We start from the raw sequence: 72,089 nt of genomic DNA, 5'->3' as shown, positions 1-72,089 counted from the left end.
CACATAAGACATCTTTGACCAAGTCATGCCTGTATTTAAAACCCGGTGACTCCTTACAAAAGATCGCATGTTCCCCAAAGTTATCCAAATAAACCTTGCGGCAAACTAGGCAAGGCTCATCGACTGGAAACAAAGGGATCATTAACCAATATTTAAGGATGGCTCGATACTCCACCGCTGACAGGTGTTGTCCTAGGCCTTCAGTGGGGATAATGATCAGGAAGTCTTGAACATGAGGACCCCGTATACATTCCAACACTGCTTTTTGGTGCACAGATAGGTCAAACTTCTCTCCTAAACTCTGGGCGGCCTTACTATAAAGGGCACTCGCCAAAGTATTATGAGCTTTTGTAGGGGCGGTGTCCTTATGTCGCAACCCCCGACCCCTGCCTCGAGAGGCGGGCGGTCGCGGCCTACTCAGATATCGTGGTATCGGTATTTATCAATTTGGCAGCGGAAATTTCATCAGGACCGTAGTTAGGAAATATTTTATCAGAGTAAAATACCACATTTTATAATAATAAACATATTGGGATAAAACCCAAGTTTCCGTTACAAACAGGTTTATAGGGATAAATCCTATTTTATTGAAATAAAACATCTTCTTTATTTCGGTAACTTTTTATAGCCACTTTTCCAAGCCTTCAGTGCTGTCCAGCTGGCTTCTAATTGGCTTTCGCATTTTGTTACCTGAAACGCGTTTAAAAACATTTTTGTCAGTGGGAAATACTGGTGAGTGAATCCCAATTTAATCAAGACAAGTAAATCAGTTTTACAGTATTGAGGGCGATCTCGCATTTACATTTGTTTCCATCTACTTTAATTACCACCCACGGTACTATTAACCCGACTTGTGGTCATGTTACTACTCACAGTGTAGTAACAAATTTTGTATACAAAACCCCAACATACCGACGATAATTGTAGAATACAAATACTCACTCACTGTTAAATATAAATTAAAACATTGAGGTTTTGTAAAAACAGTTTGCAAAAAGGAGGATTACTCACATTGTAACTTTAGGGTTTTCCTTTGTGATTTCCTGGTGATTATCTATTAATTACATAATGCACACGCGTTAGTATAATAACCCAATATTTACATTAGTTATACCCTCCCCGAGTGTAAGACCCAATTTCGTTTTTGACAAAAAGACGCAGCGGAAATTTGTGCCATAAAATTTCTTTCATTACAACTGTCTTGACTTACTTGAAATTTCATTTTAGAATAACTTTTTCATATAAAATCATCAATCAACTCGTTTACTAAATAAAAACATAACTTATGTCGATTACAATACATTCACTATCGTTCCCGTACAATCTATCTTGTGACTCGGTCTTCGATCTCTACTCCTTGATGATCCTCCGTGACTCGTACAACCTGCACTCACCACATACATTCACAATATTAGCACAAATTATAAACATAACAAGATTCATTCTTGTTTACTTTTCATTCCATTGTCTCTTTACATTCAAGCTTTCCATCCGAGTATATAAGCCATGGTGAGGCTTTCTTATTGTACCTGTCTTACACATTATTCACAAGGCACGCCATTAATATCGTCAATACTCAATTGTATTGAAAACTTGCATACATACCTACACACATTCATGCCTACCTACATACATGCCTACATACGTATTTACCCTTGTAAATACATACATACGTTCGCATATACTTACTTATTATACACATAAACATACATACGTAAATTTGGTCATACGTAAGATTAGTTGGTCATACGTAACTTACAAGTGTTTAAAATGTGTTTAGACAGGTTCGTAATTGAAAATAAACACCCAGCAACAAGTTTGCTGTCATTTTGAGCCTTCGCGGGGCGCGACGAAGGACGCCCAAGCTTTCGCGGGCCGCGGGCCTTGTCGCGCTACGCGACCATCATTACCTTTTACCGTCACGTAGCGCGACGGCCTCTTTTTGACAGACGGGTCGCAGCTGGTTGCTGAATATTACCAGCATAACAAACTTTTACGGAAACAAGCATAACTCTCTCGTTTTTTATCCGTTTTACACGATTCTTTTTCCTACGTGATCGTAATGTAATTCTCCATCATATGGAGTTAACATCCGTCATCCGGATTAAAAAAACTTTAGACTTTTAAACTTTCGGCTTATTACCTTTTTACAAAGTTTTGACCCGTTCATACATTTATCAACATAACATGTTTATTTGACCTTAATTTCATACAAACCTTATAATTTTGTCACACCCCGATTTCCACGTGTCTCACCGGTGGGCCCGGTGGGGGATTACCGTGACGTAGTTGGCAACAATATAGTCAAACCACACAATTATGTGAATGCACAGCGGAAGCATAAAGATAAATATAATTCAACCATTGATTGTAATATCGAATGTATCAAAAATAGTCGAATAGTATCCACAGGGGATCAAAATAATAAAAAGTATTGTTCAACAGACAAGGCATCAAAGCTTGCGAGACTTCTTAAGATGCTAAGGAGCTATAGCCAGCCGATTACGTGTAGTACCTGCACTTAATCTTTTTGGGAAAATACGTCAGTTTACACTGGTAAATACATTCAACCGACACTTTTGTAAAATGTTTATTAAAAATTGATTTGAATGCACAATGCACAAACTCTTTTATAACTTGGGAGAATTATTTAATATTATAATCTTGTGAACGAATTACATGTTCCTTTTGCGTTCAGTAGCCCGGATCTAGTCCGGGTTAAAGATCAATAGACAAACCACATTGCGTAAAACCGAGGTGGGTAAACCAACGGTTACGTCTTTTATTAATATAGACATAATGTCGGGTGTACGCCTACACCTGGATGTCGAGGTCGTGGCCATTTCGTAAAATGATGCCTAGGATATCCGGGACATGGTCATTAACCCCCCAAAGGCTTTTAAGTAACAAGACTGTTTAAACGAGCCGATCAAATTATTCAATTAACCACCAAACGATGGAAGATTTGATGCTCGATCAGGCGGTATTTTATATATACCGTAACCCAAGCCCGTAATACGGAAAATAAGTTAAAAGTATTTACCTTTGCAAGTATTGTCCTTAATTGATTAAATCACAGATATCTTTTACTGGGGCTCCTATTCTGGAATGAAGGTTTTAAAATAACCTATTAGGATCCTAACGGGTCTTTATATTAGCCGTAGCCTAGACCGGTCAGTTTCAAGGGATAGATACGGTTTAATCGCGTGAAAGGCGAAAACCAAGAATGGAATGTGATTCTGACCCAACAAGTTCGAAGACTTGTTTTATATGGGTTTAATATTCACACTCTGGATTTTGGGGTCAAAATAATATGGTTTGACCCGTATCGGCTAATTTATGTAAACTAGTTACATAAGCCGAACCGCGCGCGCAATAGGCGCAACGGGTAACCGTAAGAGTCCTACACTTGTTTCCTAAGTCAATATGCATTAAAGAGGTTGTGGTATCAGTAGGATACCTTCCGTGACGCCCTAACGAGTTTAAGTTCATTATACGCCCCATAGTCTATAAAGTCTAAAATACTTTATTTATTATTTAAAATCAGTAGCAACTGGAATCAGGTCAAAAGACCTTGTAGAACTCAAGTTTTGGCCGAAAAAGGCATATTCGGTATTTACCGAACCGTAGCCATAACCGCAGGTTATGAGCAGGTTAAAATTAATTAAAAATCTTTAAAAATCCCAAAATATTATTTTACAACAGTGAGTAAAAGGTTTGGTGTCGGAATCTTGGTTTAAGTAGGCGTTATGCTAATCGCGCCGTTTATTACTAAAGTTTCCTTTAATTGCGCTTTTTAGCATAACTCCTATTCTAGACCTCGGATTGGCGTGAAACTTTAGGGACATGCTTAAAATTTAGTAAGCAAGCTTATGGTCCGTTCACATGTCCGAAATACTCGTTTTATTTTGAAAAGGGCATTACGGTCAACTTTTAAGTAATTAACGGGAATGCGTAAAAGACTCGGACAAACAACGAACCGGTCACAGAGGGTGATACCATCACGTGACCTGGTCCAAAGAGAGTCCTAAGGCATATCTACATTGCACTAAAACGGGTCAGAACTAAAGTCAAAGAAAAAGTCAAACTTTTGCGACATTCGGCTCCGAACCGGGTCAATATAGCAAATGGCCGAATCAAACGACTTAGCCAAGTTTATATACTTAATATCATGTTTTATAAGTGTTCAAACAGGTTTCATATCATCTATATTACAGATTATGCAAGAATCGCAAAAATGGCTTTCTGTTGACTTTTTAAGTATACGTTTGACTCGACATTTGAACTAGTTAGAGTGGTGATCAGGGGGAACCCTTTTAGGGGTTTATTACCCACATAAATACCAACACATAACTACTTTTGATTCGACAATTCACTGGGCCATTCGTGATTCATCGCAAAGTCAATCGTTAGTTACGACGGATTGACTTTTAGGCTAAACTAAGCAAAAACAAAGCCATAGAAGGTTTGGCATACTTACAGAGACTTGTGCACGACTTAGGAATGTTAGAAGAAAGCTTGTGAGCTTCAGGAATGATCAGAAGATGTGTTTTGAGGTGTGTTAAACTTATGCACAATGTAGGCCTATTTATAGTGAAAGAATGGCCATTAGATCATTACAACTCAGGCTACAAGTGAGTATGGATGTTCAGCAGGTGGCCCTTGATGCTAGGAGGCAAGTAGGGGGCACCCATGCTTCACTTATTGCACTTTTGATCGTTCACAACTTCAAACAACAAGTCTGTCCAAAGTTTCTGCATCTGGGTGTTTCACGCGGCCCGCATAGAAGATCAGGCAACCTTGTACGCGGGTTGCCTGAGTTCTCATATCAGGACGCGTAATTGCAGAAGGCTCGCGGCCCGCATTAACTTACCCATGACCTTTACGCGGCCCGTGTTAGGTCTAAATTTCTGGATTTTTGAATCTTTTATAATCATTGCCTAAATCTTTGTAATTAATAACGAAATCTTCGGTAATTAATAACCTGACCTTTCGGGTTTGAAGGGATAACTTTGCGATTTGGCCCTCGATTATTTACAACTAAGGGCCTCGTGTTATTTACCCGTATTGTTAAGTCCCCGGTTAGTTTGTTAATTATTTGGAAAGCCTTAACTTTCATTGTTGACGCTTTTAACCCCTCTCATACGGATTTGATCATAACTTTCTCGTTTTAAAACGGAACTTCGCGGATTTTATATAGTACATTCTAGTGAGCATATTTTACTGTTACAAAGCCTCGGGTTCGTCAAAGGGTCACTCAGAGGTATAATTAAACATGTTGACACAGTTAACCCCTTGCAGCTTGTAGTCTCTCACTTTCTTCCGCGTTTCGCTTCCGTACGATCCATGATTTATTCGTTTGAAGGTACGAGCATCGTTTAGGGTTACTATACAGTATACTTACCCTTGTTTGACATTTATAACCCTCGAATTTACATACTTTCAAGGTTTGTCAACTTTAGTCCTTTATTTAATATTAAATGCCACGTGTAAACTCAAGACACGTGTCAATACATTATTGGACACAAAATTTCAAGGTGTTACATCCTCACCCCCTTAAAATAAATCTCGACCCGAGATTTACTCAAACAAATAGGGATATTTATCTTTCATCGTGGATTCAACCTCCCACCTGAATTCGGGACCTCTCCGGGCATCCCATTTAACCTTGACTATAGGTACATGCTTTCTTCGAAGCTTTTTCACCTGTCGGTCTTCAATCGACAAAGGCTTCTCCACAAACTTCAAGCTCTCATCTATATGCACATCTGTGTGTGGGATCACCAATAATTCATCAGCGAAGCACTTCTTTAGATTGCAGATGTGGAACACATTGTGAATTCCATTGAGCTCTTCTGGTAAGTTCAACTTGTAGGCAACTGACCCGACACGTTCGATAACCTCGAAAGGTCCTATGTATCTCGGGCTCAGTTTGCCCTTCTTACCGAAGCGCATCACCCCCTTCCAGGGTGATACCTTTAGTAACACTTTTTCACCTATCTCAAAGTGAAAATCCTTACGCTTTGGATCAGCGTAACTTTTCTGCCTATCACAGGCAGCTTTGAGACGTTCCCGAATCTGGACAATCTTGTCCGTTGTTTCGAAAACTATCTCTGGTCCTGATAATTGGACCTCTCCAACTTCCGCCCAACAAACGGGCGATCTACACTTTCTACCGTATAATGCCTCGAAAGGCGCAGCCTTTATGCTGGTATGGTAGCTATTGTTGTAGGAGAACTCGATTAGTGGTAGGTTCTTATCCCAACTACCACCTAAATCGATAGCACATGCACGCAGCATGTCTTCTAACGTTTGAATAGTACGCTCACTCTGATCGTCTGTTTGAGGATGGTAAGCCGTACTAAAGTTCAAACGTGTGCCCAAAGATTGCTGGAAGCTTTTCCAGAAATGAGACGTGTATCTAGTATCTCGATCAGAGAATATAGACACAGGTATGCCATGCAGGGCTACAATCTTATCAATGTATAACTGGGCTAATGTGTCGGAGCTATAAGTCTCCTTGATGGGTAAGAAATGAGCTGACTTAGTCAGTCTATCGACTATAACCCATATCGTGTCATTTCCTTTCCTTGTTTTTGGTAACTTGGTGATAAAATCCATAGTTACACACTCCCATTTCCATTCAGGAAGTTCAGGCTGTTGTAGCAAGCCAGATGGCTTTTGATGCTCGGCCTTGACTTGCGCACAAGTTAAGCATTTGGCTACATAAGCGGCTACAGACTTTTTCAAGCCTATCCACCTATAATTTGCCTTTAAATCCTGATACATTTTATCTGCTCCAGGATGGACAGAATATTTGGAACTATGGGCTTCCTGGAGGATAACATCTCGTAGTCCTCCATAAATAGGAACCCATATTCGCCCATTCAATCTCAAAATTCCATCCTTGCTAAGAGTTAACTGCTCCTCAGTTACTCCCAGCTTCTCCTTAGGATAGTTAGCTTCCAACACAGCTTCTCTCTGTGCAGCTAACACCCTTTCAATCAGATTATTCTTTACTTCAATGCTCTTAGCATTGATTCGGATGGGTTTCATCCTTTCTTTCCGGCTCAGGGCATTAGCGACTACATTCGCCTTGCTGGGATGGTATCGGATCTCACAATCATAATCATTTAAGGTCTCCATCCAACGGCGTTGCCTCATGTTTAGCTCCTTCTGATTGAACAGATGTTGAAGGCTCTTGTGATCTGAATAGATCACAAACTTGATTCCGTACAGATAATGCCTCCACAGTTTTAGTGCGAACACAACGGCACCCAACTCCAAGTCATGGGTGGTGTAATTCTTTTCGTGCACCTTCAACTGTCTCAAAGCATAGGCAATCACCTTGCCTTTCTGCATGAGCACACACCCCATGCCAGTGTGTGACGCGTCGCAGTAAACTACGAACTCTTCGGTACCTTCCGGTAGCGTCAACACAGGAGCGTTGCTCAGCCTTTGTTTTAAAATATCAAAGGACTCTTGCTGCTTAGGGCCCCAAACAAACTTTTCCTTCTTCTTGGTCAAGGAGGTTAAGGGCGCAGCAATCCTTGAAAAATTTTCAATGAATCTCCTGTAGTATCCTGCCAGCCCCAGGAAACTACGAATTTCGGTAGGCGTCTTTGGCTCTTGCCAATTCATGACCGCCTCTATCTTAGCGGGATCCACCTGGATACCACGCTCGCTTACGACATGTCCAAGAAATTGGACTTCTCGTAGCCAGAATTCGCATTTAGAGAATTTGGCATAGAGTTTCTCGCGATGCAGCAATTTGAGAATACATCGTAGGTGTTTCTCATGGTCAGCTTTGTTCTTAGAATAGATAAGAATGTCGTCGATGAATACGATGATGAATTTGTCTAAGTACGGCTTGCAGACGCGATTCATGAGATCCATGAACGCAGCCGGTGCATTTGTGAGCCCAAAAGGCATCACTAGGAACTCGTAGTGACCGTAGCGAGTCCTAAATGTTGTTTTGTGTACGTCTTCATCTTGGACTTTCAGCTGATGGTAGCCTGACCTCAAGTCGATCTTCGAGAAATAGCTAGCCCCTTGCAACTGATCAAACAAATCGTCGATCCTTGGCAATGGGTATCTATTCTTTATCGTGACCTTATTAAGTTCACGATAATCGATGCACAGACGCATCGATCCGTCCTTCTTCTTAACAAACAGGACAGGTGCTCCCCAGGGAGATGAACTAGGCTTGATGAAACCTTTTGCTAACAGTTCATCCAGCTGGGTCCTCAATTCCTTCATTTCAGTTGGTGCTAGCCTGTAGGGTGCTCTAGCAATGGGAGCTGCTCCAGGGATGATATCTATTCTGAATTCCACTTGCCTATCTGGTGGCAAACCAGGCAGATCTTCGGGGAAAACTTCTGGATACTCCGAAATGACAGGAATGTCTTCTATCTTTGGTTTGGGCTCTTCAATTATCACCTGTGCCATGTAGATGACACAGCCTCTTTTTAAGCATCTTGAAGCCTTGAGCATAGTTACATTCTCGGGCAATCCATACTGCGTATCTCCTCGAATGGTGAGCGATTCACCAGTCGGGGTCTTTAGCATTATTTTTTTTCTGTTGCAGACGATCTGGGCCTGGTTGTGGGATAACCAGTCCATACCCAGAACGATGTCAAAACCAGCCAGTTTGAAGGGGAGTAGAGATAGTGGAAAAGAGTGGTTCTTAATAGATATCACACATCCATCTAGTATAGTGGAGACGGTTTCTACCGTTCCGTCTGCTAGCTCTACCTCGTATTTCATATTTAGGGTTTTGACAGGCATATTCAGCAATTTGCAAAATTTTTGGTCTACGAAGGATTTATCAGCGCCTGAATCAAAAAGTACTCTTGCAAAGATATTATTCACGAGAAAAGTACCTGTGATTACGTTGTCGTCTTGCAAAGCTTCCTTCACATCCATCTTGAAGACTCTAGCATTGTTTTTCTTGGTTTCTTCAGTCTTCTTGGCGAGCTTGGGGCAGTTGCTTTTGATGTGCCCCTTCTCACTACAGTTGTAGCAGGTCGCATCTTTTATCTTCTTGCAGTCTATAGTCTTGTGGTCCTTGGACTTGCACAGTCCACAAGTATGCGACCTCGACTGAGACTGTGGGTTTGACCCAAGCCTACATTTCCCAAAGTGATACTTCTGGCAGTTTTTGCACTTCGGCTTCTCTCCAGATTGTTGCCCATCTTTCCTCGACTCTGTCCCTCTCTTGCCATCACCGTTCCCACGGTGCTTCTTTCCCGACCTTCGTGAGGTATCATCCTCACGCTTCCTCTTCTCGGCCTCTTTATTCCTCAGCGATCTCAGTCGGACCGCGTCCATTGTGAGGGACAAAGAGAGGTCAGTTACAGACCTGAAGGTCATTGGCCGAGAGGCCTTCACACTTGCCTTTATCGCGGGTTCTAACCCCTCGATAAAACGAGCGATTCTCCTTGGCTCCGGGGTTACCAGATATGGAACCAACCGAGACATCGTGTTGAAGCTCGTTAAGTAGGCTTGGCAGTCCAGGTTTGTCATCACTAATGATACAAAATCGGACTCTATCTTCTCCACCTCATGTTGAGGGCAGTAATTTTCTTTGATGAGAGAAATGAATTCCTCCCATGTCATGCTGTAAAGCATAGTCTTTCCCGAGGCTTGAACCAACGCCCTCCACCAAGCCAGGGCCTCGCCCTTAAACGATTGCGACACAAACTTCACTACGTCCCTTTCCGCACAGCCACTGATGTCCACCACAGTGTCCATCTCATCCAGCCACGTCATACAATCGACGGCACCTTTCTCCCCCGTGAAGTCTCGGGTTTTACAAGACACAAAGTACTTGTAGGTGCAGCCCCTGGCACCGGATGCATCAGTATACTCCCTTTCACGATGAACACTGTTTTCATTTGACGAGTGATTGTCGTCGTCCTTTTTGGGTTTGGAGAGGGGTTTGGATAATGGTTTGCTGTGGGATTTTGAATGTGTCTTCGGCTTTGATGGTGGTTTGGAAACGGTTCTGCTTCGAGATTCGGTATATTGTCGATCTAGAGCTGCTTGAACAGCGTTGTCGACAAGAGCCTTTAGTTGAGCGCCCGTTAAATGTACTTGGGCATTATCATATTCATCTTCACTCGTATGACTATTTTCTCCATTAGGATTCGCCATAGTAGCTTGTATCTGCTGCAGAAGATAATGAAAATTCTATTTAGGAGTTTATTATTGAATTGTCTTTTATGGCAATTCATTAACCATGGTAACGAAGACCATATCCGGTTAATTTGTTACTCACTTTTTATTTAGGATTTGAGCATACTTATCCTAATCACAATTAATATTGCTAGTGGCATAAAAGCCTAGTCACAAGGACGTTATTATAATATTAGCCGAGATTACAGAGAATCAAGGTATGAAGGTTTGAACCGTAGTTCTTTTACCCTTTCTAACAGGGAGTCATAGACCACCACTGTCTTTTGCCTTATTATGACAACAATTATGGCCCGTAGGCACTACATCACTAATGGATGTTTGATAAGGTTGGCCCGTAGGCACTACATCGCTAATGGATGTTTAATAGGGTTGTCCCGTAGGCACTACATTGCTAATGGATGTTTAACAAGTGATCATCTTCATTGATGATTTAACCCATGATTTGTTATATCATTAATTTGGGCTTTGGAATCCTTTAAAGGATTCTTGTATAAGAATGACGTGTGCGATTTTAACGAATCACATCTGCCATGATTGTTAACATGCTTACAGAGGTTAACAGGGAATCCGAATCTTTTAATTAGGTCTTACCATCTTGCCCAGATCTTAAAAGACACCTGGCTAGGTTTCACTCTTAAGATTCTTTATTTAGGCAGATCAAATTAAAAGGAATGATTTTGATTTATTTCATATATAGTAATAACAAAAATGAAATTCATAACACAACATTCCAAAACTTCAATAGATTACACGTTGCCCTAAACGGGACTTTTAAACAAGTACATCCCCACATAGAGGTTAATAAAGAGACAAGTCCACGCAGGGACTAATACAAGGTAGATGTCCGTGCAGGGACTAAAAGATAAGTCCACGTAGGGACTGAAATACGATAAATGTCCACGCAGGGACTTTATTTAAAATAGACATTACATTAGAACATATATAAGGACTAATGGTCACGTTTCTTCTTCTTGCCTTTCAACAGGTTCGCTAGACCCTTCAGGAATCCCCTGTTGTTCTTTCGTTCTTCCTCGAAATCCCGTTCCACACGAGTTAAGCGGTGGAGGATTTCTTCTTGTTCGGGCGGAGAAAAACGTGGTTGTGGCGCCGGTTGCGGAACTGGAGGTCTAGGAGGTGCTGGATACCCATGAGCTGAGTAGTCCGGTATTCCCATGTTTCCAAAAGCTCCGTCGGGATAGCGGGCATTATACCTAGCCGCTACCACATATGGGTCGCGCTCATAGTTGTAGTTGTAATGTGCGTGAGACGACGGTTCGAACGGGTTGTATGTTGTTGGACCCGTGTATGCAGGTATTGGGTGGTCATACCCAAATGGTGGCGAAGATGGTGCAACTGATGCGGAGTTCGCCTCCTGTACTGGACTTGAAGGTCCTTCTTCTTGTAGTGGCAGGTAATGGCTACTACTAGAGTGTCGAGGGGTGCTGAAGTGGAATTCCCCTCCTCGGGTGGACATACGAGCACCCGATCTTCTACGCCTCGGTGGATCAGGCATTACTTGTTGAACCGGTGGCGGAGGTGGTGGCGTAACTGCCACGAAACGTGGATCCTCGGAGGGATCTTGTTGTTGTTGCTGCTCGTGTTGCGATGTCTGATGGGAGGGTGTGAAGTACCACTCATGTTGGTTGAACAACGCTTGAAAGCTATCTGGCCCTTGGTACGGTGTGCCATGATAAGAAGACCCATCTGAGATCTCGATAGGATGTGTGGGCGTATCACGAGCAGGTTCGATTGGATCAGTGTCCTCATCCATATGGTCTTCTGAGAAGTGATCCTGTGGTCCTAACGGGACAAAGCCTGCAGGTTCCTGAATGTAATCTGCTGGGTTGAACTGGCCTCTGAAGTAAGGAGTGGGATCGTCAAAAGCACGGTGCGATACCGAACGCTGTAGAGGTATGTAGGAGGGTTGAGGGTTACTGGGATTATTTTCGGAATATGGCCCGAACGAGTGACGATACGATGGCGTCGAGCTGTACAAGGTGGAATGCCTCGCAGGTTCGAAAAGGTTTCTCCGTCTTTGCGGTTCTTCACTCCTTGTGGTCGAAGGAGCTCGCGTATTTGAAGGTCCAGCTTCGTGATCGTGGTGAGTAACGATCTCTCGTCTGCCTCTTCTTCCCCTTCCTCTTCCTCAGAAACTTACAGGTGCCATATTTCCTGCTTTTAAAACTTTAAATAACAATAATAAAAGAAAAAGACAAACTTGGAATAACAATTCGAATTTGTCCTATGTTCTTGTCTAGACTCAAGTATGTGCAATTGTGTCACTGAGATTAAACACATTAGGATAGTGTTTAATTCACTCAATGTTGGCTCTGATACCAACCTGTCACACCCCGATTTCCACGTGTCTCATCGGTGGGCCCGGTGGGGGATTACCGTGACGTAGTTGGCAACAATATAGTCAAACCACACAATTATGTGAATGCACAGCGGAAGCATAAAGATAAATATAATTCAACCATTGATTGTAATATCGAATGTATCAAAAATAGTCGAATGGTATCCACAGGGGATCAAAATAATAAAAAGTATTGTTCAACAGACAAGGCATCAAAGCTTGCGAGACTTCTTAAGATGCTAAGGAGCTATAGCCAGCCGATTACGTGTAGTACCTGCACTTAATCTTTTTGGGAAAATACGTCAGTTTACACTGGTAAATACATTCAACCGACACTTTTGTAAAATGTTTATTAAAAATTGATTTGAATACACAATGCACAAACTCTTTTATAACTTGGGAGAATTATTTAATATTATAATCTTGTGAACGAATTACATGTTCCTTTTGCGTTCAGTAGCCCGGATCTAGTCCGGGTTAAAGATCAATAGACACACCACATTGCGTAAAACCGAGGTGGGTAAACCAACGGTTACGTCTTTTATTAATATAGACATAATGTCGGGTGTACGCCTACACCCGGATGTCGAGGTCGTGGCCATTTCGTAAAATGATGCCTAGGATATCCGGGACATGGTCATTAACCCCCCAAAGGCTTTTAAGTAACAAGACTGTTTAAACGAGCCGATCAAATTATTCAATTAACCACCAAACGATGGAAGATTTGATGCTCGATCAGGCGGTATTTTATATATACCGTAACCCAAGCCCGTAATACGGAAAATAAGTTAAAAGTATTTACCTTTGCAAGTATTGTCCTTAATTGATTAAATCACAGATATCTTTTACTGGGGCTCCTATTCTGGAACGAAGGTTTTAAAATAACCTATTAGGATCCTAACGGGTCTTTATATTAGCCGTAGCCTAGACCGGTCAGTTTCAAGGGATAGATACGGTTTAATCGCGTGAAAGGCGAAAACCAAGAATGGAATGTGATTCTGACCCAACAAGTTCGAAGACTTGTTTTATATGGGTTTAATATTCACACTCTGGATTTTGGGGTCAAAATAATATGGTTTGACCCGTATCGGCTAATTTATGTAAACTAGTTACATAAGCCGAACCGTGCGCGCAATAGGCGCAACGGGTAACCGTAAGAGTCCGACACTTGTTTCCTAAGTCAATATGCATTAAAGAGGTTGTGGTATCAGTAGGATACCTTCCGTGATGCCCGTAACGAGTTTAAGTTCATTATACGCCCCGTAGGGGTTTTCCGGTCATTTTAAGGACTTTTAAAAGAGGTTTTAGAGTTCTACAGGAAATCAGAGTTTCCCGAACAGTCTATAAAGTCTAAAATACTTTATTTATTATTTAAAATCAGTAGCAACTGGAATCGGGTCAAAAGACCTTGTAGAACTCAAGTTTTGGCCGAAAAGGGCATATTCGGTATTTACCGAACCGTAGCCATAACCGCAGGTTATGAGCAGGTTAAAATTAATTAAAAATCTTTAAAAATCCCAAAATATTATTTTACAACAGTGAGTAAAATGTTTGGTGTCGGAATCTTGGTTTAGGTAGGCGTTATGCTAATCGCGCCGTTTATTACTAAAGTTTCCTTTAATTGCGCTTTTTAGCATAACTCCTATTCTAGACCTCGGATTGGCGTGAAACTTTAGGGACATGCTTAAAATTTAGTAAGCAAGGTTATGGTCCCTTCACGTGTCCGAAATACTCGTTTTATTTTGAAAAGGGCGTTACGGTCAACTTTTAAGTAATTAACGGGAATACGTAAAAGACTCGGACAAACAACGAACCGGTCACAGAGGGTGATACCATCACATGACCTGGTCCTAAGAGAGTCCTAAGGCATATCTACATTGCACTAAAACGGGTCAGAACTGAAGTCAAAGCAAAAGTCAAACTTTTGCGACATTCGGCTCCGAACCGGGTCAATATAGCAAATGGCCGAATCAAACGAGCTTAGCCAAGTTTATATACTTAATTTCATGTTTTATAAGTGTTCAAACAGGTTTCATATCATCTATATTACAGATTATGCAAGAATCGCAAAAATGGCTTTCTGTTGACTTTTTAAGTATACGTTTGACTCGACATTTGAACTAGTTAGAGTGGTGATCAGGGGGAACCCTTTTAGGGGTTTATTACCCACATAAATACCAACACATAACTACTTTTGATTCGACAATTCACTGGACCATTCGTGATTCATCGCAAAGTCAATCGTTAGTTACGACGGATTGACTTTTAGGCTAAACTAAGCAAAAACAAAGCCATAGAAGGTTTGGCATACTTACAGAGACTTGTGCATGACTTAGGAATGTTAGAAGAAATCTTGTGAGCTTCAGGAATGATCAGAAGATGTGTTTTGAGGTGTGGTGAACTTATGCACAATGTAGGCCTATTTATAGTGAAAGAATGGCCTTTAGATCATTACAACTCAGGCTACAAGTGAGTATGGATGTTCAGCAGGTGGCCCTTGATGCTAGGAGGCAAGTAGGGGGCACCCATGCTTCACTTATTGCACTTTTGATCGTTCACAACTTCAAACAACAAGTCTGTCCAAAGTTTCTGCATCTGGGTGTTTCACGCGGCCTGCATGGAAGATCAGGCAACCTTGTACGCGGGTCGCCTGAGTTCTCATATCAGGACGCGTAATTGCAGAAGGCTCGCGGCCCGCATTAACTTACCCATGACCTTTACGCGGCCCGCGTTAGGTCTAAATTTCTGGATTTTTGAATCTTTTATAATCATTGCCTAAATCTTTGTAATTAATAACGAAATCTTCGGTAATTAATAACCTGACCTTTCGGGTTTGAAGGGGTAACTTTGCGATTTGGCCCTCGATTATTTACAACTAAGGGCCTCGTGTTATTTACCCGTATTGTTAAGTCCCCGGTTAGTTTGTTAATTATTTGGAAAGCCTTAACTTTCATTGTTGACGCTTTTAACCCCCCTCATACGGATTTGATCATAACTTTCTCGTTTTTAAACGGAACTTCGCGGATTTTATATAGTACATTCTAGTGAGCGTATTTTACTGTTACAAAGCCTCGGGTTCGTCAAAGGGTCACTCAGAGGTATAATTAAACATGTTGACACAGTTAACCCCCTGCAGCTTGTAGTCTCTCACTTTCTTCCGCGTTTCGCTTCCGTACGATCCATGATTTATTCGTTTGAAGGTACGAGCATCGTTTAGGGTTACTATACAGTATACTTACCCTTGTTTGACATTTATAACCCTCGAATTTACATACTTTCAAGGTTTGTCAACTTTAGTCCTTTATTTAATATTAAATGCCACGTGTAAACTCAAGACACGTGTCAATACATTATTGGACACAAAATTTCGAGGTGTTACAAATTTCAAGGTAGTCTATCATACAAGGTTCAATTCTCGTATTCCTTACATCTTCACAACCCATTTTTGCTCAAAAGCTTATTTTGACCCGTTAAGGGTATTTACGCGTTTTTAAAGTCTTTGACTTACAAAAATCATACTCCTCACTCATACACTGGTCCAAAGGGTTCACTTAATCAATTAACTTGTTTCTAAACAACTTTTAAAATCGTTTGCCCGATATGCCTATCAAGGGCATTTTGGTCAACTTTGTTCTGTCCTTTACGACAAAGGACTTCATTGCACATTTTACAATTCCCATGACTTAACTACAACTCTTATCTCGGATCAAGGCTATGACCCGCTTTAATATTTCATCCTCTAACTTGCTATATAATAGCAACGCAAACCCTTTCGCTATACATTCTGTGAATTCATAATACTTGACAAAACAATTCATTAGTTGATAACGCCAAATGGTGACATCTCTACCATTCGACCCGTTAAATCTAAATGTCCATTTTACCCTTGTGGGGTTTTAATTATTCATTATCCCATCCATGTAACTTATTTCCTCGTTAACTTGTAACCAGAATTACCATAATACCCTTTTCACCATTTGAAAACATCAACTTTAATTTCTTATCAAACCCACATATTCCGACCCGTATCAAATACTTGTCAGAACATCATACTTCACATATTTACTTACCATGTTGGTATTCAATGCAATGAATAGATATTCTACAAAAAGGGGTGTAAGCTTTACTTACTTCGCATCCAAATATGCTTCCCATGCATATATGTTCTGTTTGGCCCGCTTCTTTCCCAAGCTTCCACATAACTTGTCTAGCGTCAAACTATTATATATCATTCGCAAGATAGTTAGCTTATTTATCATTCATCACGACCCTTCCATCACACGGATATTATATCGAAATTATCATTCGAACTTAAAACATGCTAATCTATCAAATCCTAGCCGAAATCCTTTAAACATTTACACACGTATGTGATTTCAAACATCATTAACAATAACATATCATCATTTTCATCATATTATTCAAAACCCACTTCATAACTACATTGTTAATCACTTACTAGTGATCTAAACTCAATTATCTCTAATTTCATCATACCCTTGGTGTGTGTACTACCTACTAAACATAATGTACAACTAATTCATGCACAATTTCCTAATCTCATACATAATTCATCAAATTCTCCTACTAACCAACATGTAACATTCACACATAATCATCAAACATATTGTCATCACATTTCTTTTAATTCCTTTAACAATAATACATCATACCTATCATAATACATCAATTTTTGAACAAGAATTTTGGACATGGATGATGATTCAAGTCATCATTCTCACCATAACTAATGGGTTTCACCTCTAAGCATCAAATTAACCTAAATCATACATAACCCATGTTCTATAAGATGATTCTAACATATCCTCATACTCAATTTCATACCAATTCATGATTTACAACATAACCCACCTCGTGCATAATCACCAATCTAACTTTTAAAACATACCTTACGATCCCTTGGGAAGGTGATCATTAATCCATGTTCCTTCTTGAATTTGAGCTACAATTAACCCTTCAATTTGGTGATCTTCATGATTAGGGTTTGTGAGCTTTCATGGAGCTCCTGGCTCTTTCTCAAACACACGTACGTGTGTGTGTTTGTGTGTGTATTTTATAAATAAATTCATCTTTCATTTTACCCCACTTTAGTCCCTCAAGTTGCCACTAATTATATTTGGCACAACCTTCATCCTCTAATTGTTTCTACCATACTCTTAACTCGGTTAAATAACCTAGTCATTTATTTCTTGATGTACCATATCAGAACATTTAACGATTATAAACATTCGGGTTTTTGGGGTGTTACACTGAGACAGAACTCCAACGAGTACACCGGGCAGAGCCTCAACAGCCGTTACGGAGCGCTAGATCAATCGGGCAGCGTATCTAATACGTAACCGGGGGTTATGATACTTACATCGAGGTAAAGCTTTGCTATTTTAGTGGGTATAATTCCCGATTATAGTGTCTACGCTACAGAAATTTGAGAGAGAATTCGTTCGTGAGCGATCGGAGAATGAAGGCCGATGCTCCCAATTTATAGGAGTTGATCTCGGCTCCCTCGCGGCCCGCGAAGGATATACAAGGGGGCTTTCGCGCCCTGCGACGTAGGCACAGTAGGGCCTAGCTTGGCCTGGTCATGGGGTAGGTTCGATGGATGGCGAGACACGTGGCAGCACCAGGCTGCGTCTTGGTGACCAGCTGTCGCGCCCAGCGTAAGAGACTACTAAAGTCTTCGCGGCCTGCGAGCGATGCTCAGATTTTGTTTTTATTTTATTTTTAATTATATCAGGGTATTTAGGGCTATTTTACGTATACGGGGTGTATTTTAAGACGTGTAGGGATGTTCTAAATATTATAGGGGTGTCAGAAATATTCTAGGAAGGTTGTTATATCCTTCCCCACTTTGTTTTAGAACTGGTCCTCGAGGTCTACTGGAATAGGTGTGGATATTTTCTCTACATTTCTGATTCAAGCTCCCACGTGTATTCTGGTCCTATCTTTGAATCCTATTTTACTTTGACTAGAACCAGTCTCTTGTGTTTGAGATTCTTGACTTTACTGTCTTCAATTTGTAGAGGCATTTCTACAAATCTAAGCTTTTCATTTACCTCTATATCCTTAAGAGGCACTATTAATGATTCATCAGCTAGACACTTTTTGAGATTACATACATGAAATACATCATGTATTCCTGCCATTTCCTTTGGCAGTTGTAGCTAATAAGCTATTGGTCATATCCTTCTAATAATCTCAAAGGGTCCAACATACCTGGAGCTTAACTTTCCTCTGTTGATGAATCTTACTACTCCTTTCCAAGGAGAGACTTTTAATAAAACCTTATCTCCTACTTGAAATTCCAACGGCTTTCGCCTGTTATCAGCATAACTCTTTTGTCGATCACGTGTTGCTTTCAGTCTTTCCTTGACTTGAATAACTTTGTCCGTTGTTTCTTGTACCATCTCTGGTCCAGATAGTTATTTTTCTCCAATTTCTGCCCAATAAACTGGAGTTCGGCACTTTCGTTCATAAAGTGCTTCGAATGGTGCAGCATTGATACTGGTGTGATAGTTGTTATTGTAAGAAAATTCTATTAATGGTAGGTAAAATCGTCCCAATTACCTCCGAAATCAATTACACAAGCTCTAAGCATATCTTCCATTGTCTGAATTGTCCTTTCGCTTCGTCCGTTTGAGGATGATAAGCGGTGCTTAGATTTAGCTTGGTTTCCATTGCTTTTTGGAAACTAGTCCAAAAATGAGAAGTAAACCGGCTATCTCTATCAGAAACAATTGATAAAGGAATTCCATGTAATGAAAATATTTCATTTACATACAACTTAGATAACTAGTCCATAATAAAAGTTTCCTTCATTGATAGGAAATGAGCCAACTTAGTTAGCCTGTCTACAATCACCCAGATTGTATCGTTACTTTTTCTTGTTTTGGGTAATTTGGTAACGAAATCCATTGTTATCAATTCCCATTTCCATACTGGCATTTCTAACTGTTGCAATAAACCTGAGGGTTTCTGATGTTCAGCTTTAACTTGTGAACAAGTTAGATACTTAGAAACATAAGCTGCTATATCCTTTTTCATTCCTATCCACCAGAAATTCTTCCTTAAATCTTGGTACATTTTATCACTTCCAGGGTGCATTGTATACTTAGACTTATGGGTTTCCTCTAATATTTGGTGGCGTAAGTTTCCTCGTTTAGGTACCCAAATCCTTTCCTTATGGAATCTCCAAATTCCATCTGTTCCTTGTTCTAATTCCTTAATCATTCCTTTCAATTTTTAAGTATCATCCTTAATTACGGATTCTTGTGCTTCTCTAATCTGTTCATTTAAATCTATCTGCAGATTTAATTTAAGAGAACATACTCTCTTTGGCTTTTCGTGATACTTTTGACTTAAAGCATCAGCAACTACATTAGCCTTTCCTGCATGGTACTGGATATTACAATCATAATCACTAAGTATCTCTATCCAGCGTCTTTATCTCATATTTAACTCCTTTTTCCCGAAAACATACCTTAAACTCTTATGATCGGTAAAAATGGTAAAGTTACTACCGTAAAGATAATGTCTCCAAATCTTAAGGGCAAAAATTATGGCTCCTAATACTAAATCATGTGTTGTATAATTCTCTTCATGAATCTTAAGTTGTCTAGAGGCATAGGCTATAATCTTTTAGTTTTGCATCAACACACATCTATAGACTAACTTAGAAGCGTCACAATAGACTACAAAGTCTTTTGTTCCTTCTGGTAATACTAATATGGGTGCGTTGGTTAATCTTTGCTTAAGAATTCTAAAGGCTTCTTCTTGTTTTGGTCCCCATTCAAACTTAACGGATTTGCAGGTTAATTTAGTTAATGGCTATTCTAGAAAAATCTCGGATGAATCTTCTATAATAACCAGCCAATCCTAGAAAGCTTCTAACCTCGGTTGGTGATTCAGGGGTTTTCCATTTAGTAATTACCTCAATCTTTGTGGGATCCACATAAATTCCTTCATGATTAACTAAATGCCAAAGAAACTGTACTTCTTCTAACCAAAATTCACATTTCGAAAATTTAGCATAAAGCTTTCCTTTTCTTAATAAACTTAGGAGTGCATGTAGATGCACTTCATGTTCCTCTTTACTCTTAGAGTAAATGGGAATATCATCTATAAAGACAATTATGAATTTATCCAAATATGGTTTACATATTCGGTTCATCATGTCCATAAATGTGGCTGGGGCATTGGTTAAATCAAATGGCATGAAGTAAATTCATAATGGCCATACCTTGTTCTGAAAGCGGTCTTAGGAATGTCCTCTTCCTATACCTTTAATTGATGATATCCTGAGCGTAAATCGATTTTAGAAAAGAATCGAGCTTCTTGTAATTGATCAAACAAATCATCAATTCTCGATAGTGGGTACCGATTTTTAATCGTGACTTTATTTAATTCACGGTAATCAATGCACATACACATCGACCCGTCTTTCTTTTTGACGAACAAAATCGGTGCTCCCCACAGCGATGAGCTTGGCTGTATGAATCATTTTTCCAACAGTTCGTCTAACTGTTTCTTCAGTTCTTGCATTTCTTCCGGTGCCAAACGGTAAGGTGCTTTGGCAATTGGTGTTGTTCCTGGTAACATATGAATTATGAATTCGACTTTCCTGTCCGGCGGTAGTCCTGATAATTCTTCTGGAAATACATCTGAAAACTGAGATACTACGGGAATATCTTTCAGTTCTTTTCCTTTAGTGTTGATGATTATGGAAATCAAATAAACTAATGATCCTTTTCTTACATAATTGGTTGTTTTCATTACAGAGATGAATTTTGTGGATCTAGACGGCTTATCTCCTTTAATTGTGATCTTTTCACCTGTTGATGAATTTACTTCGATTGACTTTTGATCACATAGAATACTGGCTTTATTGGCTATTAACCAATCCATTCCTAATACAACATCAAATCCTGCCAGATTCATTGGATAAAGGTTTGCAATAAATTTTTGATTTAAAAATTCTATTCTTGCTCCCTACAAGATTTCGGTAATCTTAATGGTCTCCCCATTTGCTATTTCTACTAGACATTCTTGTTGAAGTTTAGTTAATGGTTGATTGAGAAGTTTGCAAAATGAAGTATTAATAAAACTTTGGTTTGCACCAGAGTCAAATAATACTTTGGCAAATACATCATTAACTAAATACGCACCGGCAATCACATCCGGAATCATTTTGGCTTCTTCTGCAGTCAGAACAAATGCTCTAGCATTTTTAGTAGTCTTGTTGTTCATGGCTAGAGCTAGTTTCGGACAATTTGGCTTGATATGACCTTTTTCTCCACGGTTGAAGCATACTCCATTCCTGGGTTTCTTCCTACAATCTTCTTCTTTGTGCCATGGTATCTTGCAGAAATTGCAGTAGGTGGAGCATCTTCCTGAATGCTTTCTCTTGCAGGCCTTACAGTAGGTAGAACCTATGTTTTTCCCATGGTTGGAATTTCCATAGCGGAATTCCTGGGTAAGCCTTTGAGCTAGGTTTCTCCTCTGGTTTTCTTCTTGTGTACGCACCAGTTCATCTGTGAAGGTACTTGCTAGTTCTACAGCTTCTTCTATGGTTTGTGGTCTAGCTGCCTTGACTACATGCCTAATTTTACTGATTAATCCCCAGATGTAACGGGAGATTAATACTGGTTCTGGTGATACTAGGGTTGGCATTATTCTAGCATATTCAAAGAATATAGTAGTGTAACCCTTGCTGTCTACTCCAGTCATTCTAAGGTTTAAGAACTTATTTGCTATCTGTTCTTTTTCATTAGGATGACAAAATTTCCTTTCCACCATGCTCTTAAATTAATTCCATTCCATATTATAAACCCTGTCACTTCCCCTAGACTGGAGGATGGTGTTCCACCATTCTAAAGCTGAGTTCTTACACAGATTGGAAGCAAACATTATCTTATCTTCTTTCGCACACTTGCATATTTTTAAAATTGTCTCAGTCTTTTCTATCCAGCGTAGAGCTGCAATGGCTCCTTCATTGCCCGACAATTCTATTGGTTTGCAGGACCAGAATTCTTTGTAAGAACAACCATAATACATGGTTTTTCTTCTTTGGAATTGGCAATTGAAGTAAGGATCCATTGTTTACGCTGTGTTCGGGTTCGGAAGGTGTTCGTTTACTTCCAGTATTACTTTTATTATCCGCTTCCTTAACCGTTTTGATAATATATGGCATTACGTCTATAATCCCTTGTGTCACTATGTGTTGGATGGCACTGTTAACTACTTAGTTTCTGTTATTATCATTATTCTGGTTTTCTTGATTCACTTCGTTGTCCATCTGAATTTTAAACATTTACCATGTTTTAATATTACAAAACAATATTTAATGCAAACAATCACACAACAAGCATATTGATCAAAATCGTCGAACATTGCGACCTTTACTCTATTTTATATATATGCGTCTAGTACAAACCGTAACTGAAATCTAAAATTACAATACTAGTATGCATTCGTAGCTGTTGTCTATATATATATATATATATATATATATTACTATTACTGGTATGGGTTCATCCAGAATTGCATGTTACGCTCATCATACTTCCAGACGAGCCTTTCACCTATTTGTCTCATTCTCTCACTTCCTTCTAATATCTCCTCACCAAAGGTTTGGAGTTCTTGCACATTCTCAGTACTCATGGGTGGGGCTGGAGCGGGTATTGGGTTAGGAAACTGGGGCATCGGTTCTTTGTGTGGGTAAGGGTTCTCTATGATTTCCCTGATATATTGGTCATTATCAAAATATGGGTCCAAGGGGTCAAGGTTTGGATAGGGTGCTACTGGGTTCATAGGTTCCTCTATTTGGTAAAGTTGTTGGTAATCCCCGTGGTCGTCAAACCATGGGTCATAGTCTGGGGGATGGGGTGCTGGTACTCTAGGTATTTCAGCTGGGTCAAAATCAAGTACTGGAATTTGGGTTGGCTCAATCTCCATAGGTTGTGTGGGAAATAGTGGTAACGACTAGGGTGCTATGAGTTGTTCTAGATTCGGGTCTGCAGCTGTAGTTGCTAAGATATGAAAATTTGCTAATCTGCTATTGATCATATCCTGTGTTTGAGCATTCATTTCTCTATTCGCGGCTGCTAAAGCTCGCTGCTGCTGGAGTTTTCTCATTCTTTTTCTACATTCATGAGCTCCTCTGCTGAACCATCATCTCTTCTTGGGAGGGAATGACTCTTCAGATTGTGCTTTGAACACAAAAATCCCTTCTTAGGTGTCAGCCGAATACCCCGAGGGGGTAGGCTGTGAAGAGGTTCCTTCGTCCCTAAGTGAGCTGGACAACTGACGGTAAGCGTCTGAAGGTCCTTGGTCACTCTAAACTAACAAATTGTCAAATAACACAAAACAATAAAATATGCACGTAGTTCCGTAGATAATTTCCTAACATAACAGATAAAATTTTGGTGTCAGCAGAACACTTCTGTGGTTGAAATCAGTGGTTGTAGCTTTGATACCACCTTCTGTCGCAACCCCCGACCCCTGCCTCGGGAGGCGGGCAGTCGCGGCCTACTCAGAGATGGTGGTATCGGTATTTATCAATTTGGCAGCGGAAATTTCATCAAGACCGTAGTTAGGAAATATTTTATCAGAGTAAAATACCACATTTTATAATAATAAACATATTGGGACAATACCCAAGTTTCCTTTACAAACCATGTTTATAGGGATAAACCCTATTTTATTGAAATACAACATCTTCTTTATTTAGGTAACTTTTTATAGCCACTTTTCCAAGCCTTCTGTGTTGTCCAGCTGGCTTCTAATTGGCTTTCACATTTTGTTACCTGAAACGCGTTTAAAAACATTTTTGTGAGTGGGAAATACTGGTGAGTAAATCCAAATTTAATCAAGACAAGTAAATCAGTTTTACAGTATTGAGGGCGATCTCGCAATTACATTTGTTTCCATCTATTTTAATTACCACCAACAATATTGTCAACCCGACTTGTGGTTATGTTACTACTCACAGTGTAGTAACAATGTTTGTACACAAAACCCCAACATACCGACGATAATTGTAGAATACAAATACTCAATCACTGTTAAATATAAATTAAAACATTGAGGTTTTGTAAAAACAATTTGCAAAAAGGAGGATTACTCACATTGTAACTTTAGGGTTTTTCTTTGTGATTTCCTGGTTATTATCTATTAATTACATAATGCATACGCGTTAGTATAATAACCGAATATTTACATTAGCTATACCCTCCCCGATACAGAACTCCAACGACTACGTCGGGTAGAGCCTTAACAGCCGTTACGGAGCGCTAGATCAATCAGGCAGCGTATCTAATACGTAACCGAGGGTTATGATACTTACATCGAGACAAAGCTTCAATATTTTAGGTGTATAATTCCCGATTATAGTGTCTACACTACAGAAATTTGAGAGAGAATTCGTTTGTGAGCGATCGGAGAATGAAGGCCGATGCTCCCAATTTATAGGAGCTGATCTCGGCTCCCTCGCGGCCCGCGAAGGATATACAAGGGGGCCTTCGTGCCCCGCTACGTAGGCACAGTAGGGCCTAGCTTGGCCTGGTCATGGGGTAGGTTCGAGGGATGGCGAGACATGTGGCAGCACCAGGCTGCGCCTTGGTGACCAGCTGTCACGCCCCGCGTAAGAGACCACTAAGCGATGTTTAGATTTTGTTTTATTTTATTTTTAATTATATAAGGGTATTTAGGGCTATTTTACGTATACGGCGTGTATTTTAAGATGTGTAGGGATGTTCTAAATATTATAGGGATGTCGGAAATATTCTAGGAGAGTTGTTATACCTTATTAGCAAACCCACCAAGATCAAGATTCGAAAGGGACCTACGCAAACTACCAAGCAATCGTTGTGTGCTCTAAAACTCAAAATTATGTGACACGTGACGGTACTTAAAATCTAAGCAAGCATATTTTGTTAATTTTAAATATTTTAGGCTTGATGGGGTTCAAGTTAGACTAAATTTCTTACACGTTGAAAAACATTAAGACTTCTTTAAATCTTCAGTGCAAAATTTATAACATGAGGATGCAATTTATAATTATACTCTTATTTTCTTAATATATTTTAATTAAATAATTACATTATTAAGTAATATTTTAATTAAATAATTACATTATTAAATAAAATAGTGTGCTATGCATTATAGTCTTTCCTGTGATTTTAATGTCACCTTAAAACAATAACACAGTGTCTCTTCTCATCCCTCAAATCCACTGTTGAAAACGATGGTATGATGATGAATCAACAACAAATAATAAGAATGAACATAAATATAGCGACAAAACAGATGACAAAACTCTTATTAACCCAAACCAGAAACCTTTGCCCCCCAAATACCCAAAAATCTTACAAAAGTAAGATCTAAACAAAGGAAACGATACAACCAGTCTTGATGATCATTAACTGATGATCATCTATACCATCAATCAACCAAAATCTCTCTAACAGATGAGAGATATGAAGACACAACAAAGATGCAGCCAATCGCCACAAACCCTAACACTATTACAGAGAAAGTGAAAATGTACAAATGAGAGAGATGAGATAGGTGCTTCCGGAACCCAGCTTTTTATATCAGGATCTAAACAAAATTACACTTCAGTCCAAATGTTTCCTCATAGATGATCGCAGCCCCTCAATTATTACATAACACCCCTGAACTTTAACAATACACAAACAACCAAGTGAAACGGTTATAACAATAAAAGCCCAATAATAAACAGACCCAAACCACATTAGAGACCAGAACCATTTTAATGAAAAGCCCAAACACACTTTTCAACATCCACCATTTAATATATGTTATACTCATTCCTCATCTCCATCCCATTTTTCTATATTTTTAACAATAATAATAAAGGGGGGTTGGAGGCATAGTGTTATACACAAGTTAAAATCCGGAGTGCCCCATAAAATTTTGAAATCACCCCCTTGAACTTTCAAAACCGATCCCAAAGAAAACCAAATTAGAAATTTATAAATTTTCAAATATTAATTTAATACAAATAATAGTTTTCAACTAAAATAAATTACTAATATAATTAATATAACTAAGCTCAATTTTCAAATGTAAACTCGTAGGCCCAACAACCAATCTCTAAATGTTAACCTTTTATGGACTTAATGCTTATGTCTAAATGTTAACCTTTTATGGGCTTAATTCTTAGGTCCAATGTCCAAATGTTAAGCTTTGTCATGATTTTAAACCTTATAAAAATATTGAAAGAAGCAGAAAATAGAGCAGCAGAAGACCGATCGCCAGATGTGACTCGTGAGCCGCCATCCCATTGCTGTAAACCGATCAGCCCAAACTCGACCAGAATTACAACCAGTGACCATTAGTTAGGCGTTAGGTATGGTATTCTGCAACTAAATTATTGATTTGTCATTTGATCAATTATTTTTAATTTATTTGATTAGGGACGAAGGTTTGAAAAATTAGAAGTTAGGAACTAAAAAAATATTTGAATGCTTAAAATTGAAAAAAAAAATGTTTATACGAGCTCCCCAACACTTCACATCTGCTACAATGTTTTCAGGACCGGTCCATACGTCGAACCGGTCTCCTTACCGGCCCACTGGTCGGGACGATCGAATCGGTTGGCTTGGATGTACTAACCGAGTTATGTCATAAATATTACAAACATAAGTAGGGTAAAATTATAAGATTCTAAACCAAATCCGGTCCAATCTCTAAAAAATTCGGTTCAACCACCCGATTTTCCGGACCAACCGCTGGTCCCCGGTCCAACTGACCGATTCGACTCAAATCCGGTCCAATAGGGTGGAGCGGACCGGCCAGACCCCCGGTTCCTGGTCCAATCCGTCGGTACTGGTAGTCCACCTTTGAATTCACTGGTAGTCCCACCTTTTAAGTATTTTTCTCTCACTGCACCTACGTTAAAAAACTTAACGGAGTTAAGTTTTTTCTGAATTACAAACTAATGTTTTAGTACTTTTGATCAGAACGAGGATACAAGTCGATTGATGTAAAATTTACCTTGAAACGGTGCTCAAAACGACAAAAACGGTGCTTCAATTCGTGTGTTTAAACTTCCAATTAACAAAAATCAAGTCGTTTGGAGCTTTGATCGAGATAAGTTTTACATCAATCGACTCGTATCATCGTTCTGATCAAAAGATCTAAAATATTAGTTTGAAATTCGAAAAAAACTTAACTCCGTTAAGTTTCTTTTACCGGGGTGTAATGAGAAAAAAAACACTTAAAAAATGGGACTGTCAGTGATAATATACTAAGGTGGGACAACATTTAAGTAGGATTATTAACATCTAATTTCCTTTTATTTTTTTAGGTTTACTTTTTAAAGAGTCCATTTGATATGTTATCTTTTTATCACTATTACATTTTTACATGTTATTCAACTTGATTGATGTTCCTTTCGATAGCTTTCTTACATATTAATTATTATGTACAATTGTACATCCTAAATAGCTTTACTGTAAAAGTAGTGAAAATTGTTAGTGTATTAGAATATTTACCTCTCCAAGTTATTTTGTTTTAATAATTTTTGTAGTCGCATTAATACATTGATTATTGGTAAAATTTCGGAAAAAAAAAAGGATAAATAAATCTTGCTTTGACATTATACAATTTCAATATCCCATATGTTTCATTATTTAGTCGGTGGTGTAATTAGCTTAATCACAAATCACAAAAAGTTTGTTTCAGCAATATAACAGATTAGATGTAAATTTATTATCAGAGGCTTTAATTATTTTTTAGGTTGTGACGAGATGTTTATCAAGTATTGGGCCAGTTATCTTACCAAATGATATGACTAGTTAAGCCCGATGTGTAGTAAAGCCCAAACAAACTTTCTATTTGAATTTCTTGTGTATCCATTTTCCTGATTTCTTATAGTTTTTTACACGTGTTAATCGTGTCAAATTGACAAGTTAGCGGATTTCTACAATTTATACTTGTGTTTTTCTTTTTTGCTCTTTTCACAGATTGGATTCAAATTTGTGATTTAAGTAAGGGTTAACTTTGTTTAATTTTCGGTTTTGACAAGTAGATCAAAGAATAAATATACTTGGAAGGAAGGTTTTCTTAGCCGATGAATATTCCAGAAAGAATATTAGCCACTATTTTAGGAATATATTGAATTGTATATATTTTATATATCTCGTTTCCTTATTATACGATTGTATCATCCCTATATAAGGGGGTTTGTAAATCAATAATATTCATTCAGTTTTCATAAACTTTTATGGTATCAGAGCATTACACTCTTGGATTACCTAAACCCTAAAATTGCTGACGTTTTCGATCTCAACAAGACCCTGCTCCTCTATCAACAAGGCCCTGCTTCCGTATCAACAAGGTCTTGTTCCCTATTAACAAGGCCCTGCTCATTCACACTTCCACAGGCGATTACTTTTCACAGCCATGAACGACAAACCTGAAGCCTCTGCTGCCACCAAACCAAACACTCTGCACCCCGCCTATTCGGTTACTAATATTAACGCTAAAATCCACACCTTAGATGGCACGAATGTAACCTATTCTAACTGGGTTAAGCTGTTTAACCTTCACGTCACCGCCTACAAAGTTGCAGACCACATTGATGGCAGCCCAGCCCCTGCAAAAACAGCTCCGGATTATGATCTATGGAAGGAACTTGATGCCCTTGTAATGCAGTGGATCTTCAGCACTGTATCGGATGACATCCTCAAACGCATCATTGATAATAATGCCTCGGCACATGATACTTGGGCCAAGCTGGAAAAGATATACCTCAGTAATAAGAAGGCACGGGCTGCTGCTCTCGAAACTCAATTCTGCAACATGACCCTTGGTGCCTGTGCTTCTTTAGATGACTATTGTCAACAACTTCAAAGCCTTGCCTCCCAACTAGCCGATGTCAACGAACCTGTGTCTGACTCTCGGCTGGTCTTACAGCTCGTCCGTGGTCTCCCTCCCGAGTACAACACTACTGCTTCATTTATCAACAACAAAGATGCTGATGCTGATTGGGACCTTGCCATCTCTCTTCTCAAAGATGATGCTATTCGTATTGAAGCACAAAAAGGAGCTACCACTTCAGTCTTGGTAGCGCCGATCAGCAATACATCATCTTCACAGCCGGCTCTCACTACTACTGTCCCTGACCACACACCTGAACCGAACAACAGTAATCCGAACAGCAGCAATCAGAACCGGGGACGCGGACGCGGCAGAAACAACTCTAGGGGCAGCGGTCGTTACGGAAACAGAGGTGGTTCATCAGGATACGGCCGCTCTTTTTGGACTGCTGGCAACCCTTCAGCTTATAATTCTCCATACCCAAATTGGGCCTGGTGGACCACACCTCCATGCCCTTACCCAACACAAAACAATTGGCGGCCCAACCCTCCTCAGCAGTCCCAGGCCCACTTTGCTGGTTCGGGCCATTACTCGTCTCCCCAGTTCGGGCCAAACCAATATGGGTATAATGCATTGTCCCCCTCTGATTTAAGGGCAGCTTTTAACAATTTGCAAATTTGCAGATGAACCCGAATGCATCATGGAATAATGATATCATGGATACTGGGGCAGGATCGCATTCGGCACGCGACCCAGGTAAAATTGTAATTCCCACATCTTGTCCTGTACGCAGTTCAATTATGGTTGGTAATGGCACTTGTATACCAATTAGTAGCACGGGCACTGGCTTCCACACCCTACCCAACCGAACCTATATTTTGCCAAATATTCTATACAGCCCACACATAATTAAAAACCTTATTTCTGTACGACGTTTTACTCGTGATAATAATGTGTCTATCGAATTTGACCCGTTTGGTTTTTCTTTGAAGGATCTTTTCACTAAACGGACTCTTTCAAGACACAACAGTATCGGGGACCTCTATCCTTTCACTCCGCCTGAATTACCTCCACAAGCCTGCTTCATCACCACACCATCCCTCCCTTGGCACGAGCGTTTCGGTCACTCCGGGAATCAAATTTTAGATTTATTACGTCGTAATTTTCATTTTTCATGTAATAAAGTCACTTTGTCTCATGTTTGCAACTCTTGTCAACTTTCGAATAGTAAACGTTTATCTTTTTCCGCATCAAATTCTTTTACGTTTGCCCCATTTGATATTGTGCATTGTGACCTTTGGACATCACCCGTCACAAGCAAAACAGGTTACAAATATTATATGGTGCTTGTTGATAATTTTTCTCACTTTATTTGGGTATACCCACTTAAATTTAAATCCGAGGCCTTTCCCACCTTTACTAAATTTCATACACTCATTGAAACACAATTTCAAAGAAAAATCAAAACTTTTCAATGCGATCTTGGAGGCGAATTTGATAATCATGCTTTCAAAAGCTTTGCCAATCATCATGGCTAGCTATTTCGGTTCTCGTGCCCTCAAACATCCTCACAAAATGGACGGGCCGAACGTATGATCCGTCGTCTAAATGACATCATACGTGCCCTCCTCATTCACGCACACCTACCCCCTGTTTTTTGGGTAGAAGCTCTACACACCGCCTCCTACTTACACAACATCTTACCCACTAAACGCTTAAACTTTTATACACCCACATTTGCCCTATACCTTCAACTAAAACTCACTCAAATTCCATTGTTTGTCTTTGTGTCATCCTATTTCCGCTTGCCACGACCTTAAAATCCGCTTTTGGCCCCAAAAAAAATGGCCCGGCCCTTTTACACGTATAAATACTTCTTTGTACATTTAAAAACACCTAATTGACAAATTCCTTATTACAGCTCGACTCTGATTGCTATCTCTCAAACGCATACGACTCTGATTGCTATCTCTCAAACGCATATGTGCTTTCGTCGTTACTGATTCTACTAATTGATTGCTTCCACATGTAACATCTCAAAACAAGCTTTGACTACCGCATTATATCTATTCGATCGCCTCTTAATTTGTTCGATATCTAATTGTATTAGCTCAATTACCTTTTGTGTTGTGTGATTCTTTACGTCAACACTTCCACCACTCATGTAATTCCATTTAGATTGATTTGTTTTTGTTTTCGTTCGATTGCTTCTGTTTTCGCTTCAACATCTATCTGCGGCTTATATTCCATTTCTCACAATTTTCGATCTTTAAAAGAACCTGATACCAAATTTGTGGAGACCCAAGATGAAGAAAACCAGGATCTAAACAGTTTAGGCATTATCTTTAAATTTCTTAAAAGTTAGGGAAAAATTGTATATTATTTATTATTATTATTACTATGTTGTTGTTGCCATTATAGCATTATTATTTATTTATTTGTAGAAATTACTGTTATTATTGAGAGACATCATAGAATCCTAAAACCAGCAATGATTAAAAAGAGAAAAAAAAGATTCTGAAAGTTTATAATAAAGTTAAAAAAGAGAAGTTAAGTCATTCAGAGAATTGACTTTAAATGAGCATCTACTTGATGGTAAAGATCTGAACCAGAGATTTGCAGAATGGCCTCAAGGATATGATATGAAATTTGAAACCCATGTGCATCATGAGGCATCATCATCATCATGGATGTATAAAAGAGTGGATATCATCATTTAGTACCCAAAAAAAAACCATTTTTTGTGGTTCATAAACCTTATCCATTTAGGTCATCCGTAGTCATAAAGCCCATTTGGAGGCATTATGCGACACATAGTCATAAAATGACCGAATTGCCCTTCTCGTTAACAGAAAAATGGAAGAAGTTAATCCAATGGACTAAAATGGCAACGGTGAAACCTTTTTGAACCCACAGGTGAAAATCAAACTTTTAGACTAAACTGACAAAATGACCCAAATCAAAAGACTAAAATGGCATTTAACTCAAATATATATATATATATATATATATATATATATATGTGTGAACATGAAAAGAATATGAATATTGATGTTATTTGAAGATGCAAGGGGTAAAACATACAAGTTTGGTGACAAACATTATGGTGTTACAAGAATCTTTTATTAAAAGAAACTCAATACAACAAATACATTCTACAAACTCATACACCAGATGCAGCAGCATCAGAGGATCAAATATCCAAATGTAGCAGCAAATCACAACCCTTTATCACATAACCTAAGAACCAAAAGCCCAATTAAAGAAATTACTAATTTTTTTTAAAAACAAAATCTATAAAAAGACCAAAGATGACATGTTAATCAGAAACAAACCACAAGGATTATATAACAAGTAATATGTGGCACGGATACATACCTCACGAAAGATTGTACACGCCGTTTTTGTCTTTACCCATTATCCGTACGAAATCCGGCATGTCAAGCCTTTGACCAGAAACCGTTCGGTAAATATAAACTTTTTCAACAGGGGCGTTTTCGGGAAGCAAATTCAGATTTTCACGTTCGTCGATAACTTCAACGTTTAAACCAGGCATTTTCTGACCGAGTAGTTTACACGCTCCAAAACTAACAAAACACGAAGACATCCAAAGGGATCGCATTGTCAACAACTTCGAAGCGTTTGCTAGTAAAGCTTTATCACCGAACGGACAATCACGAATCTCCAGCTTCCTTAAACTTTCACAGCCCGACAAGACATGATGCAAACCTAAATCACTGTCCCCTGCGAAAGCTACCGAAAGCATGTCTAGTTTTTTAGCGTGTTTCCCGATGTATTCAAATACACGGTCTGTAAGAAGGCCCGACATTGAAAGGCGTGTAAGCTCTTTGCAGTTTTCAACTATGGAACCGAAACCAACATCCAGGGGTTCGAATGTTAGGTAATCAGGGGCGCGGGGTTCAAGAATGCATAAACGGAAACATGTTAGGTTAGGGCGGTTTTTAGAGATTGAAATTAGTGCGGAATTTGACATCTGGCGACAGAAATATAGGACGGATTGGAGTTTTGAGCAACCTTGTGAAACCGAAACGAGACCTTCTTCTGTTAGGAGTACGTTTGCATCCGCTACAAACGGGTCGGATGGGAAAACCACCAGTTCTCTTAGGTCTTTACAAGTTACAGCAACGGTGTCTAGGCCCATGTCCTCGATGTAATCTAATACCTGTAATTGCACTTTATGTTAATTTCAAAAGAAATAAAAGGATTGATATAAATATAAGAGTAAAATGCCATTTTCGTCCAAAGGTTTGTATTTCGGCATCTGGGTCTAAAAGGTTTGAAATCTTGCCATTTCAGTCGGCTCGTTAACTCCATCCATTTTTCTCTGTTAAGTCAGGGGTATTTACGTCTTTTTTTAACTTAAAGGGCAATTCAATCTTTTTCAAGGGTAATTGGTCTTTTTACATAAAGTGAAAAAGACCGAACTGCCCTTTAAGTTAACAAAAAGGTTGGAAATACCCCTGACTTAACGGAGAAAATTGGACGAAGTTAACGATCGGGATGAAAATGGCAAGATTTCAAACCTTTTGGACCCAGATGCGGAAAAACAAACCTTTGGACGAAAGTCCCAAAACTGGCCAAACCTCAGGGACGAAAATGGCAGTTTACTCTAAAATCTAAATATAAAATTAAGCTTCAAGACAGTAGGAAGATGGAATGAACTGTATTAACTGTATTAACAATTTGCATTGCTGTGCCAACTGCCACGTATGCATATGCATGATGATACGACAAAACTATTTTAACTAGTTAAGCCACTACTATCTGAATTTTCATACAGAATTAAACAGAATAATTTCAAGCTATTCCATCCATCATAACCTAGTTCAAATAATCAGACATGTCTAAGTACATATTAGTGAAGAATACATTTACCAGAATGCACAGACATGGTGTTAATGTAGCAATAACAATTAGAAGCCAGTGATAAAAAAGAATAACATATGCAGTTGGTTAAAGTAGAAACTTAAATAGGTTCGTATGCATTAGAACTTACCACTAGACGCTGCAAATTATGACATTGACTAATAACTTTGATAAGATCTGGACTTTGTGTAGTTGCATAGCTCAAGTTTAAGTAAGTAAGCTGAGAACACACGGAAAAAACAGCTGGTAGATAAGCTGGAACCACATCCCAAAACCCTGATAAGCTTTTAAGTTTCTTGCAGCCTGAAAAAGCCTCTTGTAAACTTGAATAAACATCAGGCCGGATTTCAGCTGAGTAGGCACCGGTACCGAAATCAGCGAGCTGTGGGGCTCGCTGTAGGAGCTTGGATATTTTCTCAAGGGGTACAGTGCGATTTAGTCGAAGGGTTTTCAGATTGGGTGACCTGGAAACCAACCGTTCAAGTGCTGAGAAACTAACTTCCAAACTCAAACACGCTATGTTTAGAGATTCCAGTGAGGTAAAAGAATCAGGAAAGTGACTCAGCCAATGCCCACTTAGTTCTTCAACTTCACATTCCCGTAAATCCAGTACTCTTAAGTTTCTGTATTGAAAACAAGATTAAAGAAACATATATTAATAAAAGAAAGACTTTATAAGTCGCTTGCAGAAGAAAGTATATAAACTAATTAGAAAGGAAATTGATTTATATTTTGCTAAAGAAAGTAAATAAATTCAATAGTATACGCACATACATACGACAAGAGAAAAACAATGGTATACTCAGTTCAATGAAATAAAGCAAGTAGAGCGTATAGCATACACCTTCTATATTATAATTTCCATGGCATAAAAGCTGAGCAGAATGCGAGCAACTTACATTGTGCAAGCAAAAGATAACAATTCATAGAACAAACATAACTTAAAGAACCTAAAAGTAAATAAATTCAATACTATAAGCAGACACAATTTATTTGTTATCTACAGCTAAATGTGAAATTGCTTAGTTAGACCTTGAAGTTTGAATCTGCTAATTGCAGGTCAAATATCTCCTTTAATTCCTTCAAATCTTCAATTTTTGAAATATTAAGTTTTACTGTTAGCTTTATTTGTCATCTTTAGCCAAGTATGGAATTGTTTAGTTTTTTTATTTTTTTCTGAAACGAATACTTCATTAGAACACAACTGAACCCAAAGACCGGGACGAACAAAACCAAAACAACTTACATAAGAACGAATTTACACCAATCCGACCAATTGTTTAGTTAGACCTTGAAGTTTGAATCATGTGTGACATATATAGACCTCCATTTGCTTAGAGGAAACTGATAGTTGCTTATATTAAGGTCTTGTTAGATTAGAGGCACATATTAAGTTGTTTATATTAAGGTTTTGTTAGACTAGAGGCACATACTTAATATGTGCCTCTAATATAACAAAACCTTATTAATATGTACCTCTAATCTAACAAAACCTTAATATAAGCAACTAACATTTTTCTCTAAGCAAATGGAGGTCTATATATGTGAAACAATATTCAAACTATAAGGTCTAACTAACCAATTTCACACTAACTATTCAATAACAAGTAAACCTAACACAAAAACATAATAATTCAAAAACCGAACGAATTAAACGAGATATTCAACCAGCAATTAGCATATTCAAACTTCAAACCCTAACTAAACAATTTCACACATAGCTAACAATAACAGCTAAACCTAACACAAAAACATAACAATTCATCAAAAAACCGAACGAATTAAATGAGATATTCGACCTGCAATTAGCAGCAACAGCAGCAAGTCCATCAGTACTAAACCCCTCACACGACGACAAAATCAACACCTTGAAGTTTCTAAACGCCTTAGAAACAATCTCCAAACACTCATCAGTAACCACCATCCTCTTCAACCTAATCTCCTCCAACCACGGATAAACCCTAGCAAACTCAACAATCCACGGATACACAAACCCTCCCCAACCTTCCGGCACCAAATTAAAGTCCGCAAAATGCGGTTTCCCCTTCAACTCCACCGCTTTCACCTCCGGAAACCTCCGAATCAAAACCCTAGGGTTTACAGCGTAACAATTTCCGACAAAAATCCGCTTCCGGCACCACCGCTCCATCTCATACCACGTCCTGCACACTAACGACGCCGCGTTACGGTCGTTTTGTGACGTCAGAAACGAGAACACGTGTTCTAGCACTTCTTCTGGAAACGAGTACGTCATCGCCGGAAAAGGTTGCCGGAAAAGTGGCCGGTGAGGCGGTGGATGGTGGTGTGAGGTTGTGAGTGTGTGTAGTGTGTGAAATAGGTTCAGATCTGAGAGGATTTACGCCATTAACGAGCTTTAGATCGAAGTGTTGGTACGTTGAAGATGAGAGAGAAAGTTAGAGAGAGAAAATGAGAGATAAGATTTTAATATGTCGTGTGATAGATAAAAGTGATAGGTCAGGTTAAATACGTAGGGTGATATAGTGGTTTGAACCTTTTAGTTTGAGGTGTTTATGTTTATAGACCTTGGTTTTATGTTTAAATTTATACCATTCGACATGAAAAAGGGCAATTACAAAGCAATGGCAGGTAGTCGGGCAACAAGTTGCGCCGCCACCCCCTTTTGAATAGAAAAACCAATTCTACTAAATACAAAGTTTGAAACCTTTAGCGACGAAGAATTACTATTAACGACTTTTTGAACCCGATTCAAGAGTCGTACAGCGTCAGGAGCGAGACCACCAAAGGTATCAAACGCAAACGGGACAAACACATGTTGATTCTCCCGGCAAGCTTTGTCATGTTTTGCCACTTTGCTCGCCTCTGCCTTGAGCACCGCTTGCCCTACGACAAAGCCCTTGTCCTTGAGTCCGACAAGGGGGGAGACTCCAGTTAGATCTACACAAGCGTGTTTCCCCCCTTCCCATCCAAACACAAGGATGTCCGCCGGGCGTAAAGTGGACCTCCCCTCTAAAGGGTCAGTAAGGAAATTTACTGAAGCCTCCTTTTTGGCAGAGATCCCGGCCCGCTTAAGAACATCACATAACACATCTCTCACCCAATCATGCCGATATTTAAACCCTGGTAGCTCTTTACAGTGGATCGCGTGCTCGCCGAAAGAATCCAAACACGCTTTGCGGCATACCGGACATGGCTCGTCAACTGGGAACAAAGGAATCATCAGTCGGTATCTAAGGATAGCACGGTATTCCACAGCCGACATGTGTTGCCCCAAGCCTTCAATTGGTGTGACAGACAGAAAATCCTGAGCGTGTGGGGCACGTAGACATTCAAACACAGCTCTTTGCCGAGGGGATAAAACAAACTTCTCTTCAAACCTCTTGACAATTTCTCCATATAAGGCATTCGCCAGAATTTTCTGGGATTTAGGAGGGGCGGTGTCTTTAATGTAGAAACCGCCAATATCAAGGTCGGGAAGAGAACTATGCAAAAGGTCCAACGCACTCTTGTAATCGGAGTCTAAAACATCCCCACCACATTCTCGGAGTATGTGGTCTTGCAAACCCCAAGATTGGGCCCTTGAAGCCACGAAAGCATATGAAGAGGCATCCTCGGCCGTACAAATCCCTAAGCCTCCGAACCGGGTCGGGAGAGAAGCCAACCTCCACTGGAGATCACCAAAAAAGGCACCCCCACAAACAACAATATCCTCTAATGCTCCCCGGAGGCCTTCATCAAAAACAGAGACAGCTCCCCTGACCAAAGAAGGTTGACACGTTCGAAGACCAAACAACAATTTAGCAACACTCATACAAGAACGAAGTAAGAGGAGCTCGCTCTGAGGGTCCCGTAGGCGTTTAAGGCACCTCATCAGCTCGACTGCACAGTTCGCTCTTTTAAAGAAACACTTAAAACTTTGTGTCCATTGAAACATTTTACATTGTCCGTTACAAGGGTGTGCGTGTGTTGGTTTCGGTCGGTTTTGACTCAAGACCATAATTATAACTGTGATGTCGATTAATGAATAACTGTAATCATAACTGATTGATTATGGTGATTTTGGTTAATCGGTTTTGAAGGTTATAATAGATCGATTAATGGTGGTTAACCGTTAATTTAGGCCTAGCTAAAAATAGCTATTTTTTAACATGAAATAAATTGTTGATACATATTTCTATATATTAATGTATTAAAAATACATATATTCTACAATATTAATATCGATTATTCAAACAAAGTAATATTATATATTCCATAAATTCATATAAACATTCAAACAAAATGATATGAAATAACCCATAACCACTAAAAACGTTCAAACAAAAGCATCACATACTTAAAAGATTGTGAAAAGTCCTAAATTTGACAACAATTTTACTATATGTCGGTTCGATTCGGTTATGGTGAATATGGAAACAACGATAACCATAACCGACCTGTTACTTTCGGTTTTCCGAAAAACCATTGACCGACCCACCGGTTTTTTATTTGGTTCAGTTTTTTCAGTTTGGTTTTATTAGTTAATTTGGTTATGAGTCGATTCATTTGGTTTTTTGCACACCCTAAAGGAGAAAAAATAGATAAAATAACTAAAATTCACTACATCAAAGTCTCAAAATTTTAAAGAAATCTAAAGTGGCCCTCTATATTTAAAAGTTTGCTATTTATCAATCGGGATAACTTTGTAGAACTAACCAAGTTTTAAAAATGTTTCAATTAGGTCACTCAAGTTCCAATCAGGTCATTCAACATTCATTTTTCATTAAAATTAACGGTTTTTTCATTCATTTCATTGGTAACCGTGATGATGTGTATTTTTGTTTTTTTTTAATTTTATTTGATGCTAACGTTGAGTGATGATATGAATTTTAACTTGTTTTTAAAATGTTTGATGTAGTTAGAGTGTTTTTTTTAATAAATATAACTTTATATCTTAGAATAATTCGACCACAGCATCTTATGATTCATTTTTCTCTTGACACATGAAAAAAGGACATGACTCGATTTGAATTTTAAGTTATCTAATTGGGACAAAAAAGATACAAGTGACCTAATTAGAACCCTTTTGAAATTTGGTTACTATTCTGTGACTAGGCGTCGATTAATCGTCGGCTAGTTTTGATTAATTGTCGATTAATCTCAATTAATCGCTAGTCTCCACCTCACCGGCGGACTAGTGACTAGGGATTTCTATAACCATGCATAAATCTATATATTGTGAGTACTAGGTTATGGCCCCGTGTGTTACACGGGTTGATTAATAAAAACGATATATTTTATTATTTGTATATACTTATTATTTTTAATCTACTCTTGATAGTTTTGATTGAACATACATGATAAATTCATAAATTATCATTAATAACATTGAATTTCATGGGACAAACCTCTAATAACATAAAATTTCATGGGATAAACCTCTTAAAATTATAAAATAGAAACAAAGTCATCAAAATTCACACCAACAAAATTGGGGAAAAGTTGAATTAAAAAAAGAAATATTAGATTTTAATAATCTCAACTATTCGTCGTTGGCCGCTAGCAGTTCCAATTTAAAAACCGGCTGTCCCAACTATTAACATATTGGCTTCCAATGGACACTGACTAACAGAACCCTAATGTTGTTAGTCTCCGATCGCCGGAAAAGGTTCATAAAGGTCCGATCTAAGGTTACAAAAAGGTTTGGGACGAAAATGTTGAGTTTTCCGGACAAAAAGAAGTTTTCCGGCGATGAAAGAATTTACAGCGACCTCAATAATTGGAGCTTTTAGTAGAAAAAGGTTCATTTACATTTTTAAATTAAAAATCTAAAACATTAGTAGAAGCCATGAGTTACGTATTCTTATTTTATTATAATTCAATTTTATTAATCACACTATAAAGACATGATAAATATAAATGGAAAAAATAGTAAAAGATAAAATTGAATTTCATGGGACAAACCTCTAATAACATTAAATTTCATAGGATAAACCTCTTAAAATTATAAAACAGAAACAAAGTCATCAAAATTCACACCAACAAAACTGGGGAAAAGTTGAATTAAAGAAAGAAATATTAGATTTTAATAATCTCAACTATTCGTCGTTGGCCGCTAGCAGTTCCAATTTAAAAACTGGCTGTCCCAACTATTAACATATTGGCTTCCAATAGACACTGACTAACAGAACCCTAATGTTGTTAGTCTCCGATCGCCGGAAAAGGTTCATAAAGGTCCGATCTAAGGTTACAAAAAGGTCTGGAACGAAAATGTTGAGTTTTCCGGCCAAAAACTTGAGTTTTCCGGACAAAGAGAAGTTTTCCGGCGATGAAAGAATTTACAGCGACCTCAATAATTGGAGCTTTTAGTAGAAAAAGGTTCATTTACCTTTTTAAATTAAAAATCTAAAACATTAGTAGAAGCCATGAGTTACGTATTCTTATTTTATTATAATTCAATTTTATTAATCACACTATTATAAAGTAAAGACATGATAAATATAAATGGAAAAAAATAGTAAAAGATAAAATTCATAGATTAAAATAATATATATTCTTTATTTGAGTTTTATTAACAAATATTATCTAAATCTATTTGTTTAGGATATATTCTTTATTTGAATATTATTAATAAATATTATCTATATGTATATGTTTAGGGTAAAAGATAAAATTTATGGATTAAAATAATATATTTTTTATTTAAATCTTATTAACAAATATTATCTATATCTATTTTATTTAGGCGGGAAAAAATAGTTGAGATCACCTAATAGAGCGCCATGTGTCCTCATATGATTTACTTTATTATACGTATAGATATAAAACCAAGAAAAAACAATAAAAATAAATGTTTGTGGGTAAGATAAAGACGTAGATAGAAAATATGAGATGTTTTTAAAAAAATAAACAAAGTTTAGAGAAAATAGTGTTCTTTTAGTTAAAATATTATTTGGTCCTACTATATGTTTCCATAAATTTCTAGTTTGGTAGCTAACTAAGAACATTTTTCGTACTCTATGTTTTTCTATTGTGTACTTTTTTTAAGTAATCATGTGTTTATGTATGCTTTTATTTGACTTTTATGTTTGAAGATGGCTTAGTAGCCAGGGGTCTCATTATATATATATATATATATATATCTCCTCTGAGGGTGGTCGAGGCGTACCGTGATAGAGCTTTGTGATCGGTGTAATGGAATGAAAGACTGATGCGTGCTAGTGTGTATATGTTTTAGGTATATATTTTAAGCCCTTTTTACACTTTTTAGCCAAGTTTTAAATTTGTAAAACACGATATTTACTAACACTACATACACATATGGGCAAGTGCACCCATCGTGGACGTAGTATAGTGTTGGTAAGATACGGAGGTCGTCCAAGCACACAAGAGCTTTTAGTACTGGTTTATCCTCAACGTCTAATCAAATCAAAATGTTAGAAAAAGATTTTAAAACTAAGAAAATAAAACTAACTAAATGCTGAAAAATAAAAATAAAAAAAACAGATTGACAAGATGAATCACTTGGATCCGACTCGTGTATAGTGTAACCTTTGATTATTTTCGCACTTTTGCACTTGTTTAAGAGATTATCTTAGTTATTGTAGTAGGCCCCTCTTTTGAAGGTGACGTTACCCTCAACCCAGTAGTTTGAGTCAGCAAGGATACAATCCTAAAGGGTCGGATTATTGAAAGATAATTAATTAAGTTATTAATGCAAATTATGGTAGGCCCCTCTTTTGAAGGTGACGTTACCCTCGACTAAGTAGTCTGAGTCAGCAGGGATACAGTCCTAAATAGTCGGGTTATAGTATTAATAGTAATTTAACTTATGAGGGGGTCAAAGAGTTTGGATCCCTGCCATCCAATACCTTTGGGTATTGAAGGAGATCCTACTAAATTTGACTCAGGTCCCTTGCAGGACCTCTAAACGCTGAACAAGGGCAAGACTCTTACCAAACCATTCCCTTAACCCCCGACCAGGTAGCCAACATACCTCCATATAGACCGTGGAGATATGAATGGTGAAAATCTTTTATTTTATATAGACAGTAAAATAATGTCAAGACACCACGGACAAACGATAAGGAAGAATCACCTTCAACATAAGAAACTAGTTATTAAAGTCATTAATACAAAACCAAATAAAAAGTGCAAAAGATTAAAAATAAAAATTATTACACTAGACACTTGTCTTCACCAAGTGATGTAAGAGACTTAGGCAAACATGGCCTTTGATTGTCAAGAACTCTTACGATCAATCTTGGATCCCGAGACGACTCACACACTCTATGATGGACAATGGATGATGGTGGTGGATGATGGTGTTATGGTGGTGGTGGGTGGTGGGTGAAGTGTGAGAGAGGTGGTGTGCCAAGGGATGAGTTGAAATGGCTCCAAGCACTCCTATTTATAGGCTGAACAGAAGCCTGGGCACGGTCCCGTGCCCGCTTGGCACGGCCCCGTGTCCGTCTGACACTCTCTCTCTTCATTAATTGTAATTCGCAATTACAATAAATGCGCCTGCAGTACTCTGACCACGCCCCCGTGTCCGCTGGGCACGGCCCCGTGGTGGGCAATAGAGGCTTCTATTAGTTTGTCTTTTCTGCTGTTTCTTGGGCACGGCCCCATGCTTGCTGAGCACGGGGCGTGTTCAGTCTTCTGCCTTCTTTGTTTTGCTTGGGAGGATGCTGTCGAGGGGTCGGGCAATCCACTTTTGTCCCTTTTCTTGTATTTCTGTTAGATTTTGCTGTCTTTTTGCTTCTTTTATTAATTTGAGCTCATTTAATCCTGAAAATACAAAAGGAAGACAAAAACACACTTTTTTCAACATTAGTACTAAAAAATGGTTAGTTTTATGCCACAATTGATATAATTTATATGTTGCATTTTGCGCGTATCAAAGACCATCGCAACCACTCTCATCATGCTAGTGATGGATTTTTTTTTTTTTTTGTGGCCATCACAGTAGTGGTGAGTTTGATGGTTGTGTTTTGTGATTGTTGTAATTGGTTTTTTTTTCTGTGGAAAATGAGGTGCCATTGTTGTGATTGGTAAGTTGTTTATGATTGGTTAGGAATGATTTAGTGACGAGTGTTATGAGTAGTGCAAGTGATTTAGTGATGGTGTGACAGAATTGGATGAAATGATGTGACAGACTATAATTGGTTTTGTAAGTGATGGTGTGATAGGGTTAAGGGTGCCTCAACCACCATGATAGAGCTAAGACATGCATACATTTCACCCTCCCAATGTCACACCCCAAGCGATGGCGGAAACGTCGGAGTGAGACGAAAACGAGATTGCAAGAGACTTCATAACGACTAATTGTGAGTTGTGATAATATTTAGATAATTGCAAACTTCATTGATGCTAAAATGGAAATACACTGTTTTGGAAAAGAAAGTACAAGAAGTTGCAAATAACGTAACAACATGAAACAAATACATAAGTTTAAAATCTAGGTGTGTTTCTAATCCACCCTAAGTAATATTCTTCATCGTCATCAACTAGTTTCTTGCAACATGTATTAAAATAAAGATCAACAAAAGTTGGCGAGTATACAAGTTTGAATACCTAGGATAATTGTGAATAAAAGTTGTCTCGTATCCAACATGGTAATTTGCATACATTGTTCGTTATCATACTAGCATGTGTTAACTATAAGTCCAACCAAAGTGTATCGCAATCATGCATACCGTTGTCACCGAAACGACAAGGTTGTAAAATATATTAATTAACAATACCACAAGAATACGGGCGGTGCGTTAATCCTATAGCGTTATAATTGTTAAGGTAGGCTTGCAAAGTTAATGAGCATATAGTACACAAGTATAACATAGCATGCGATAACAAGAATAATACAAGTATCATGTTTTTTACGGATATAGTATGTTCGTAAACAAGTTTAATCATGATTCGTGATTTGTATAAAGTGTACATGTTGCACCCAAAGTGCATAAAACGGAAAATGAGATCGAGTATACTCTCGGTTTGCGTAGTAACCTTGTGTACGTGAGTTGAAGCGTTTGAGAGTTGAGAACACCGAAGTTACCCTACATTGGGGAAAACGAAGGTGTATGAGTATATGGAATTCGTAGGAAGTTTGGGTTTAGAATTAATACGAAAAAGTATAGGTGTAACGAAAATATATATTGTCTAAATACTCGTTTGGGCACTAAGTTTCCATGGGTTTTCATGAGCCCTAACTTGCCCATTAGAATCACAAATGGGGAGTCTAGAAACGAAGATAGTATAACCTAAGTTCATGACATCTAACCCTAACTGGTTAGTATCAAGAATTCGGTTGAATATATATATGTATATATATATATATATTACATAGGATATGTTATAATCTAGTCCATCATGTATAATCATGTAAGTCAAGCAGGGAGGTAGGATGATTTCCATCTATTAGACCTCATTGTATGATTCAGCAAAGCACAATAGCATCAACTTAGTGGATGACCCGGTTGGTCATGAATAAGAATAAAACTAACTAAGTTATCAAGTAGCCAAGTAAGAACAACCCTGGCGTGTCATACCCAACATGGAAAATGTTGAAGGCAAGGCGGGGTTATCTTGCTTTGATTCTTGGAAGCTACTTGGTATTGCTCTAAATCCTAAAACAACCAAGAGAGCAAGCTAGGTGCGTGCATCCCGAGCATAGAAAGTATTCGGGGACGTGTCATAGCCTTGTTAGTGGAAGTTTTTTTTTGGATTTAGGGTATGAAAAGTGTGAACAAGTGAGGTTTATGGAACAAATTGGGAGAGCCAAAGCTTCCATATTTCACACATAACTCATGCACAAGTCTTTCAACATGGAGAGTTGAAGCTTGGACGTTCTTCATCACTTAGAACATTTGGACATAACATAAAGTAGGTTTTTTTTGAACGACCAACATAATAAACGTCGGGTACTTCGTGTAACGCCCTGTGTTTTGTACTTTCTATTTATAGCTTGTCTTACTCGTGTTGCTAATTTTGGAAGCTTTGTATCATTGTACTCGTTCCTTCTAGTACTCGTTGTAAACTCGAGATTTTGATCATGAATGAAAACTTGCATTTCCTTGTTACATACTATACATACACCATAATACGATTAATCATGAGATCATTTGATACTTCTTTGTGATACTTACAAACATATGTTGAACTTGTAAATATGTGACATATACTTGTCACTTACAAACATGTTACATACTTGTACATTACACTTTTTACCTAGTTAAATCATGTTTTATTTCATATTTCACCTTGTTACAAGTTAGGGGAAACATTGTTGCATATTATTACACAACTTAACTAATAAAATTACTCATTATAATGTTTTAAAAAAAATAAAAAAATAAAGAAACATGGCAGCCCAAATTCAGCAAAATTCAGCCCCATATAGTTGGGTTTTGTGGGCTAGTTTCAAGGTGTAACCCCTTCTAAACACTTCCAAAGCCCAACCCATTGAAACCCTAATCCTTCCCCCTATAAATACCACTTATAACCAGCCTCCCTACCACTTTTGCAACACTAAAAACTCTCAAAACATCCTCCAAACCGTAGCTGAAAGCAAAGGTTCGAGTAGATTGACACCCCTTCACGAAAATGAGCATAACTCACTCAATTCTTATCCGATTCACTCGATTCTTTTTCCTACTTGCTTGTATAATCATGGGGTTCGATTCCTAGACTTCTCCTTGGAGAAATCAGACCTAGAAATGCCCCGAAATAGTCCATAAACTTTCTGTTTGTTTTTATGTTCATCAAAAACTTGTTTAAATCTATGCAACTTGTGTCCAAGACATCTCATACCTATGTCCTAATGCTTACAACTTATCCCATGGTTGGTTAAGCTTAAAAACAAGGTTGAGACATCTAAATCAGAGGTTAAAACCTCATAAACTTTCTGTTTTTAATTAGGGTTTTACCCACAAGTAATGTTCAAGTGTGAAACTTGTTGAATGTGTGATGGTTGGATTAGCTTGGGCTATCCTTCATAAGAATCCACTCACTACTTGATGTTTTGCTATAGATTAGTTGTTGTTAATACCTTGATACTTGTATGTTCATGACCCTCCTTGTTGTTTATAACAACAAGTGTAGTGGTGAACAATAGAGGTGCCTAAATGGAAGCTTGTTCTTCCTACCTCATGTATGTATTCTATGACACAAAGAGGTACCTAAATGGAGACATTAATCTCCTACCTCATGCTTGAATCATAAGACTTGTAAACTATATAATATCTAAGTTATTCTATATGTATACATCTAAGTAACTAAGACTTGATGATGACTTAATAGTTATTTGTTAAGTGGACGTTACATCATCTATGACCATGCCCTTGTTACGACTCTAATGGATCTTAGAATCCATGAAATCATACCAACTCTTTTGAGTTTCAATAGTGTCAAGAACAAGAGTTATGCGTACAAGATGATTATTTTCACCTATGTTACTTTCTATATATTAAAAACTCCGAATCTATAATCTTCCGTTATACGCCAAACTCACACACCTACGTTTCCTTGTGTAGAAGGACAAGGTGCTCCGAACTAATTCATCTACAAACTTGCTCTCGGAATTTCAAGTCACCACTTGTAAACCGTGAGTATACTCGTACTTTTCCCCTTTTTACTTTTACTACTTTTGGGGTGTAACATGTTTACCTATTGAAACTTACACATGAATTTTTGTCTAAACACATGAACATTCCTATAACATGCTTGTATATGTGATGACTTGATACTTTAAATTTGGGTGATTCTTATGTGTTGAACTTATCATTAACTTCGTACGAGCCAAACCTTGACATATGTAGCGCTATAGGATTAACGACCCGCCTCTACTGAAACTTTGGTTATGTCATGAGCAAGTTGCGTTTTCTTGGTTTGATATGTTATACACATGCCATATTTAATGTTTATCTTGAATCGCATGCTTGCTATGAGGAATTGTTCACACTTTTATCTTATGCTATGTACGTACCAAACTTGTATACTCGCCTTTGCTTTTGCATTGAATTATTTTAAACATGTTACAGGTTGATGAGGACGATGCTAAGAAAAGAAATAGCGTTGATGCCTAGATACACATATAGACGTTAGGGTTTAATATGTTGTATCAAATTTTGTTATGTTATCATGTTGTTTCGTTAAACTTGTTGTATTTGAATCTCTTGTAATGTTGACTATTTGAAGTTATGAAATGAAATGAAATTTGGATTTTCTAAATATTGTCACAAATAGCGTTATGATGTCTCTAGCAATCTTCACACTTCGTCTCATCCCGATGTTTCCGCCATTGGTTGGGGTGTGACAGATTGGTATCAGAGCCATAACTATAGGGAATTAGGAAAATTGCCATGCTTTTGCCCTAGTCTATAGTTTTAGGAACTTTGTCTCTTATTTGTTGTTTAAAACTTTTGTACTCTACCATGCATGCTTCCTAGCTACAATTCTTGTTATTAAACTTATGCGCCTTTCCTAAGGCTAACACGAATACACTTATGCTATTTTATACTCTTGTAACATCAACGAGACAACTTTACCAAAATAGGCGTGAAACCCACAATTTGGTAAACGACTCTCACTCTACCTTTAATCTATTTTTGCACGAAATTTCACCATTAAGCTAGGAGTGACATCCACAACTTAATGGTAATTTCCATTTCAACTCTAGTGGACCCTTGTCAAAGTGTCAAAATTTTATTTTGGCCGACAAGTACCAACCACATTTAGGGTACGAAATCGTCAAGTTAGGGGTGAAACCCGCATCTTGTCGATTAAGTCCCATTCCTTGATTTTTATTCTCACCAAAGTCCCGAATGTTCCAATCATTTAGAGATGTGTAGTAACCGGAAGGGTAAGATACCGTTAATCGCTTCTCGACGAGAGTATCTTACTTATAGGCCAAAGCACAATATCTCTAAATCGAAAGGACTTTCGACCCACTTTGGAATTGTCGACGTTTCTCTACCCGAAACATTCCTATGTTTTATTGAGCCTCTCTTTTATGTATCTCAATTTATATGTGATTTTATACTTGAACGTTCATTCGTTTCGAAATGTCGTTTTAAATCATTTCGCACGTTACCGCAATCACAAACAATAATAATCCTCGTGAACAAACTAAATTTATACCCCTTTACGCAACTTATGTGTTACTCTTGTTGAATGTATGTTGGAAACTTATGCTCTATGTGAACTTTACTTGGTACACGAACATTTACTTGCTTTTACATACACAAACCTTGTTTTCGATTAATGATCAAAGTCTCATCCTTTCCTTCTCTTTCAATCTTTTAGATGTCGTCTAGTTCCTCCAAGAGACTCAAGTCTAAGAAGGGTTCGACTTCCTCCGCCATGTCTCAAAAAGATTGCATGAAATTCATGGCCAAACAATTTGCTAAAGTCCTACCCGACATCGTTAGCAAGATTCAAACCGACTCACCGCATGGCTCCGTTGACTCAAAGGCAGACAAACCCAAATCGACCTTCCAATTTAAGCACTTCATGGCTTGTAAACCCTTAGAATTTACTGGCAAGAATGGCGCTACCGCCATGATGAACTGGTTTGATGCCATCGAGCTTACCTTCTTGCAAAGTGGTTGCCCTGACGAACTAAGAACCTTGAATGCAACTGGGGTGTTTCGTGAAAAGGCACTCGAGTGGTGGACGACTGAACGCAACAAAAGGGGAAACGAGGTTGCACATGCTATGCCTTGGGACGATCTCAAACAGCTTATGAAAGACCACTTCTGTCCTCCTCATGAACTCCGAAAATTGGAGAACGAATTTTGGAACCTTACTCAGAAGGGGAGTGACATGGATGGCCTGATTACGCGCTTTAAACAACTCAGTGTTCTCTGTCCTGGACAAGTTGAAACCGTACCCAAAACCATAGCCAAATTCGTCCGTTGTGTTGCACCTTCCCTGACAAACCATCTTGCCTCTGCCAATCCCCAAACCATTGAAGATGCTTTTCGTATAGCCACCGAACTTAACAACAACTGCGTTCTTCATGGAACCTATGACAAGGTTTCAACAAAGAATGCACACCAAGCTACTGTTGACTCTTCTGATGAGCCCAAACCCTCCCAACAGTCTAAGAGGAACCAAGGCAAGAAGCGGAAGGCTTCAAGCCAAAACTGTGCGGTCGTCACTCCGCCAAACCCACAACCTCTACAAACTGTGCCTGCTTTTACCAACAATGAAACTCCACGCAAGGTGTATACTGGAACGCACCCAAAGTGTGACAAGTGCCGATATCATCACCCTCTAAACACTCAATGTCGGAAGTGCGACAGGTGTGGCCGAGGTGGGCATACCGCCCCATTCTGCCGCTACACCACTCATGTCAACCAAAACCAAGCTCTCTTAGCTCCAACCCAAGTCGCTCCTGTGCGAGCATGTTTCACGTGTGGTGATACCAACCATATGGCCAATGTGTGTCCTCAACGATATCAACCACAACAGCCTCGACAGCATCTACCACAGCCACAACCCCAGCAGCAACAACAACAGGTTCAAGAACCCGCTAGGGGTCGAGCTTTCCTCCTCACCACAGCTCAGGCTCAAAACGCAAACGACGTCATTACTGGTACGTTTCTCGTTAACCATGTCTATGCTTCATGCTTATTTGATACTGGCGCCGATAAAAGTTTTGTGTCGTTAGAATTCGAGTCCTTGCTCCAGTGTAAACGCTCTAAGTTGCCAAAATCTTTCGTTGTCGAAGTCGCTAATGGTAAAACCGTCACTGTCAATTCCGTTCTCTCCAATTGTTCCTTGATTCTCAACGATCATACGTTTTCGATCAACCTTATACCTATGCAAATGGGTAGCTTTGACATCATAGTAGGCATGGACTGGCTTAGGCAAGTTCGTGCTGAAGTTGTTTGTTCTGAAAAGTTTATCCGCCTTCCTCTTCCAAACGGTGATTCTCTACACGTCTATGGTGAAAAGCCTTCTCAAGGCCTTAAGCTTATGTCGTGTATCAAAGCAAACAAATGCTTACGCAAGGGTACCTTCGCCTTTCTCGCCCACATCATGGAAAAGAAGGAAAAAGGCCCAAGCATAAGCGACATTCCTGTTGTACGCGATTTTCCGGATGTATTCCCCGACGATCTTCCTGGTCCGCCTCCTGCTCGTTCTGTCGATTTTCGCATCGATTTAGTGCCTGGTGCTACGCCTGTCGCTAAGTCCCCCTATCGTTTAGCACCCTCTGAGATGCAAGAGCTCTCGAGTCAACTTCAAGAGCTTCTTGACAAAGGCTTTATACGCCCTAGTACTTCTCCTTGGGGCGCTCCCGTTTTGTTTGTCAAAAAGAAAGATGGATCATTTCGTATGTGTATCGACTATCGTGAGCTCAACAAGCTTACTATCAAAAACCGATACCCTCTTCCTCGCATTGATGACCTCTTCGACCAATTGCAAGGCGCGACCTGCTTTTCAAAGATCGATCTTCGTTCTGGGTATCATCAACTTCGAGTACTCGAAGAAGATGTACCTAAAACCGCTTTCCGTACACGTTATGGTCATTATGAGTTCGTAGTCATGCCCTTTGGTTTGACCAACGCACCTGTTGTCTTCATGGATTTAATGAACCGCGTGTGCAAAGCATACTTAGACCGTTTTGTGATCGTCTTCATCGACGATATCCTCATCTATTCCAAGACGCAAGAAGAGCATAAGCGACACTTGCATCTTATCCTTGAACTCCTCCGGGCTGAACGTCTATACGCCAAATTCTCCAAGTGTGAATTTTGGCTAAAAGAGGTTCAATTCCTTGGTCATACTGTCAACGAACTTGGAATTCACGTTGATCCCGCAAAAATCGAAGCTGTGAAAAATTGGATCGCACCTAAATCTCCGTCTGATGTTCGCTCGTTTCTTGGTCTTGCTGGTTACTATCGTCGTTTCATCTCCAACTTTTCAAAAATCGCTGTTCCTTTGACCTCCTTGACTCAAAAAGAGAGACCTTTTGTTTGGGGTCCCGAACAAGAGGAATCTTTTCAAACGCTCAAGGACATGCTTTGCAATGCTCCTATCCTAACGCTTCCTGATGGTAACGATGATTTTGTCGTGTATTGCGACGCTTCAAACCTTGGCCTTGGTTGCGTCCTTATGCAACGTGACAAGGTTATCGCTTACGCATCGAGACAACTCAAAATTCATGAGAAAAACTATACTACCCACGACCTTGAACTTGGTGCAGTCGTTTTTGCATTGAAGATTTGGCGACACTACCTCTATGGTACTAAATGTGTGGTCTTCACCGACCATAAGAGCCTTCAACACATCTTCAACCAAAAAGAACTGAATATGCGTCAACGTCGTTGGGTGGAATTGTTAAACGACTACGATTGCGAAATCAAATACCACCCAGGTAAAGCGAATGTAGTAGCCGACGCTCTTAGTCGCAAAACTCATGTCAAAAGTATTCGTTGTTTCCAACTCGTCCACGATCTTCAAAATCGTATACGCAACGCTCAGTATACATCCGTTAATGAGGGTAACCTCTACAACGAGATGCAATGTGGAGCTGAAAATAGTCTCGTGTCCAAATCTGATGGCATTTTATACTATCTCAATCGTATCTGGATTCCCGACCGTGATGATCTTCGCGAATTCCTGATGAAGGAGGCCCATAACACGAAGTATTCTATTCACCCTGGTGCCGACAAGATGTACCATGATATGCGTACATCCTATTGGTGGCCTGGAATGAAGAAGGATATAGCCACTTTCGTCTCAAAATGTCTCACATGTTCCAAAGTGAAAGCTGAACATCAACGTCCCTCTGGCTTACTCAAACAACCCAGGATTCCTATCTGGAAATGGGAGAGCATTGCCATGGATTTTATCACTAAGCTTCCTCGCACTACCGCTGGTCATGACAGCATTTGGGTAATCGTTGATCGATTGACCAAGTCAGCTCACTTCCTCCCTATTCGTGAAGATTTCAAAGTCGAGAAATTGGCTAAGGTCTACATGAAGGAGATAATCTGTCGTCATGGTATTCCCATCGACATCATTTCTGATCGTGATGCTCGTTTTACGTCTCGTCTCTGGCAAACTTTTCAATCTGCTATGGGTACTAAACTCAAACTTAGCACTGCCTTCCATCCTCAGACTGACGGTCAAACCGAGCGTACCATCCAAACCTTAGAGGATATGCTTCGTTCATGCGTAATAGATTTTGGTGGCAACTGGGATTCACACTTGCCCTTGGTCGAATTCTCGTACAATAACAGTTATCACGCGAGTATTCAAATGGCACCTTTCGAAGCATTGTATGGTCGTAAGTGTCGTTCGCCTATTTGTTGGCACGAGATTGGTCAAGCTCAACTCACCGGTCCCGAGCTTATACAAGAGACGACGGACAAGATTTTACAGGTTCGAGACAACCTATTGAAAGCCAGGAACCGACAAAAGAGTTACGCTGACAAAGGACGCAAACCTATGGAATTCGAGACAGGTGACTTCGTGCTTCTCAAGGTATCCCCTTGGAAGGGCGTGGTTCGATTTGGCAAGAAAGGGAAACTCGCACCTCGCTACGTTGGTCCTTTCAAAATTCTCGAGAGGATTGGCGAGGTTGCGTATAGACTGGACCTGCCCGAAGAGCTCAGCAATGTACACCCTGTCTTCCACGTGTCCAACTTAAAGAAATGTCTAGCTGACGAAGGACTCCACGTTCCTCTCGAAGACTTGCAAATCAACGAAACACTTCACTTTGTAGAAAAACCGGTCGAAATCATGGACCAAGGAACCAAGCAATTGAGGCGCAGTCGAATTCCTATTGTCAAAGTTCGATGGGAAGGAAAACGTGGCGCTGAATTTACTTGGGAGCTCGAAAGCGAAATGAAATCGAAATATCCTCATCTTTTCCCTGAGTCTTCCTAAATTTCGGGACGAAATTTCCTAAAGGAGGGGAGACTGTAACGCCCTGTGTTTTGTACTTTCTATTTATAGCTTGTCTTACTCGTGTTGCTAATTTTGGAAGCTTTGTATCATTGTACTCGTTCCTTCTAGTACTCGTTGTAAACTCGAGATTTTGATCATGAATGAAAACTTGCATTTCCTTGTTACATACTATACATACACCATAATACGATTAATCATGAGATCATTTGATACTTCTTTGTGATACTTACAAACATATGTTGAACTTGTAAATATGTGACATATACTTGTCACTTACAAACATGTTACATACTTGTACATTACACTTTTTACCTAGTTAAATCATGTTTTATTTCATATTTCACCTTGTTACAAGTTAGGGGAAACATTGTTGCATATTATTACACAACTTAACTAATAAAATTACTCATTATAATGTTTTAAAAAAAATAAAAAAATAAAGAAACATGGCAGCCCAAATTCAGCAAAATTCAGCCCCATATAGTTGGGTTTTGTGGGCTAGTTTCAAGGTGTAACCCCTTCTAAACACTTCCAAAGCCCAACCCATTGAAACCCTAATCCTTCCCCCTATAAATACCACTTATAACCAGCCTCCCTACCACTTTTGCAACACTAAAAACTCTCAAAACATCCTCCAAACCGTAGCTGAAAGCAAAGGTTCGAGTAGATTGACACCCCTTCACGAAAATGAGCATAACTCACTCAATTCTTATCCGATTCACTCGATTCTTTTTCCTACTTGCTTGTATAATCATGGGGTTCGATTCCTAGACTTCTCCTTGGAGAAATCAGACCTGGAAATGCCCCGAAATAGTCCATAAACTTTCTGTTTGTTTTTATGTTCATCAAAAACTTGTTTAAATCTATGCAACTTGTGTCCAAGACATCTCATACCTATGTCCTAATGCTTACAACTTATCCCATGGTTGGTTAAGCTTAAAAACAAGGTTGAGACATCTAAATCAGAGGTTAAAACCTCATAAACTTTCTGTTTTTAATTAGGGTTTTACCCACAAGTAATGTTCAAGTGTGAAACTTGTTGAATGTGTGATGGTTGGATTAGCTTGGGCTATCCTTCATAAGAATCCACTCACTACTTGATGTTTTGCTATAGATTAGTTGTTGTTAATACCTTGATACTTGTATGTTCATGACCCTCCTTGTTGTTTATAACAACAAGTGTAGTGGTGAACAATAGAGGTGCCTAAATGGAAGCTTGTTCTTCCTACCTCATGTATGTATTCTATGACACAAAGAGGTACCTAAATGGAGACATTAATCTCCTACCTCATGCTTGAATCATAAGACTTGTAAACTATATAATATCTAAGTTATTCTATATGTATACATCTAAGTAACTAAGACTTGATGATGACTTAATAGTTATTTGTTAAGTGGACGTTACATCATCTATGACCATGCCCTTGTTACGACTCTAATGGATCTTAGAATCCATGAAATCATACCAACTCTTTTGAGTTTCAATGGTGTCAAGAACAAGAGTTATGCGTACAAGATGATTATTTTCAGCTATGTTACTTTCTATATATTAAAAACTCCGAATCTATAATCTTCCGTTATACGCCAAACTCACACACCTACGTTTCCTTGTGTAGAAGGACAAGGTGCTCCGAACTAATTCATCTACAAACTTGCTCTCGGAATTTCAAGTCACCACTTGTAAACCGTGAGTATACTCGTACTTTTCCCCTTTTTACTTTTACTACTTTTGGGGTGTAACATGTTTACCTATTGAAACTTACACATGAACTTTTGTCTAAACACATGAACATTCCTATAACATGCTTGTATATGTGATGACTTGATACTTTAAATTTGGGTGATTCTTATGTGTTGAACTTATCATTAACTTCGTACGAGCCAAACCTTGACATATGTAGCGCTATAGGATTAACGACACGCCTCTACTGAAACTTTGGTTATGTCATGAGCAAGTTGCGTTTTCTTGGTTTGATATGTTATACACATGCCATATTTAATGTTTATCTTGAATCGCATGCTTGCTATGAGGAATTGTTCACACTTTTATCTTATGCTATGTACGTACCAAACTTGTATACTCGCCTTTGCTTTTGCATTGAATTATTTTAAACATGTTACAGGTTGATGAGGACGATGCTAAGAAAAGAAATAGCGTTGATGCCTAGATACACATATAGACGTTAGGGTTTAATATGTTGTATCAAATTTTGTTATGTTATCATGTTGTTTCGTTAAACTTGTTGTATTTGAATCTCTTGTAATGTTGACTATTTGAAGTTATGAAATGAAATGAAATTTGGATTTTCTAAATATTGTCACAAATAGCGTTATGATGTCTCTAGCAATATTCACACTTTGTCTCATCCCGATGTTTCCGCCATTGGTTGGGGTGTGACACTTCGTATGCGGCACCCAATGGCTGAAAGATTACCCGCGGCGGCCTCTATTCCACACATACGAATCCCCTAGCCCACCAAGCCACCAGTTCCGAGGAAAACCCGACCCTACACCCGCCCAAAGGCACGACAGTGCATAACCGGTAAAACCCAGTCAGGATCAGGAATCGAACCGGTGACCTTTCGGCCAGCGGTCTTCCATCACTTCCCATAACCGTTGAGCTATAAGCCCAGGTCAGGTAGAAATCAACCACAACACAAACCCACAACTATGAGATTAGCTGGCAGCTTAGTAGGTAGAATATTACACCAAGTTTGAGTCAAAATAAACAAGTTACAAAAATGAAATTCACAACAGAATGTTATAACTTCTTTGGACCTCAAATGTGGTGAGGTTCCACCTTTGTTTGCTATGGCAAACTTGTGAAAACCTTCCTAGAGGTTATCCAAGAAGTTTAGAAAAAGAAAGTAGAAGAAAAGAGAAGGATTAGTGAGTAAGACTCACTGTGAACACTTGAAAGTTCACTACTTTGCTTGAGATAACATGAGAACTTGAGAGTGAATTAGGTGAGTGGAAAGGATTTAGGAGTGGAAGAAAGCTCCTATTTATAAGCTAATATTAGGGTTTTGGTCATTAATAAGGTTGGTGGTGGTTGGGAGTTGAGATAAAGTGTAACAGAAACTTTTAGAAGCTTTTGTGAAAAGTTGCGCAAAAATGTTCGTCTGCAGACCAAACCACACGAAGGCCACCTTGTTTACACGAAGGTGGTGCCTTCGTGTGTGTGTTTGGGGTGACACAAATAGGGGAAAAGGGAAAGGAGGGACACGAAGGCCAAGGTCCTTCGTGTGTTGGTGTTTCGCGACAAAGGGAGTGGGCCACGGAGGCTCCCCTTCGTGTGCCTTGTTCGTGTGGGAGGCCTAGCCTACTTCGCCTTTGGGCTTGAAGGCCACGAGGGTGGCCCATTGGGCTGCCTTCGTGTGTCTTTAGCCCAAAGGTTATGGGTTGGGTTTGGTTGTAATAGTTTCCTCATATTCTTAACCCGTTTTAAATATATAACTAAAATGTAACGACACATTATACAAGTATAATGTACATATAAATTGTAGATCTAAGTATCGTAAGTATTGGTTTAGCGTTTAATATGCATTCTAGTTTTTAACGTGTAGCACAAGTATGTAATATGTGACAACTGTCAAATTTGCATGCATCCGTACATTTAATTTATAATTAATTTATGCTTAGTGACTGTGCTTGATTACAACTGTGATTAAACTGCTTTCTGTTTTCTGTTACATACATACATATGCATCACATTTTATACTGTCACTCTATTTATTTCACACAAACATTAGTGACAAACTTGATGCACAAAAGCACAGTTAGCACAGTGAGCGGATAACCCAGAAAACATGCTGACAATGCTAGCACCTAGACAGACAATGTTTTTTAGGCCAATATGAGCCAGAGATAGAATACTACACCAGTAGGGAGTGTAGGGAGGTGAGGACCATAAACCTGCTTCACTAGGTGATAGTTATAGTGCCAGGAAGTGCCTAAAATACACTCCAAGTGCAGAATTCTGCACTAAATAAACAAAATTCAGCATTTAACAATGCTAGTAAAGTGTAAAAAAAACTGGGCAAGATAGTCCTAGACACTTTCCAAAGTGTTGGAAATTTAATGCGTCACTAAAAATAATATAAAAGCCACTTTCTAGACTAATTTAGCACTTTAACGGATCAACATCCAACCGAACAACCGCACTTTACCCGGAACATAAAAATATTGCCAAACACATTGTTTTTATTTTTCTAAGCTAGTTAGGGGCCCCGAACACCCTAACACACTATATAAATAACAACACATCATAACATACTAACTTAATCATTAAATCTAACTAGAACTAGTAACCAACAATTGAAACCCAACCCCATACCCCCCCCCCCTTCGAACCGGTTGTGTGGGAGTGGGACACCCCCACAATTCTTTCCATTATTTTAATTATAGATGTTGGTGGATTAGAAGCATATTACATGATGGTTAAAGATGAACATGGTCTACTTAAATGCACAAGAGTTAACCCATTTTCATTTCACAACTCAACATCACACAAAACACTCTCTCCTTCTTCCTCTTTGGTTCGACCGCCACCCCACCATCATCACCTTCAAGTCTTCTTTCATGCAATCTACACTCATCCAAAGGTGCAAGAGACCCTACAAGTAAGCTTGGTGTTCGGAAGCTCAAGGACCGCTCTTGTTTTCTTTTATCCACCACTTTTACGCTTTGAAACTTCCCTAGCCTTGTGCTAATAGTAAGTGCTTTAAATCATCATCTTGTTCTTATTTTTGGTGGTTAATAGTTGAAAGAATGATAAATATTAAGAAACTCCAAAGAACATAATCAAAGTCTATGAACATAAACTAACTAATGATGAAGTAGTGTTAGAATGAGGTTGAAATCATGTTGTTCTTGCGTTGTTATGATTATTGGATGTTGTTTGTTAGTAAAAGTAAGATGGTTCATCACCTAGACTTGCTAGATCATGTTTAAAGACATGAACTAGCAAGATGTGAAGGTTAAAGATATGAAGGATGATGAAACCATCCATACATAAGCTTTGGACTTGAATAAATGAAAGTTTTCTTGAAAAATAAAGTTATAAACTTGTAGATCTAAAGATCTATGAGCGGTTTTTCGAAAGAACCAGGTGATAGGAACAAGTTTTGTTAAAACTTGGATATTACATGAAATAAACACATTTATAGTGGGTAAACAAGTGTTGGAACACTTTTGTAGAAGGAAAATTTAACAAAGAAATATTTTTAGAAATATGACTAGAAGTTGTGAAAATACAAACTCTTTAAAAATAAAGTTTTTAAGAAACTAATCACATTTTTAAAGGTAACAAGACTCACTAATTATGTTAGTAAATTACTACTTATTTTTATAAACTTTCAAGTTCATGAGTTTATGATTTAGGCTTTTTTTTGGCAAGATTAGTGATTAAAGATTTTATATTGTTGGTTGTTAATTGTTTGAATGATTTTACAAAAGAAAATAATATGCTAAAAAGCATGGACACCTCCATTTACAAATGAAACTCTGGCAAAATTTTTCTAGAATTTCAACACTTAGAAATATTTTTCTAACAAGAGTTTGCAAATATATTTTTAACTCTATAAACTTCGCCTCATTTTTATTTCAAAATTACCAAGTACCAGAGGTGGATTTTCGTAAATAAGATTTGATAAATATATATTTAGAATATATATTTTATACTAAAACGCTTGTGTGATTTTTTGTTATTCTGTGCACTAGATATATTATTTTTAGGGTAAAAATAATATAACTTGAAAATACCATGAAATTACGACTCCAAAATAATACCAATGCTCTCACAGAACAAATATTTAAGTTACACAAGTATTGTTGCTTTACGACACGCTAAGACGTAACTTATGTATATTTCGGAAAATACTCTCATACGTATATTTTGATAAAGTATTATTTTGGAAAATGTATGGGGTAAAATATAATATTTTTGGGAAAAATATATATATTTTGGAATTAAAATGTTTTAGACAAGTGATTAAAATATATTTTCTAAGCGGGACTTAAAATATATTTTTTGGAATTATAAAGCGTACATGTATAAATACCCCCACCCTTGGGAAGGAAGTACGAAGTTAAAATACTTGAGAAGTAGGAATATGAAATATTGATTAAAGATTATTCCAAACATTAACTATTATTTAAAGTTAAAATAAATATTTTAACTAATAAAAATAACCTGGAATAATTTTGGAAACACAAGAAGCGTAACTCAAAAACCTTCATACTAAGCAAAGGCACGGCCCGTTCGTCTCATGTGAGTGGGTAGGTGGAACTTAAGGCCATTAATCCTCGTTATAGGACCGAGGGACATGAGTGATAGATCTATTCGGGTGTAGCGAGCCCCACTCCTGAGTCCGCCGAGTGGACCATGAGGTGACTATGTGCCCGACGCACAAATCTGCTAGGTTTGAGTCTTCCTGCATCACTTCACACATATCATTGGTTTTGCAACCCAATGATGATCTCTTTTTCCTTATTGCTACATACTAGGGACTTACATACATACTTACAACATTTTCAAAGGTTTATACATACACACAAACAAACACATGAACTCGCTCAACTTTATGTTGATGTTTTTTCAAACTACATGTATTTTAGGAAATTTTAGTGGATCTGGCGGGCGTTGGAAGTTTTTAAGCTGCGTTAAGAATAAAGAAGTCATCCATGGTCTATGAGTTTGGACGATGTGTCTTATTCCTGGACGAGACATGTCTTCCAAACCTTGATATTATTCAATATCTTTTGTCGAGTCTTTAATGAACTCAAAAGTATTTTGTACGATTTGTATAATTAGAATTTGTAGTCTACGTTTTAAAACGATGTTGTTATGTTTTAAACTTATTTAATGGATGACAAACCTATGGTTTTAGCATATAGTTGATGTTATGATTGAATGCAATGATATTAAGAAAGTCACACCATAACCACGCTTCCGCAAAAGTCAGGGTGTGACAGCTTGGTATCAGAGCCTCGATCATCGCGAACTAGGATTCTTTCTCGAGTCTAGACTATGATCATCAGGGCTCTCACGAAAATATTTTCAAAAACATTTTTTTACATTGCATACACTAAACGTCTAGATCCAGGGTACAAAACATTTTTACAAACAAAAGGCACAAATGCACTTTTCAAAATTCGTGGTTCAGTCTTAGAGACTGAGGGAGTTCAGCCTTAGAGGCTGGGGAGGGTCAATCTTAGAGACTGGGAAGGTTTGGTCTTAGAGACCAGGGAATTAGTCTTAGAGACTGGGAAGGTTTGGTCTTAGAGACCAGGGAATTAGTCTTAGAGACTGGGAAGGTTTGGTCTTAGAGGCCAGGGAGTTAGTCTTAGAGACTAGGGAGTTCAGTCTTAGAGACTGGGGAGGTTTAGTCTGAGAGACGGGATGTGTTAGTCTTAGAGACTGGGGAGGTTTGGTATGAGAGACAGGATGTGTTAGTCTGAGAGACTGGGTGGTTTAGTCTGAGAGACTGGGAGATTCATCTAAGAGACTAGGAAAGATAATGTGAATGCATGACTATGTGATAAATTACTCTTAATTGCATACACCGATTTCTAATGATTATTATGGATATGCGTGCTATGACTACTATGTACCGGCACACACGACACTTTCCTCAGGGAACAAATTGTCAGATAATGATGACCCTACGACCACCGCCACAGATGATGAGGCTATACCTGCGCTGGAGATATCTACGACAGACACTGAGAGTGACCCTGACATGCTGACCAAGGACGAGGACAATTTCCAAGCGTCCGCGCTGCCAGACTTTGGGGATGAATTACCCTTGCTGATGGTTTCCTTGACGAGAGTCTTCCTGTCATTCTTGATTCGGTCCACGACCGCCTTGCCATTTGGACACTTCGGTGGAGATCACCTCTTGACTCCAATCCTCGACAATGCGCCTCCTATGGACATTCCTTCCGAAGGTTGGCTACTCAACAGATAATTGATGATGACGTTGGCATGTTATTGATGGCCCTTCTGATAACACCTATGATGATGGAAAGTTTGACGAGCACGTTGTTACAAATTTCACTTTTTGAGACTCCTGTTAACAGGCTACCCCCTGATTCTAGCATACATTCGATCTCAGACTCCTTTGAGTCTGTGACATCTGCAGCCTTACAGACGGCCGGACTACAGCTTTCTGCTGCTGACTCAGACGACGACATCGCTATGACTATTGCACCAACACCTGCTCAAGACGCCACACCTTTACACAACCCAGAGCCTGCTCCTGAGCCAGCTCCTGTTCCTTTTGGGGTCAGCCTGATGTTGTACCTGCTGATCCTGCACCCTTACTTGATCATGACCCTGTTTCATTTTGGCTTACCAGACATTGCACCCCTTATACCTGACATAGTACCTGCACCTAGTGATTCTCCTTTCGTTGAGACATTTACTGCTGCACCTTCAACCGCTGGTGATGCTCTTGTGAAGACCGACGTCCAATGCGCCAACATGCCTATCGCTTTCTTTCAAGACATACCCACACACCGGGAAGGTACTCCAGGCCAGCACCCGCACAACGATCCCTTTTGCTACAACAGCATTCTCTACGACCTCACAGATCGCACCGTCTGATGCATTCATCCCTACATCGCTGGACGAACCATTTCGATGGTTCCTATCATACACTATACTAATTTTAGACCCTTACCATCCCTCACTTTGTGAAGACTACACACGGGACAAGTACACCTGTAACGTTAGCTACAGTTTGAGGATATAAGTCGCAGAATGTTGGAGCTTGAGCTGACACCATGTCCTCCACCCTGCCTATTGCCAGTATACTTTCATCAAGGTTCCTTTTGCGCTCTTACCTGCTGCTATTACACCTTTCCCAGGTTTTGATGCTCGCATCTTTACTGCCAAGCAGCAGAGCAGTTACCCCTTCGATGTACATACAAGCTCGATGAGGAATTCACGCATGTCGACAGTTTACTCCTCTTTCTTCCTCCACCTCAGTCACCAGTATAGTTGTTTACTGGATTATGCAGATTGCATTACACTGGGTAGGACATTAATGAAAAGCCGATATTGTGGAGACTCTTGAAGACCATGTCTGACTACGTAACTTTGATACACTAATGGACAAGGGTAGGGTGACCCTGTGTCCCTGTTGATGTGATACATTTTGGAAGACGATACAATTGTGGCCAGGGAATAATGAGAAGTCAAACATCATTAGGCATGCGACAATACTTTGTGACCAATGACCAACGAAAGCTCAGTCGCTATGTCTTCATTAGGCGTGTTATCGACCTATATGTGTGTGCTATAATTATAATGCTACGTGCTTACTTGCCATAAATATAATTACCAAGTTGCTTGGTTACACTATGATTATACTATTGCTTGATTGGTTGGTATGATAACCTAGTATCTGTATGTGCATATGATCTCTAAGCAACTATATGCACCCCCTGTACAATAAGACCTGACCTAACCGATCTTCTTCTCAGAAGATGTCGACGCAAGGGAACGTCGATACCAATAACCCTCTGCGGACAACAGCAAAGTCGGGACTGCAAGGACGCATCTCGCAAGCCATCGCACAACTCGAGGCCCTCCGCTCTGAGCACGACGGAGGTACCTCAGGAAGTAACCCACCCAGCGGCTGCACTTACGAGAAGTTCTTGAACCACAAACCTCGAGAATTCGACGGCACTGGGGGTGCCTTAGCTTTTGTGCGTTGGGTGGAGAAGACGAATTCCGTCTTACGGTTGAGCAAATGTGCCCCAGAACATCAGGTCACGTACGTAGCCGGATTACTTGTAGAAGGGGCTCTGTTTTGGTGGAACCTTCAGGTTCAAACAATGGGCGAAACTACTGCATATGTTTTGACGTGGGACGAACTGAAGGAACTAATGCGCAAAAGATATTGCTCTAGGGCGGAAGTCCAGAAGTTGGAAACTGAATTGTGGAACCTGAAAATGGAAGGTCCAAAGATAGCTGAATATGTGCAGAGATTTGGCGAATTAACACAAGTTGCATCACGTTTGGTGGAACCAGAATCTAGGAAGATCGAATGTTTCATCGGGGGACTGACACCTCAGATTCTAAGCCTGGTAACAACATCTAAGCCTCCAACAATCATCGAAGCAATCGACATGAGTGTGGCGCTCACTGAAGAAGCGATTAGACAAGGAAAATTTTCCACTCCGAAAGAGAAAATGAGACTTTTGTAGAGTCATCTGGGAATAACAAGAGAAAACTCGTAAATTTCAAAAAGGTTACTCGGGTGAGTAACGAGAAGAAGGCCAGAAAGGGAAAAGACTACATGGGTATCCTACCTAAATGCGACAATTTTCTACGTTATCACGTCGGGCGATGTAAAAAGGCAGGACGAGTGACAAACAAAAACGTGCTGAAGGTTGTCTTAACTGTGGGAGCAAGAAGCATTTCAGAAAATACTGTCCTAAGAAGAATCAGGCGCAAGGATAAAAGCTCAGTAGCAGAGCTAGGGGAGCTCGCCAGGAATCCAAGCGTGGATATCGGTACGTCCTATATTACTCAACAATATGCATCCGTGTTGTTAGATACTGTCGTGAATTTTAGTTTCGCATTTCTAGAGGTTGAAAGTATGATAGGTTTAGTAGTAAGTAAGTTAGGTAACCCACACTCGATAGAACCGGCTAATGAGAAGCTAGTAGAAGCCAACGAAGTAAATGGGACACGGCAAGATAGGATCCGGAGAGTGTGAATTCACGCTTGATCTATTGCCAGTGAATTGGGAGCTTCGACAAGGTAATTGGATGGATGGGTTGTCAATTGATCAATAGGAGATTGATATCCGCACCGCGATGGCGAACGAAGAAGCGATCTTGACTCATGAAGCGGGATACGCCTCTGCAAATTACTAATTGCTTGAAGGCACGAAGGATGTTGCGTAAGGAATGTATTGTTTTCTTGGCTCATGTCGGGGACAGGGGGAGTCGAAGAACCAAAACACGAATACATTCCTGTGATAAGGAAATACCCCAAAGTCTTCCTCGAAGATTTTCCAGAAATACCTCCTCAACGACAAGTCGAATTTCGCATCGATTTGATTACAGGCGCCGCGTCTGTAGTATATGCACTCCAGAGACTTACCCCCTTCGAAAAAGCAAGGATTGACAGTGTAGTTTCAGTAGTGGATAGAGAAGGAAGATAACAGACCAAAATTGCCGATTTGGGCTACCCCAGTTCTGCTCGTCAAAAGAAAGGATGATGACTTTCAAATGAACATCAAACTACCAGGAGCCGGACAAGCTAGCCAACAAGAGTCAGCGACTCTTGCTGAGGATTGACGAACTACTTATTGGACTAACTGCGAGGATCCAACCCGTATGTCCCGACTGTTCGATGATCGAGTAGCTGTAAATTCAGGAAGAAAGTATACTGGGGGAAAATTGTGGGACAATAACTTGTTCTCAAATGCACATAAGAAAGGTGTCTCCTATACGATGCACAGAACGATTCTACACCGAATATGAAACTCTGAGAATCTAGGAAACATGTACTTAGGAACCACATCTGTTAACTCAAGCAGACACCATTACGCTGACATATATGCCAGTTCCGTTGACCAAACCGAAAGTACTTGAAATTCTTTTACTTCAAGCGAGTAGACGTTTGCATCTCTACTCCCCTTGATGGTAGTTGCATCGCGTTAATTTTCTTCGCAAAGAGCGAACACACATTCGCTTCGATACTTGGTCATTTCTTCATTTCAACAAGTACTCATTGTTTCAGTACTCGGAAACTTCCATGACATACATGCATCATTTGCTACGCATGTGATTTCGTTTCGAACAAACACTTCATTGAAATTTAAATACTATTTTGCTAAACCTAATTACTGATTCATGTTTCGAATGACCTACATTATTGTTATTGTTGGCTCTTTTGATACCAAGTCAACACACTCTCTTGAAACTTCATTTATTTTACATTCATGGTTTATCTTTGCGACCATGCCGAGATTCCTTTGTTGATACATACGTTATTGCCGGGTTACACTAAAACCAAGTTCAATTTCTTGAACTTATTCATTTCGGTTTAAGACGACATATGATGTATTGAGAGCATCATATTCAAATCATTGGCAAGATTCTTTTGTTTCGAGTCGTAGTAAACTTGTTTGGTCTACGACTCCACTAAACCATTTGTTGATTACGACACCTTGTGGGGAATACTTTCACAAAACTGAAGCTTGCGCTTGTTTGGTTACTCACTTCATACACAGATTTAATTGATTATTGATAGTTTGCCCTAAATCCGTCTTGTTTATCACGATGAAATCGGTCTCGACACAGTTGTGTGTTGAGGCAAAGGTACATAAATTCATTTCATATCACAGTGTACCTCCTAACGATTCTTTTTGATTGGTCGAATGCCTTGCGGTACCTATTGCTTTCTCACTTTCGACCGAAAACAGTGGCTCTTTGATGTTCCATATATGACTGGAAACTCTACGACATTGTGTAAAATCAAATCTTCAGGCTTGTTCGGTGCCTTTTATTTGATTTCCAAAACAGTGAACTTGTTCGGTCACCACTATACTTGAATTATGTCATTACGACCCCTCGTGGTGTCATTACAAACTTGTAGCTTGTGCTAATCATGGTCAACCGTTTCACACAAAACTGCATATACTTTCGTATGGCTCATCATTTAAACATTTCCGATGCAACTACAATAAGACACCAAATTCACTTGAATTTCATTTGGCGTACTTTCGAAATTTAAGAATGTCAACACACTAAACCTTACCATCCATTTACTCGGTAGTTAGCAGACTATTTTACTATTACATTTGAGTTACTGATTTTGAAATCTCACAGCGGATGATACGGTTCGAGAATCTTAATAGTCAAAACTCCTCTTTTGTGGAACCCCCCTGCTAGCTGGATTATACTAGACTATACGTCAAATACGCTTTGCGCCTTTGACATCAAATGCTAAAGGCACACACCTTTTACCCAAAGGAATCGGGTTGTTATATATTCTTGGACTCACCGGATGTGAGTAAGGTTTGATTCGGTTTAGTGATTATTTACCTCGGTATTATTCATATACACACGCGTATGACGTGTACATAAGGAGTTAAGGTAGTACAAATTTCGAGGACGAAATTTTCTTAACAGGGGGAGAATGTGACAACCGTCAAATTTGCATGCATCCGTACATTTAATTTATAATTAATTTATGCTTAATGACTGTGCTTGATTACAACTGTGATTAAACTGCTTTCTGTTTTCTGTTACATACATACATATGCATCACATTTTATACTGTCACTCTATTTATTTCACACAAACATTAGTGACAAACTTAATGCACAAAAGCACAGTTAGCACAGTGAACGGATAACCCAGAAAACATGCTGACAATGCCAGCACCTAGACAGACAATGTTTTTGAGGCCAGTATGAGCCAGAGATAGAATACTACACCAGTAGGGAGTGTAGGGAGGTGAGGACCATAAAACTGCGTCACTAGGTGATAGTTATAGTGCCCGGAAGTGCCTAAAATACACTCCAAGTACAAAATTCTGCACTAAATAAACAAAATTTAGCATTTAACAATGCTAGTAAAGTGTAAAAAACTGGGCAAGATAGTCCTAGACACTTTTCAAAGTGTTGGGAATTTAATGTGTCACTAAAAATAATATAAAAGCCACTTTGTAGACTAATTTAGCACTTTAACGGATCAACATCCAACCGAACAACCGGACTTTACCCGGAACATAAAAATATTGCCAAACACATTGTTTTTATTTTTCTGAGCTAGTTAGGGTCCCCGAACACCCTAACACACTATATAAATAACAACACATCATAACATACTAACTTAATCATTAAATCTAACTAGAACTAGTAACCAACAATTGAAACCCAACCCATACCCCCCCTTCAAACCGGTTGTGTGGGAGTGGGACACCCCCACAATTCTTTCCATTATTTTAATTATAGATGTTGGTGGATTAAAAGCATATTACATGATGGTTAAAGATGAACATGGTCTACTTAAATGCACAAGAGTTAACCCATTTTCATTTCACAACTCAACATCACACAAAACACTCTCTCCTTCTTCCTCTTTGGTTCGACCGCCACCCCACCATCATCACCTTCAAGTCTTCTTTCATGCAATCTACACTCATCCAAAGGTGCAAGAGACCCTACAAGTAAGCTTGGTGTTCGGAAGCTCAAGGACCGCTCTTGTTTTCTTTTATCCACCACTTTTACGCTTTGAAACTTCCCTAGCCTTGTGCTAATAGTAAGTGCTTTAAATCATCATCTTGTTCTTATTTTTGGTGGTTAATAGTTGAAAGAATGATAAATATTAAGAAACTCCAAAGAACATAATCAAAGTCTATGAACATAAACTAACTAATGATGAAGTAGTGTTAGAATGAGGTTGAAATCATGTTGTTCTTGCGTTGTTATGATTATTGGATGTTGTTTGTTAGTAAAAGTAAGATGGTTCATCACCTAGACTTGCTAGATCATGTTTAAAGACATGAACTAGCAAGATGTGAAGGTTAAAGATATGAAGGATGATGAAACCATCCATACATAAGCTTTGGACTTGAATAAATGAAAGTTTTCTTGAAAAATAAAGTTATAAACTTGTAGATCTAAAGATCTATGAGCGGTTTTTCGAAAGAACCAAGTGATAGGAACAAGTTTTGTTAAAACTTGGATATTACATGAAATAAACACATTTATAGTGGGTAAACAAGTGTAGGAACACTTGTGTAGAAAGAAAATCTAACAAAGAAATATTTTTAGAAATATGACTAGAAGTTGTGAAAATACAAACTCTTTAAAAATAAAGTTTTTAAGAAACTAATCACATTTTTAAAGGTAACAAGACTCACTAATTATGTTAGTAAATTACTACTTGTTTCTATAAACTTTCAAGTTCATGAGTTTATGATTTAGGCTTATTTTTATTTTTTTTTTTGGCAAGATTAGTGATTAAAGATTTTATATTGTTGGTTGTTAATTGTTTGAATGATTTTACAAAAGAAAATGATATGCTAAAAAGCATGGACACCTCCATTTACAAAGTAAACTCTGGCAAAATTTTTCTAGAATTTCAACACTTAGAAATATTTTTCTAGCAAGAGTTTGCAAATATATTTTTAACTCTATTTTTCTAAATAAACTTCGCCGTCATTTTTATTTCAAAATTACCAAGTACCGGAGGTGGATTTTCGTAAATAAGATTTGATAAATATATATTTTATACTAAAACGCTTGTGTGATTGTTTGTTATTTTGTGCACTAGATATATTATTTTTAGGGTAAAAATAATATAACTTGAAATTACGACTTTAAAATAATACCAACGCTCTCACAGAATAAATATTTAAGTTACACAAGTATTGTTGCTTTACGACACGCTAAGACGTAACTTATGTATATTTCGGAAAATACTCTCATACGTATATTTTGATAAAGTATTATTTTGGAAAATGTATGGGGTAAAATATAACATTTTTGGGAAAATATATATATATTTTGGAATTAAAATGTTTTAGACAAGTGATTAAAATATATTTTCTAAGTGGGACTTAAAATATATTTTTCGGAATTATAAAGCGTACATGTATAAATACCCCCACCCTTGGGAAGGAAGTACGAAGTTAAAATACTTGAGAAGTGGAATATGAAATATTGATTAACGATTATTCCAAACATTAACTATAATTTAAAGTTAAAATAAATATTTTAACTAATAAAAATAACCTGGAATAATTTTGGAAACACAAGAAGCGTAACTCAAAAACCTTCATACTAAGCAAAGGCACGGCCCGTTCGTCTAATAGACGTTAGTACACTGTAGGTAGTCGTGTTGGTTGAGGAGACTTGGGTTACACATACTGAAGACGCAATACTGTGAGTTCATGTTTCCCCCTTTTCTCTTTACTGTTTTCAGTTTTATACTTCGGAGGTGAAATACATGCGACAAATGTTACAACTTTTTACTTACATGGTATGGTTAGCGTAGGGAGGGTTTTACTACTTAGATCATGTGAGTGGGTAGGTGGAACTTAAGGCCATTAATCCTCGTTGTAGGACCGAGGGGCATGTGTGATAGATCTATTCGGGTGTAGCGAGCCCCACTCCTGAGTCCGCCGAGTGGACCATGAGGTGACTATGTGTCCGACGCACAAATCTGCTAGGTTTGAGTCTTCCTGCATCACTTCACACATATCATTGGCTTTGCAACCCAATGATGATCTCTTTTTCCTTATTGCTACATACCAGGGACTTACATACATACTTACAACATTTTCAAAGGTTTATACATACACACAAACAAACACATGAACTCGCTCAACTTTATGTTGATGTTTTTCAAACTACATGTATTTCAGGAAATTTTAGTGGATCTGGCGGGCGTTGGAAGTTTTTAAGCTGCGTTAAGAATAAAGAAGTCATCCATGGTCTATGAGTTTGGACGTTGTGTCTTATTCCTGGACGAGACATGTCTTCAATATCTTTTGTCGAGACTTTAATGATATCAAAAGTATTTTGTACGATTTGTAAAATTAGAATTTGTAGTCTACGTTTTAAAACGATGTTGTTATGTTTTAAACTTATTTAATGGATGACAAACCTATGGTTTTATCATATAGTTGATGTTATGATTGAATGCAATGATATTAAGAAAGTCAAACCATAACCACGCTTCCGCAAAAGTTAGGGTGGGACATAATATGTATAGAAATAGAATTTCATTACGATCAAAGCCTCAGATTACAAGATTGGGAATAAAATGCGAACACGATATGATTACAAGTTTCCAAAAATAGAAAATACGAATACACTTTCTAAATAAGAAAGTACAAAAATACGGAACGTTACACCCAATACCCCACTTGGGGGTCATGGCGCCTCCTAGATGGACAAGGGGGTTCTGCGTGTTCAACTAGAACACCACCGCAACATATTTGATCTAGCTAGATGGCGGGTTGAGGGGGTTCATGAACATATGCTAGATGGAGGAGGATGTGACCATTGGAGAGTGGACATGCATTTGGAAGCGTGGGGGTTTACTGAACACTATCACAACTAATTTGATCTTGTGTGAGTTCAAATAATGGAGATGTGGTGTCACAATAGGATTGCTTGGTGGTGATGGTTTACATGGGTTGGTTGGTGACCCCCCCCCCTCCCGGGATGTTGTAGTATCTAAGGGTGCAATCGAAATGAGCTACTCAAGGTTGACTTGAAAAAAAAAACTCAAATAAGCAAGGCTTGTATGAGCTCAAGCCAAAACCCAAGCTTAACTTATCGAACCGACTTGAGAGCTTATATGTATGTGTGTGTATTATGTTATATATGAATTTATAAAAAATAATTATAATTAATAGAAATTAATTATTAATTAATAAATAATAAAGAAACTTAGCCCGAGCTAAAAAAAATATATATATATTCCTATCAAACCGAGCCAGGCTCGGCTTGTATGCACCCTAATTATATCACCTGCATATTTTAGCCTTTGTAATTTAGCAAATTCATATTTTATATTTGTGTTAGGGCGTAACTTATGATGGAGATTGGGACTTCGTTAAGGTTTTTTTTTTATATATTTTGACATACAATACACTATATACTTTTTTTAATCAGTAAAACTATTTCATTAAAATGCCAAAACAACATATTACAAATAGTGGCGAAGCTTGAGATTTCCGATTGAGGAGTCGAAAACGTATATACTAAAAATTTCTATAAAACCGGGGGGTAAAAAACGTATATATCCAAAAATTTCTATACAAAAACTACATGCTCTCTACTACTGAGCGAAATGTTCGCGGGCCGGCCACCCCCTCCCGCCCCCACAAAGCTACGCCCTTGATTACAAACAAATGGCAGGTACACGGGCAACAAGTTGCGCTGCAACCCCCTTTTGAATTGCAAAACCGATCATGCCAAAGACAAAGTGACTCTGAATTGTCGATAAATTACTATTCACAACTCGTTGGACCCTGTTAAAAATTCCACGACCCCTGGGGCTAGGGAACCAAATGTATCAAAGGCAAATGGGATAACCACGTGTAATTCTCTAAACAAGTTTTTTCGTGTTTGGCGACTTTGCCTGATTCCGTCTTTAACATTGTCTGGCCAGCAAGAAACTCATTATCCCTGAGCCCAACAAAAGGGGACACTCATGTAAGGTCCACACAAGCGTGTTTTCCCCCTTCCCATCCAAACATAAGAATATCAGTTGGCCAAAGAGTAGACCTCCCATTGAACAGATCCGTCAGAAAGTTCACCGGGGCCTCCTTTTGCCGAAATCCATGCTCGCTTTAGCACATCACAAAGAATGTTCCTAATCAAATCATGTGTGTATTTAAACACATGTAACTCCTTACAGTGGACCACATGCTCACTTAAAACTAAACAAACCTTACGCCAAACTGGGTAAAGCTCATCAAAGAAATAGAAGGATCATTAACCGGTACTTAAGAACTGTCTGCTACTCCACAGCCGACATGTATTGGCCCAGTCTTTCAATATGTATGACTCTAAGGAAATCCTAAGCATGAGGAGCCTAGAGACAATCAAACATTGCTTTTTGATGAGAGGATTATGAAATATGATCCTTATCTTATGAGCATAATGGATTGTGTCGTTAGATGTGTTTTTACTATAATGATACGCGTTTATGTATTTTTAATACAAGTGGCTAGTTTATGGTATTTATGAAGCGTCTAATGATATAAGTTGTTTTGCGGTCATTCAAAAGCAATTATAACTAATAATTTACATCTTGAACGACAAAAGTCTAAGCCTTTTAGACTTGACTTACATGAAGTGACTTGTGATGATTTTTAGGGGATTTTAATGTTTATCTTAACAATTAACAAGTTTTAAGTGCA

At 38.7% G+C, this 72,089-nt stretch overlaps 1 protein-coding gene across 1 annotated transcript; it reads right to left on the bottom strand.

The window, feature by feature from the left end:
• Window positions 1–32,453: 32,453 nt before the first annotated feature.
• On the bottom strand, window positions 32,454–36,767 carry LOC110884203 (protein TRANSPORT INHIBITOR RESPONSE 1). The gene is made up of 4 exons (XM_022131886.2): window positions 36,103–36,767; window positions 34,434–34,926; window positions 32,795–33,599; window positions 32,454–32,656 (listed from the first exon to the last, which is right to left on the bottom strand). Exons 1-3 carry the CDS (start codon window positions 36,555–36,557, stop codon window positions 32,796–32,798), a joined length of 1,752 nt encoding a protein of 583 aa, XP_021987578.1. The 5' UTR covers window positions 36,558–36,767; the 3' UTR covers window positions 32,454–32,656; window position 32,795.
• Window positions 36,768–72,089: the final 35,322 nt, after the last annotated feature.

This window comes from Helianthus annuus, chromosome 10, assembly GCF_002127325.2.
Source record: "Helianthus annuus cultivar XRQ/B chromosome 10, HanXRQr2.0-SUNRISE, whole genome shotgun sequence".
In the NCBI taxonomy this organism is placed as follows: Eukaryota; Viridiplantae; Streptophyta; class Magnoliopsida; order Asterales; family Asteraceae; genus Helianthus; species Helianthus annuus.
The sequence above is the reverse complement of the archived record's forward strand: the minus strand, read 5'-3'. Positions and strand labels throughout refer to the sequence as shown.

What these genes read in the sequence shown, in the direction of transcription:
- LOC110884203 (XM_022131886.2), bottom strand. Translation starts at nt 36,557, where the DNA reads ATGACGTACTCGTTTCCAGAAGAAGTGCTAGAACACGTGTTCTCGTTT. An exon ending in GCTGTTGCTGCTAATTGCAG is followed by an intron (nt 34,927 to 36,102) that starts GTCGAATATCTC and finishes TTTTCAATACAG; the next exon opens with AAACTTAAGAGTACTGGATT. An exon ending in ATAATTTGCAGCGTCTAGTG is followed by an intron (nt 33,600 to 34,433) that starts GTAAGTTCTAAT and finishes GTGCAATTACAG; the next exon opens with GTATTAGATTACATCGAGGA.